Source organism: Prunus avium, chromosome 6, assembly GCF_965620075.1.
Source record: "Prunus avium chromosome 6, drPruAviu1.hap1.1, whole genome shotgun sequence".
Classification (NCBI taxonomy): Eukaryota; Viridiplantae; Streptophyta; class Magnoliopsida; order Rosales; family Rosaceae; genus Prunus; species Prunus avium.
In genome coordinates, this window is record NC_142289.1 from 27131595 (window position 1) to 27203683 (window position 72089).

At 37.6% G+C, this 72089-nt stretch overlaps 4 protein-coding genes, 2 long non-coding RNA genes and 1 pseudogene across 6 annotated transcripts; 4 read left to right on the top strand and 3 right to left on the bottom strand.

Moving 5' to 3' along the window:
* Positions 1-5580: 5580 nt before the first annotated feature.
* LOC148293951 (uncharacterized) lies at positions 5581-7058 on the top strand. The gene is made up of 4 exons (XM_088254381.1): positions 5581-6426; positions 6511-6595; positions 6667-6762; positions 6861-7058. The coding sequence occupies exons 1-4, from the start codon at positions 5645-5647 to the stop codon at positions 7041-7043; spliced, it is 1146 nt and encodes a 381-aa protein (XP_088110507.1). The 5' UTR covers positions 5581-5644; the 3' UTR covers positions 7044-7058.
* Positions 7059-7387: 329 nt separating this feature from the next.
* Positions 7388-8033, top strand: LOC110747162 (uncharacterized). Its single transcript, XR_015836430.1, has 2 exons — positions 7388-7527; positions 7784-8033. It is a non-coding gene; the product is annotated as an uncharacterized LOC110747162 (long non-coding RNA).
* Positions 8034-11277: 3244 nt separating this feature from the next.
* On the top strand, positions 11278-13878 carry LOC148293952 (uncharacterized; annotated as a pseudogene).
* A 7308-nt stretch (positions 13879-21186) lies between these two features.
* On the top strand, positions 21187-21912 carry LOC110771763 (uncharacterized). Its single transcript, XM_021976111.2, has one exon. The coding sequence runs from the start codon at positions 21187-21189 to the stop codon at positions 21910-21912; it is 726 nt and encodes a 241-aa protein (XP_021831803.2).
* Positions 21913-28533: 6621 nt separating this feature from the next.
* LOC148293953 (protein FAR1-RELATED SEQUENCE 5-like) lies at positions 28534-29446 on the bottom strand. The gene has a single exon (XM_088254663.1). The coding sequence runs from the start codon at positions 29434-29436 to the stop codon at positions 28534-28536; it is 903 nt and encodes a 300-aa protein (XP_088110789.1). The 5' UTR covers positions 29437-29446.
* Positions 29447-32869: 3423 nt separating this feature from the next.
* Positions 32870-36189, bottom strand: LOC148293954 (uncharacterized). Its single transcript, XR_015836230.1, has 3 exons — positions 35849-36189; positions 35060-35702; positions 32870-34093 (listed from the first exon to the last, which is right to left on the bottom strand). It is a non-coding gene; the product is annotated as an uncharacterized LOC148293954 (long non-coding RNA).
* A 7064-nt stretch (positions 36190-43253) lies between these two features.
* Positions 43254-44883, bottom strand: LOC148293955 (putative aspartyl protease At4g16563). Its single transcript, XM_088254229.1, has one exon. The coding sequence runs from the start codon at positions 44703-44705 to the stop codon at positions 43320-43322; it is 1386 nt and encodes a 461-aa protein (XP_088110355.1). The 5' UTR covers positions 44706-44883; the 3' UTR covers positions 43254-43319.
* Positions 44884-72089: the final 27206 nt, after the last annotated feature.

The following is a 72089-nucleotide window of genomic DNA, read 5'->3' on the forward strand; positions in this document are numbered from 1 at the left end:
ACAATGGCAATATGAAGGCAATTGGAGGCTATATAATGGGAATACTAGGGCAATAGGAGGCTATACATTGGCAATACGAAAACTCCAATAGTCCATCTTAGAGAGAGAGAGAGAGAGAGAGAGAGAGAGAGAGAGAGAGAGAGAGAGAGAGAGAGAGAGAGGAGGGGGGAATACAGGGACATAATACACAACGTATACAATGTTCTCTCTTCAATGTATAATATAAGTAAAAGTAATTTTCCATTGTTCTTTGAAAAAAAAAAAGTATGTTTCTATTGCACACACTTGCGAATATAAAAAGAACAAATTCAAGACTGAGCTTTCTCAAATAAATTGAACTCAATTTCATTGAATGAGGACTAAATTACATGATTAAAATATAGTTCCTCAATTACATGTTTTTTTTTCCATATAATTACAGCACACTTCCTGTGACAAAATGGAATGTTGTCCCACGCCAAATTGATGATGGTTCTCAATAACAACAATCTTCCATAAGTCAAAAATCTAGGTCCAACTGTCATTAAAAAAAAAAAAAAAACCTGCAGAAGAGATGGCGAAACAAGAAATTAGCAAAAAGGAGAAACAAAGACCAAAAAAACAAAATAGAAACTGAGACAAGAAAACCGCAATCAGAAACTAAAAGACCTAAGAAACTCATACTAATAGGCAAAGAGCTTCCTAACCTAGAACACCAGCAAGAGAAAATCGGAAAAATTGGAACACATAAAGCACAAAGAAAATGTTAAACTAAATAAGAGGGACAGAACCAAACATCAAAACACCTCAAGGGGTGAACTTAATCAACCAACCAATAATCAATATAACCAAACAACATCCATAACATCAATACAAAACCAGATACAACTACAACATCTATAATAGAAATACACAGAACAATGAAACTAAAAAACAGCTGCATTCCAATCCAATAAGATTGAAGAAAAGTAACTATTCCGTACAAAGTGATATTACGGAAACATGATTAGGAACAAAAAGAACCATTAAAAAATCATCATATGGTTTGGCAAAAAATGGGGCAATGTGGAATTGTCTGACTCAAGAAGCTCCACATGTACTTTATATAAGCTTCCTAAAGAAGGCAATAGTGAACAGAACAACCACAATTTTCTGAAGCTGTTCAATATTCTCCATTTTCTAAAAAACAAACAATTCCAGATAAAATAAAAACAAACCAATCCTATGTTTCTATATAGGTGCAAGAGAATCATGAATTGAAACAAATAATCTACAGGGGCAACTTTAGAACAAGGAATTCAGATCCATATGTTACATTTTATAGCAAGCCATATCAAGGGAGGTCTACTTAATGCTCTTGAAATACTTCAAATTTTGCTCAAGCATCTCATGAAGATGCCTGTTTTCAACTTTCCCATGTTCCAATACTTCAAATATTAACACCAAAAGATGTGTATTTCAAAGGCTAATTAGCATCACACTCACACAAAATCTAATAGCATAAGAAACAAGCACATTCCCATTCATTTCAATTAATAACTCCATTTCCTAATATCAGCAAGTGGGTTCATCGAATAGTAAGCTAATCTTACAATTCAGAACAACCATGTCAACCAAGAGCGTAGCTACTGATAATTTAGTAACACAAATTCCATTAATACTAGAAGAATTTAATAACCTGTCTACACAAAATTGCAAGCTGCCCAGCCACTAAAATTGTAAGGCTAAAATATGAAATATGCAAAGATCAATTAAAAATTACAATAATACTATTATCAATGATCAATTAAAAACAAGTAGTCCACTTGATAATTCATAAAGCCACAGCTCATAAATTAGGCATTGAATGAATCGCTAAATTAGAATTTCAAAATTAACCCAACTGAATCCCTAATTCCTAAATCCCTAAAATAGAATTTAGAAAGAAAAAAAATTGAAATTGAATGACATGAAGAAGAAGAGAACCAGAGAAGTAGGTGGTTCAGGTTAGTGGTAAAGAGGATTACTAAAATTTGAAGACCGAGAAGAAGAGGACTTACAGAGAAGGAGAGGGAGAGAGATAGAGGACCGTAGCCAAAAATGGAGCCCATGAATACCCCTAATGTTGCAATAATAAGAAAAGGGGATCAACGAATTTATAACCGACAGAGAGTACAAAACTAATATCAGAACTCACCGCTGTCGAGAATGACGACGGAGGTCGCGACTGTGGCTGGGCTGTGGAGTCGCGATAGTGGCTTCACGGTGGAGGTCGACAATGAAGGTCGTGAGTTGCGGTGGCTTGGCTAGGGTCAAGCTAGGGTTCCGAATTTGAGGAGAGCTGGGTTATGACGATTGATGGGTGGAGAACTGGATTGGACAGTAGGGAGATGGCTGGCGAGCTGGAGCTGAGGCAAGATTTGAGAGAGTGCGAGAGAGGAGAGGAATTAGGAGAAGTTGGGCGTTAGAAAATGAATTTTTGAGATGATAAAGTGTCAATAATAAAAAAAAGACCCAAAACCCTCCGTTGTGTCTGTGTTGGTTGCAAGATATTTGCTGAATGGATTTTGGTTCTTTGATAACCACAAACCAGAGATGGCGAGAGAGAGAGAGAGAGAGAGAGAGAGAGAGAAGAAAAACATATTGCAGAGTGGGTGGCTTGGGAGGAAGGAGGGTTAACCAGGATGAGAGAGCGTGCTTTGCACTTTCGGATTGCATCTTTTTGGTATGGGTAATTTCAACCCGGTTTTACCAAAAAGCCAATATTGAAAACTCACTGTTGGATGAAATCCAACGGCTCTTACATACCCCTCAAAAACACCCCTTATAACTTTCCCCTCACTATAGAAGCTCCCCTTAAAGAAAGGCAAGACTATAATGAGTGGAAAGTTATAAGTGGTAAGTTATAAGGGGTTCACTTTATAGCCATCAGATCAATCCAAAGGCTAAGGAGAATTGAGATAAAGTTTTGCAATCGGGTATGTGAGGAACCCAAACCCGAATTTAATATCCAGCATTGAAGTTGGTCCCAAAAAAAAAGAAAAAAGAGGCAAGTTCGAAGTTTGAACAGAAAAAACCCATCCCCATAGCTCTGAGAAACTGCTAGGCTCTGAGAAAAGGTTGAAGGCAACGGTTGAACGCAACGCAACTCCATTCTCTAAACCCTGAAAAAGTATTTATTTTGAGTGGAAGGGACAAAGGCGTGGATTCCGAAACAGTGAAGTGGCGAAGCAGTGGAAGGGGAAGGAGAGAAGCCGTATTTGTTGGAAGTGAAAGGTTCCATTTGTGGAGCAAAGCCGCACAAAGACCCCGCACAGACACCTTGCGATTGTTCAATAACCAGCATTTGGTGAGTAATTTATGGAATTTGAGTTTAGGGTTAGAGTAAAGGTTTTCCCCAATTTGTACCATCAATGTTGTTGGATTTGGCATCTCTTCCTTGTGCTTCACTTGCATGTTAATTTTTGCTTGTGTATATGTTAAAAAATGAATGAAAATCAAGTCAACAACATGTTAATAACATGTCAATAACATATCAATAATGATATGAATAAGATAATGGTGTTGAATTGGAGGAGACCCTCAAGTCAATAACATGTCAATAACATATCTCTGGCGCTAGAATATATATATTTTTTGAAATAAATATTATTTCCCTTGTTGCTAAATTTGCCTGTGAAAAATGAGAAGATATAATAATAAAGTCATGAATAAAAGTGCAAAGCATTCGAAATGAAGGTTGATCCATGATCATAGTGGCTGACTGAAGAAAAAGCTAGAAAGAAAGAAGGATGTGGCAATGGCTTAGCAAGCAGATAGCAGAGCAGATGCTTTGCTTTGCTTCCTTCCACTATCTTTCTTATTTATTTATTTATTTTGTGTTGTGTATGAGATGACAATAATTGTCATGTGTGTGAAGTGCAGAACTTGCCTAGATTGCACTCACACTCACTCATGCATCAACCATTGATTGGAGTTTGTATCCAAAAATAAAACACATGCTATTGGTTGTAATTCACAGAATCATTGCATTAACAGGTATTTGCACAAAATTTGTCATATTGCTTTGATGATGTTAAAGGCTGTGATCAGTAATCCCTATGCGCATGTACTTCATAAAATTTGTAATGTGCCTGGTTGACTAGTTATGTAAATACTAAATACCAATATGATTGTGCAAATACGTGGTGGTAGTATATGTGTTAACATTATTTCATCTTGTATTTTAGGAAATGGGATCCAACGTGCAGCTGGTATGGCTAGAGTCAGAGGCATATGCATCACGGGTGAACAACTGCTCACATGCAAATTCAACCCTAGCTTCAATTCGAGCGAAGTTGAGTGCGGAACAATTAGAACAATTCAAGACATCATGCTTTGGTCATCTTCTGAATATAGACAAGATTCAGTTTAGCGGGCAGATTGTGCATGGAGTTGTGTTGCGTCGAGTCGCGGGGCAGGGTGTGAAAGACTTGGATGGACTGAGTTTCTTAATAGGGTGCGACGTTGCTCAGTTTACTCGTCAGGATTTCTGTTTGATCTCGGGGCTTCGTTTTGGGGAAGTGCCTGAAGTTTCCAGTGGAGAAAGTGCTGAAATTAGACTTCAGAAAAGATATTTTATAGACGAAGGAATTACATGTAATGCTTTAGAAGAAGCATTTATGAGGTGCAAAGAGAGAGATGACGTCTACAAGCTAGCTCTTGTTTACTTTGCTGAGTTAGTGGTTTTGGGAAGGGACAAGCATTTGAACATCAATGTAAATTACCTGACCCTTGTAGAGGACTTGGATGCGTTCAACAGGTATCCAGGGGGTTCAGTGTCGTTTGACAAAACCCAAGACAGTCTATTTTCTGCACCAACAAAGTATACGAAAAGCTTTGAAAATGAAGAGGGAAGAGAGAAGGGGAAAAGTAAGGTAACGGGAACAAGCCGGAAAAATGAGAAGGGCAAGAAGCATAAGCATGGTGAAGTGCAAAGGGGTGGGTGGAGTTTTAAAGGTTTCACGTATGCTTTCCAGGTACATGGTAATAATGTTCATGTCAGTTATGCTTTGTGAACTTTAAAACTTAAATAATGACTTTTGTCCTGTGAATTGTGTAGATTTGGGTATATGAATTAATTCCTAGAATGGTGGACCTGAATTACTGCAAGGTTGTTGATCCAACAGCTGTCCCGCGTATTTTGCGATGGAGAACGACTACGTCTATGCCCGAGATGAGGAAGTTGAACAATTATTTTTTCCAGAGCAAAGAGGTTTGGTTTGCAGCCCTTGAAACTGTTTATAAGATTCAATGAAATTATTAAGTAGAATGATTGAATATGAATATTGTCTGTATTCTGAAACAGTCAGTTCAGTTGCGGGCGCTACGTCCGAGTGAAGAGGAAATGAGACAATCATATTGGAGTTGGCCACAGGATCGCCCTGCTGTTGTCTCGGCAGAGTCAATTCCTTCTTCATGTGCTGATCTTGATGAGTTGAACAAGCTGGCAAGCTTGTTGAGGTCCGAGTTGTTTCAAGTAAAGCGGGAAAATGACGTCCTTGAGTTAAAGGTCATACGGATGGAAAAACTTTTGGACCACTATTTAGGCCCTCAGTTTGAGCAGGAAGTAAGGATGGACCTAGCTTTACTGAAAGAGAGGACGAATCGTTGTGCCATCTCACATCTATTTACGGGATCTGACGAAATGGATGATAGTGAATGGGATGAAGGGCCAAGTAACAGATATGAGGGAGAGGAAAAGGACGATGAGGGGATTGAAGGGGGTGAAGTGCAAAGAAAACCAAGTGAGGTAGAGGAAGCGCAAAGGAAAAGAAAAGAGGGAGAGCAAGTGAAAATAAAAAGCAGCAAGGGAGAGGAAGTGCAAAGAAAGAGCAGTGAGGGAGAGGAAATGAAAAGAAAAAGCAATGAGGGAGAGGAACTGCAAAGAAAGAGCAGTGAGGGAGAGGAAGTGAAAAGAAAAAACAGTGAGGGAGAGGAACTGCAAAGAAAAAGCAGTGACGGAGGGGAACTGCAAAGAAAAAGCAGTGATGGAGAGGATCCGCAAAGAAAAAGAAGGGAGGGCAAGGAAGTGAAGAGAAAAAAAAGTGAGGAAAAGGAAGTGCAAATAAAGGAATGTGAGGAAGCGGATGATGAAGTTGTTTTGGTTTGTGATGACATTGGTGAGAGCACGGCGGGGACAACTGTTGAGTTTAATCTCGGGGATATTGATTTGGATCAACCTACAGCTGTGCTATCTGAGTTGAACGTTTGGTTGAATGATAAAGGTAAAGCTGTGGAACAAGGGGTCCAATTACGAAAGAGAAAGAGGATTATTCCTATGTGGAAGATCATTGAAGCTAGTGAATTGGTGAAAAAAACTGTGCCAGAGACAACCCGACTTTGGATGTTAGACCCAATGAAGGCGATTCCGCATGATGATATGGTGAAATTGCTGAAACTTTGTTGGGAATGGCGCCTTAACCCAAAGTAAGTCCCTTGTTTTTTGAGATAGAAGGCATTAGTGTATATATTTTTAAATTGTTGTGATCTAAAACTTTGTTATATTCACAGTTTAGTGATGCAATTTGGTCACGTGGAAGCTGAGATTGAATTCTTCGCTTCCCTCGTAAAAGCTGACGGTTGGCTGACAGGAGATGTAAGTTTAATTGATTATGCATTTGTTTTAATGTATATAGATTATGAGATTGACCAGAAAAACATGTGCAGCACATTGATTTGGGGTTGTATCTCATCCGGAAGCGACAACAAGATTTGAAGGTTGTAGAAATATCGAAGTGGACAACGACCGATGTATTTTTCATGGTATGTCATAGGGCTTGACCAAGTGCAGTTAATAATTACAAATTATCCATACTTGCTTTGTGGAGGTGTTTAACCATTGATTGTTTTCTATTTCACAGAATCACATCCATACTTGCTTTGTGGATAATAAAAGAAAAAAAGAGCAGGCTGGGTGGAAAATTAGAAACAGTTTAGTGAACGTTGTAAATGGCAAGGTTCCGGCGTGTGGGGTGGATTGGCAGAACGTGTATAAGGTGTATGCCCCTTGTATGTTGACGAAGCATAAGCATTGGTGGCTCTAATAATTGATCTGGTTAAGTGTGAAATCAAAGTGTACGATTCAATGGTTTCAGTTATTCCAGATGAGATGTTAAAGGAAGAACTCGCCCCGCTTTCAATTACGATTCCAAATCTTCTCAACTCCATCGACTTTTATGAAGAAGGTGTTTACGCAAACGACTGCAACAGAGATTGGTGGTGTCCATGGCCAATAGAACGTGTGGATGTTCCACAACAATCTAATCAGTGAGCACAACTTTTTCTTTAATTTTATTACTTGAAATTGTCAATTACGTTACAATGTCATTACTTGAATTGATCGAGTTCTTGATTTGCTTCAGAGGCGATTGTGGCATGTTTGTGTTGAAGTACATTGAGCTTTTGAGCGCTGAGATTCCGTTAGCTACTTGCACCGCGCAGAACATGCCCTTTTTCCGGTTGAAGTTGGCTGCAGAGATATTACGGGGAGATGCTTACATGCCATGATAGTGGTTGAAATGGGTTCAGGTACGTGATGATTAAATTGGTTTTGGAAATCTCCAATTTGAAAGTCATGTAAATACACAATACAGATCCACGGCTCCTTTTCGAATTCTACCTCTGCTCCTCAATTCTTCTTCGTCTTTCTCAATCTTAGTGTATTTTTGTACATAATTTTAAGTTTAAGTTATTGGACAACAATTAGAACCAAAATATTATTATAGCGGATGCATGCTTTCATTTTGATTAGTGTGATACTACGCTACGTTTATTCTCATATTAGGCTAAATGTATATAGTAGCTGGATGCAGAGCATGGACAGAAAAATGAAGAATCTGAAATGGAGATGCAGAGGCTTAGTGAGGAGAAAAGTAAATGGATCTGTAAATCTAGTGCACGTGGGCAAATGTAAATGGATAGGCATATGCGTTTTTGAAGTTAGGCACATGCCATTCCCATACATAGAATGTGCATCTGGAGTGTAAAGTTTTTTTGGATTTAATGAAACAAACATCTCTGTAATATTGCCCTAACTCCTTCACGACATTTACATAACCTTAACCAAACTGCATTGAATTGGGATTGGAAGACTGCATATGTGAACAATGACTGATGGCTTTTTAAAGTGTATTACATTATTGCAAAGTAATATGTCATGATTTATCCAAGCCACCATTCCAAATATCAGATCCCAATCTTTAAGCCGTTCACCATGCCTTAACTTCATCGCAATGGGTTGCGTGTGTATTGATTGTAATTCTGTAAGGGAAATAGGCGGCTATGCCCTCGCCTCCAATGTTTTATTCAACCATGCCCTCTTTATAGAAACACATGCGATATACATGCAGTAAACCTTCAGTAAACATTCAGTAAACCGTCAATAAACCTCAATAAAACTTCAATAAACATTTCCCATCTGCAATGCTATAAAAACTTCCTATTGGTTCCGTACCGCCCATCGGGTTTGAATCCCTCTTTCCTTTATAATCGGTTAATAAATTCGTTGATTTTCTTTATTTTATTGGTCTTGAGCAACTCAGTAGCATAAAAGTAATGTATATTGGTGCATCTATATTGCTTGTCTATTGCGTCTATATTGCTTGTCTATTGCGTGCATAGCGTACATTTATTGCGTGTGTATTGATTGTTTATTGCTTACGAAGGAAATAAACAACAATACACAGGCAACAGACAAGCAATATACACGCAATACACATGCAATCTATACGCAATAGACATGCAATATACATCAGTCCCTAATTTCACCATCCATAAGGGAGTTGTATCGATTAGGAAATTCTACTGAATAGTTGTTCTTCCTACTAATAAACAATCAATAAACCTTCAATAAACATTCAATATCGGACAATAACATGCGAAATACATGCAGTAAACAATCAATAAACCTTCAATAAACATCCAATATCCGATAAATAACATGCGATACAGATGCAGTAAACAATCAATAAACCTTCAATAAACATCCAATATCCGATAAATAACATGCGATACACATGCAGTACACAATCAATAAACCTTCAATAAACATCCAATATCCGATAAATAACATGCGATACACATGCAGTAAACAATCAATAAACCTTCAATATACATCCAATATCCGAGCAATAACATGCGATATACATACAGTAAACAATCAATAAACCTTCAATAAACATCCAATATCCGCGCTATAACATGCGATATACATGCAGTAAACAATCAATAAACCTTTAGTATACGCCAATAAACAATCTACCTATTTCAAGAACAATAATTTAAACTCAATGCCAATCCACCTATTTCAAGAACAAATATTACAAAATGGATTTGAAAACTCATTGGTGGTGCGTGCAACATGTCTTTTTGGGGAGAACTTTTACAATCCTTGAAACTGTGCACTTAATTGGTCATTAAAAGAACAAATAATATTAAAATTGATAAAAGTAATAAAACTAATACCAAGTCCTTAATGGACTTCAGCATATTCAGCACCGTAGCATCATACGTGTCATCTGGCTGTTCTGCTTGAGCAGAAGTTACATCAACCCATTCAAATCCATTGCAACTGGTGGCTCCCTAATTGTAGGCATCATATATGCAAAATAATTGTGTCAGAGTTAGACCAAGGTTTTTTTCACCCACATACGTATTCTGGAAATGAAAACTTACATAGGAGGTTAGGCACTTCCAAAATGGCTTCTGATGGGCATATTTTATATTATATATTTAACCTCATTCTTAGTATATTTTGGTTGATATTTTGGAAGAATTTTGATACTTTGAATTATATTTCCAATATAGGACTTTCGACTTCCTCTGGAGCAAAACATAATCAAATGGACGAATTTTGGAGTAATTCTAGTTGGAGGACGTTCGTGTGTCACTTAGCTTGATTGTATCAAAATTTCAGATGTTTCTACCAAGTGGTTATTTTCTGGCGATAAAATAAAGGAGCAGTGCGCTGTGCTGGAATAGTGACGTTTAGGGCCTTTATTGCGTTTTTGGAGCCTAAGATGACCTCGGATGGGTTCATGGCCTTCTGGAGAAGTGTTCAGAACGTTTTTATCTTTAAAACAAGCTATCTTGGGCCGGATTTGGAGGAGATTTGAGCCCAAAACGTGGCTGGGCAGATTATTGGCAGATTCTCCTAGTCCAATTTGGATTTGATTTCCTAGTTTTATTTTATTTTAACCTAGTTTCCTTGTGGAGATTGGGGAGCTGAGTTTTAGGAGGTATATAAGTTATGTTTCAGATATTTTTAGGATCTCTCTTTTGGCTTTTGGAACGCGACTTTTGCTAGGGTTTTTGAGGAACTTCTATTTCAAGGTGTTTTTATTCTTATTCATGGGAATGATATTTTCTTGGGTTTTAGTTATGAGTATGCGTAACTAATTCCTTTTGCTAGGGCGAGGCCATAAGCCTTAGCATGAATATGTAATTTTATTAATTTGCTTATGAATGGATGCATGTTTGCTTTGAATTATTAATCACTGTGTTTAAAACTATCTATCTATTTTAATGACTGATCACCATTAGGATATTTAGACAAGTAATTTGATGCAATTTTTGTTGGCACATCACCCTGAAATTGAGGAGGGCTTCTTGTGATTAATAATTGTAAGTTCACTTAAGGCGAACATCACGCTCTTAAGGGTTGCATGGTTTTTCAAAGGGTTTTCACAAAGCTTAGTGAGTCTTGCATGTTTATATTTGATCTGAACATCACAGACGGATTGCATGTTAGATATACGTTTTCGCTTGAACATCACAAGGAAAATATGCATTAGGAAAACCTAACCTTCAAAGCATATATGTGGAACTTTATAAGTAATTGATAAAATTGCATAGGATTGTAACGGCGACGGCTAAACCCTAGTTTCTCTCTATATTGTTAATTTTAAAAACATTTTTATTCTCTGCTATTATTACCTCCCAACTTTCAGATTTCTTTTATTGTCAAGTTAATCTTTTCAAATTCATAAATTTCACATCTTTGATAAAATCTATTTTAGTTATTAATTAAGAGTTAGTTTAATTACAAATTAGTCAAACAATCTTTGGGGACAACGACCTTGCATGAGCATCTATACTACAATATCCTTGTATTCTTGCAAGTATTTTAAGTTATTTTAACCCTGTTTGCGCAGGTACTAAAAATCCTATCAAGAAATTGGCGCCGCTGCCGAGGATAGTTTCAATTAATTTGTTTTTATCTTATTCTTAGTTAATTTTTGTTTCAACTTTTTCTGATTTTCAATTTTCGTCACATTTTTGCAGGATTTGTTTGCTAATTTTGTGGACAACAAGGTTAAAATGGCATTGGCAATACCTGCAGCAGGCAGACCACTCAGAGAGTCGTTGGCTGCCCGTGCAAATGATGTTCCTAATTGCATAGTCTATCCTGAACAAGAAGAGGGTGATTCGTTCGAAATCAGGCACCACATGCTTGAGATTTTACCAACATTCCGTGGGCTACCTAATGAAGATGCGAACATACATATTGCAAAATTCATTGTGGGTTGCAAAAACATTTTGATTAAGGGTTTTTCTGCTGAAGCTATTAAGTTACGTCTTTTCCCATTCACTTTGAAGGATAAGGCAGAAACTTGGTTATTCACTCTACCAGCAAATAGCATCACTACTTGGCAACAATTACATACAAAATTTCTGAACAAGTATTATCCAGCATCCAAGACCTTGAATTACAAGCGGGAAATCATGACATTCACTCAGAAGCCTAATGAAGAATTTCATGAAGCGTGGGAAAGATATACAGAGATGTACGTTAAGTGTCCACATGCTAATATTGATGCTGATACACAGATGAATATTTTCTTTGATGGGCTTAATCCTACATAAAAAAGTCATGTGAATGCATCGGCTGGGGGTTCACTGTCAAATAAATCAGCAAGAGAGGCTTTTGAATTATTTGAGATGATGGCTACAGAATCTCAGCAATGGGCAGTAGAACATTCACAGAAGAGGGGAATTTTTGAGTTATCAGCAGGATCTCCCAACATGTCTGCACAAATGGAAAAAATGGAGAAGAAAATTGATGCAAAGTTTGACATTATTTTGCAAAAAATAGCAAGTTCCACACAGCAGCAGCCACCTGCAACAACAGTTTGCACTATCTGCAGCATGGTTACACATGATATATTGGGCTGCCCGCATAGAGAATCCTACCCAGAACTTGTTGAGCAACATGTTAATATGATGAACAGCTATCAAAGGCCTAGGAATGATGCATATGCCACTCAGTACAATCCGGGTTGGAGAGATCATCCTAATTTCAAATGGGCTGACAATCAGAATAATGCAAATACATTCCAGCACGCACAAGGCCATTTGTTCCATCCAAACCATCTTTGGATGATCAACTTGCTAAATTGGCAGCAACAACTCAATCATTCATAGAAGGCAACAATCAAAGATTTCAAAATGTTGAAGCATCAATTAAAAGTTTGGAGCAACAATTTGGACAGCTAGCTGCACAGATTTCAGATAGAGAAAAGGGCAAATTTCCTAGTCAAGGTGCCTAATCCAAGAGGACGTGAAGAGTGTAATGTTGTTCGGACTTTACGATGTGGGAAAAGCTATGACAATCGTGAAACTAGCATTGAAAAGGATAAGCCAGCAGTGAAAACTTGTGCAGAAAATACTGAAACAGCAGCAGAATCTGCAGATTCTGCAGAAAAACAGAATCTGCCCGGGACAGAAACTGTCTCAAAACAAGTTTCTGTGCGTGTTTATGAGGCCCCAATTCCATATCCAGAACGTTTGAAGCCAAAAGCAAAAGACGAGCAATTGAGGGACTTCATGCAAACGTTATCTAAAGTTCAGATTAACTTACCACTACTTGATGCAATCAAAAACATTCCTTCATATGCCAAATTTTTGAAAGATGTGTGCACACACAAAAAGAAGCTGGTTGATTTTGAAAAAGTCGTTCTTACTGAACAATGCAGCGCAGTTCTACAGCACAAATTGCCACCCAAAAAGGAAGATCCAGGGAGTTTTACAATTTCTTGCACTATTGGAAATTCTAATTTTAAACGTGCATTAATTGATTTAGGTGCTAGTATTAATTTAATGCCTTATTCTGTTTTTCAGAGATTGGGCCAAGGAGATCTAAAGCATACATCAGTTATTCTCCAGCTAGCGGACTGTTCTGTTACTTATCCTAGGGGGATCATTGAAGATTTAATTATCAAGGTTGACAATTTGTATTTACCAACAGATTTCGTAGTTTTGGACATGGACGAAGACCTTCAAACACCTATTATTTTGGGGAGACCGTTTATGGCAACAGCTAGGACTTTAATTGATGTAGAAGTCGGGACATTGACCTTACGAGTCCAAGACCAATCTGTGGTGTTTAATTTGTTTGAGGCTGAAAAACAACCTACTGAACAGCAAGAATGTATGCGCATTGATGTGGTAGACAATATGGTTCAAGACAGCTTTCATGCAAGTTCAAATACAGATAAGTTGCTCAGCAGGGGAAAAGCGAAAAAGCGAAAATTGCAGTTGAATGAGCTAGAGGAAATTCGTCAAGGTGCTTATGACAGTTCAGGCATCTACAAGGAAAGAACTAAGGCATTTCATGACAGTCAAATTTTACGAAAGGAATTTAAGCCTGGGCAAAAGGTTCTGTTATTCAGTTCAAGGCTCAAGTTATTTCCAGGGAAATTAAAGTCACGCTGGACTGGACCCTACTTGGTGACTCAAGTTTTTTCTCATGGGGCAGTTGAAATAACTAATGAAGCTAAAGGAAACACATTCAAGGTGAATGGCCACAGGCTGAAATACTACGTGGAGACACCTTTTGACACTGCAAACGAGTCTTTGACTCTGAAGGAACCAGAGATTTGACCACCGGGCTTCTGCAATGTCTAGCTACATACTTAAAATAAAGCGCTTATTGGGAGGCAACCCAATTTTTCTAACCTCTCTACTTCCTTTACTTTCTTTTCTTTTCTTTTTCTTTTCCTAAACTCTTTACTATTTGGTTCAATGTAGGACAAAAATCAGCAGCACAGAAACAAATATACACAGATAATCCTACACTGGAATCTTGCACCCAGCAGCAACTGGAATCATGCACCCAGTAGCAAGTCTACATGAACATCAAAAGCAGCTATTCCTATACTGGAATCATGCACCCAGCAGCATATTCACATATCCATACACCAAATTTACAACAACACAACTTGCAGGCCATGAAGTTTACAACAATCAATCTTGCAGGCCAGAAACATCATTTTGATCAGCTATGACTCATTTACAACACATACTATTGTGCAAGTCAGAAATTCTACAAGGGATCGTGTTTATACCTCTGTGGGATGGCTGGATTCGAATTTTTTTTTTTTCAGCGACCAGCGTGTGGTGTAGATCTGCTCCGATTTGCAAGTTTGGGGGTAGTCCTCACACAGATACACATATATGCACAAGTTAGACTTTGCTCAAACCATAAATTCTGAAACGAAAATTACAATATTTGAGGAAGGTTCTACCTTTAGCCTCTCAAATTTCTGCGACTTCCACCTTGGAACAGAGTGTATGTGATGTTGGGGTTGCTCTCGGTCTGGGTCCGCTCATCTGGGTCGTTGGGTTCGAAGTCGGAATGAATCTCGGCAAGGATCCGATTGGTCTCCTCGACGCAGCCGCAGAGGGTGGTGATTTTGTTGTTGTTGAAGATCTTCTGGATCTAGCGCCTCACACAGATGATCCCACATGGTTAGTGTGCTGAAAGAGAGAGAAGGCTCTTGGGTTTGCACTAGAGAAATGAGCAGAGCAAAGGAGATGGGATTCATAATTCAAAGCCAAGGAGATGGGATCTGACACACAGAGAAGCTTTGGTTTCTACAAACAATATCATTTTGCTTCTGCAAACGGAGATGGGCACGGACAGAAGGGCATCGTATGGCTCTGGGCTCGCGGCTAGTGGAAGGGGATCCAGTGTGATAGCTAGGATTTTCAATTGACAAATTCCGCTGCTCCATCGGGTTATATTGTAGCTGTTGCTAGGATTTGACAAATGTGTCGACTTGTACGAGTTGGCCAGCGTGTCTTTGCGCATTCCCAGCTCCCAGGTCAAGCCTTCGAATCCCAGAAGGCCATGTTTGGTGGGCCGGATTGGACAAGACTGGATTGGGCTTGGAGTGTTGGACTGGGCTGGTTAGGACTGGACCAGACTTTGAGTCTATTGTTTGGTGCTTTACTTAACTTTGGACTGGACTGGACTTAAGTCCAGTGCACTGTTTAGTACAAGACAAGACTGGAATGGACTGGACCTCCAACAAAAATTAATTTTTTTAGTGCATATTAAATTATCTAATATAAAAAAATTAATTTCGTCCAAAAAAAAAAAAATTTAAAAAAATGTACATAATTAAAATTCAGAAAGCCCCATCACATGCTAATTCTAAAATAGCTAAAAACATATCCAAATTTAACAAAGAAATTAAAATACCTATTTGGCTTTTGCCCATCAAAATACAAAAAGTTCAAAATATAACAAAGTAAAAACTCAAAACTACATTTCAACAACGAGATCTATAATCTCTAAGAAGTGTCGTCACATACTCGTACCTATCATCACCCTCATCTAATGTCTTGAACACACGCACTTTTGCCGAATCAGTAAATAAAGTCAGCAAAGAGATTCTATCTGAAATAGAAAATTCCATCTTTTTTAACTCATCTCCAACAAATTTAAGATCATCATCTGCATTCTGCTCCTTTAAGCTCTCAACCAACCTTTGCACTTTGGCATCAGAGTTCTCCATCATACTCTCAAATGCATTGGCAATTCTTCCCAAACCATCAACCATTTTATTTCCTTGTCTTACCCTTTTGTTTCTTGATGATGATGATTTGGATTGAGCTTGAGTTTGATCAGTATGATGGCTCCCATCCAACTGTACATCAGGAATGTTACTCTCAGATGCTTCATCATCATCATCTAGAACCATCTCAGCTGGAGCTAAAGCAGAATTTCCGGTTGCACGGTCCTTGCCAAATACTTTTCGAAGCCTATCAAACTTTGCAAAAGATTTATCTCTCCACCCAACTGTTGTGAATTAGAATGACTAACTCACTGCCCTTTTAAGATCTTGTTGTTGATGGACTTTTAGACAAAGAACTCAATGATGGATGAGTCTTACACACACACAGAGAAATTAACCAAGCACAAATGACACAAGTGTTTATAGAGGTTCAGCAAATTGCCTACATCCTCTTTGGTGATCACCTTGAGAAATTTCACTAATGAAGATAGGTTACAACTTTGGTTTACAAAGGAAACCCCCTTAGAACACTACCCTCACAATCTGTTTCTCTCTCACCCTTGCTCAACACCTTGATACACTTAGAGAACTCTCTTGCTCTCACACTTGGCTTTTCTGAAACTCTCACTGAAAAAACTCATTCATGTTTCCAGCTTTTGCCACTACATATGTTCAACATGCTTTCTCCCTTGTGTTATCTTACTTCATCCCATTACCTACACAGGCCAATGGACAAGAGATAGGATATCTGATTGTCCTCCACGTTCTTTCCTTTTAGTCACCACTTAGACTAAGGGTCAGATAAGGTAGGTAATACAATCCCACTTAGCCACCTCCATTAAACCAGAAAATGGAGAGGAGATTAATCAAAATAGGATAACCAATTAGCCATGAGTGCTCTCCCAACTATCCAGCAGGTAGTCAACCCTCTTTTACCTCAGAAGTGATCCATTAAGCACCTGCAAACTTGTGGAAAGCGATAGCCATTGAAAAGACAGTTGAAAATACGTAAGCAAAACATCACAGCACGACTGGAGCGACCGGTCGTCAGGAATGGGCGACCGGTCGCCAGAAGTTTTCCCTCCAGACTTTGAATCTGCTTCTAAGCGACCGGTCGCAAATGTCAGGCGACCGGTCGCTCGTGCTTCATGCGACCGGTCGCAAAGAACTGGCGACCGGTCGCTCCTTGGTTTAGCTCCAGACCTCGAATCTGCTTCAAAATGACCGGTCGCAAATGCCCAGCGACCGGTCGCTTTTAGGCAGTTTCAAATTCTTCCTTTGAGCGCCAAAACCTTTGTATCCTTTAGGTGAGCCATTTTTTCCAACACCAACAGCATCATTATGGTGCTGCAATAAAATAAAACTAAGATTTGTTAATCCAACCAAAACATGAACTAAATTAGAAAAAACAAAAAAATAGAATGATGAATTACCAACCTCTGCATAAGCATTCCACACCTCATCGCTATCAACCTCTACACATTTCTTCTCATTATTCCAAGCAAAACCACTTTGGTTTAACATGTCAACAACAATACTATAATCTTTCTTCAATCTCTTCAATTTAGAATCCAAATGGGGTTTAACTCTAATAGGTGTATGTGGGATCAATAATCTAAGTTTAGTTTCTACCAATTTCATCGTTCCCGCTTTGAATGTGCCGGCATCACAACGTTGACCACTCGCAACTAATTCATCAAGGATATTTAACAATGCTTCCTCTTCATTGGCTTGCCATACATATCTATTAGCCTTACCCTTAGACATCTACATAAAGTAACAACCATGCATGTTAACAATATTGGCAATAGCAATAACAAAATCATAATCTGTCACTTTCTTTTTTTATACTCAAACATAAACTAACAGACTCAAAAATAAACGTTGTTTCTCTAATTCTAACAGATGCAATTCTAATAGTGCTCAACACCCTGCAATTCAACCACCAGATTTGAACCATTCATCATCTGCAAAAAGGCAGTAATCATCTATTTCCACCTCTACCAGGTGACCAATAACAGATAAGAAGAACCCATTTACTTTACTACTCTATCCAATGAAACCAAATATATTACTGTGTTTCCAATCCTTCAAAATTCAGCAGTTGGTTATCTCAATAATTTACCAAACAAAATGAAAGGTGGGTTTTCGATTTCTGAAAGGCAAATAAAAAGTGATATTCAATGGATTCAATTTGATTCTCATTTCCACTTGTTTCTTCAGCAACCAAACAGATATGAGACTATCTGAACAAACCCAAATCAAAGACCCTAGAAAGCCCCAAATCAATGACCCTAGAAAATCCCAAATCAAAACCTAAAAAGATAATGCAGAATATTAGCATAATGAACAAAAAAAATACTCACTTGGGTTTGAATTTTGAAGGCGAAACTTCTGCACAATTTCGGTTTTCTGAAGATTGAATGACAAAAACTCGTTTTTGTCAGCCACCAACCATCAGACGAATAGAACAGATGCAAAGAAGAATGACGTAGAGAGATGAAATCACTAGGAGGAGGCGGAGGTGACGAAGAGAAACGACGTATAGAGAGACGAAGAGATGAGACGTGAAGAGGAGGCAGAGGCGACGAAGAGCAAAGACGCAGAGCAGAGGCGATGAGATGTGAAGGAGGAGGCGGAGGCTTCGAAACCCATGGTTCAGCTTGGGTTTACAAAACCCTCATACGATGGATTCTTATCCGGAGCAAAAAAATAAGTCACAACCAGTCCAATGTGCTATTTAGATTCACCAAACAACGGTTAGGACTATAATCCATTTTAATTGGAAAAATCCAGTCCAGTCCAGCCCACCAAACAGGGCCGAAATGTCCAGCCTCCGCATCCCTGGTGTGTTAGTTTCTTTTTATTTATTTTCTTTTTCTTTTATTTTTTGTTTGCTGTTTTATGTTCTTTTCGTTTATTTTTTATTTTTATTTTTTTCTTTTCCCTTTTTATTTTTCTCTCCTAGTTTAATTTTTTTTTGGCTGTTTCCTTTCTCCTTGATTTTCGTTCCCCGTCTTCTAACATCATTTAGTCGTTTTTGTTTCTCTTCTTGTTTCTTCTGTTTCTTTTCCACACCTTGAGGACAATGTGTGATTTAAGTTTGGGGGTGGGAAATTTTAGATTTTTAAATTTTTGAGTCTTGTCTAGAATTTTCGTTTTTAAGTTAATATCCATAGATTATTTTAAACGTTAGAACAAATGGACATGGTGAAGATTAATCCCACATTAGAGTCTTTTCTATTTATTGTTGCTTAGACACTAATTCATGAATTATACTTTGAAATTTGCACATCACACCAACATGGTTTGTGGAGAGTGAGATTGAAATACTTACTTTTTGTCTAAGTGTGTTTTAATTTTTGTTCTATATAAAATAAAGTTAGTATGTGTTATCAAGTAATAATTGTCTCACCCAAGGCTTTGCCTAGTGACCGGGCCAGTCCTGCCTAATCAACAGTGATTCTCAAGTCCAACGGTAGAGTTTTGGCATGGGGCAGAGTGGTTAGTTGGTTTCGTAGCCTTTTCAACTCGAGTTAATAAGTCCTTAGGGGTGTTCTACACCTAGTGCCCTAAAGCCTTGGTGGTTTGGGAGTCATTGACCTAAAGCTCGCTACATGGGTTGGATCGAAAGCTTAAGGGAATCGACATTGCACGACCACTACTGTTACTATTAAAAAAATAAAAAAATAATAATAATAAAAAAGAAAAAAAAAGAAAAGAGAGAATGATTCCATAAGTATGTGAAGTATGAATAAAAGGGATGAGAGGTAAGGGTTTTAGTCGAGTCTCCTTAACTATGATGGTTCACTTTACACCAAAGGAAGTTTGTGAATTATTTTCTAATTGATTCTAAATAGCTTAGACTCTATGGTGGGATTAGTTGGATCTATTGAAGAGATGTTCTAGTTTTTAAAATTTGCTATGGATTGCAACTTGAAAGTGGAAGTTTTGACTTGGTTGTTAGTCACAGGTGTCTAGTCTGTTAAGTTTTTATTTTTTTGTTTTGAGTCTCGTTTTGCTTGAGGACAAGCAAAAAACTAAGTTTGTGGGTATTTTGATGGGCATATTTTATATTATATATTTAACCTCATTCTTAGTATATTTTGGTTGATATTTTGGAAGAATTTTGATACTTTGAATTATATTTCCAATATAGGACTTTCGACTTCCTCTGGAGCAAAACATAATCAAATGGACGAATTTTGGAGTAATTATAGTTGGAGGACGTTCGTGTGTCACTTAGCTTGATCGTATCAAAATTTCAGATGTTTCTACCAAGCGTTTATTTTCTGGCGATAAAATAAAGGGGCAGTGCGCTGTGCTGGAATAGTGACGTTTTGGGCCTTTATTGCGTTTTTGGAGCCCAAGATGACCTCGGATGGGTTCATGGCCTTCTGGAGAAGTGTTCAGAACGTTTTTATCTTTAAAACAAGCTATCTTGGGCCGGATTTGGAGGAGATTTGAGCCCAAAACGTGGCTGGGCAGATTATTGGCAGATTCTCCTAGTCCAATTTGGATTTGATTTCCTAGTTTTATTTTATTTTAACCTAGTTTCCTTGTGGAGATTGGCCGGGAGATGAAGACGAAGACATGTTGAATCTTCTCACTTGTACCTTTTCTCACTCAGATCTTCTCACTGAAACCTCTTCGGACTCATACCTTCTCACTCAGATCTTCTCACTCAAACCTCTTCGGACTCAGAGCTCTCTCATCTCTGCCCAAATGCGATTATATCCTCTTTTCTGTCTGTGGGTGGGTTGGGCATGCTTTCGACACATGTATCGTCAGATATGGGGCACCGTTTACCCCACAAACCAATATAATATTTAACTACCAAAACCCAATATGAAAATTGAGGGAAAACTGCCCTAAACCCTATATTATTTTCATTATATTTCATTAAACCAACTAGTTGGATAAACATCCATCACATTTTAATAACATTACTACTATATTTCGGTGTGGGAAAATGAAAAGTTATGTGATGGGACGTTCTGTGACTAGTCAGTAATCCGTCACATTTGTTTCATTGACATAAAAAGGGCGGGAAAATCCTAAAAATGGCTATGCATATAGGTTCTTAATTTACTTTTTGACTGTCTGACTTTGCATTTCGACGACATTTTCCTTCTCTTCTGTTTTTCTCTAGTTTTAGGGTGTTGGTTCAGTTTCTTTAAAAAGGGTCAAGTGAGAAAAACCTCAAGTGGAAACACATTTTCCAAACGGTAAAACAAACACACCCTATAACAGAACCAAAACCCCATCTATTCTCATTTCTCCCCTCTTCCACTCCTCAAATCGTTCCATTCCAAAAAAATAGAAACACATGAATTCCAAATATTTCACTACAGTCAGAGGAAAGAGAAGGAAGCATATCCATTTGGAGATGCCCCAAGCCTTCATCCCAGAGTTGGCTTGGTTTAAAGTGATGTTATACGTGGCAACCCAATCTTCGGAAGATCTCTTCCGTATGGCATCTGTGTGCCCATTATTCCGGACGTTGGCAAACACTCCACAAGTGTGGAACACCATTTCAATGGCTAAGTACCCAGACCATCCTAGCTGGTACCATGCTAATCCTGCGGTCCAGCTTTTCTTGCAACAATGCAGAGCTTGCGAGAACCCTGAGTCAATATTTAGAGAGGCGTTCGAAGTGTTTTTCATGCATGGTAACGTGGAAGCGTTGTATGAGATGCGCATCGCAGCCACGACAGGCCATATGGAAGCGGCATATATAGTTGGACTTCTTGGCATGTCTGGAATTGGTCAGTCAAAAGAGGATGCATTAAAAATTTTGTGTTCTTTGAATCAACGTAACAACATTGATATGAAAGGAACCAGGGATGCTTTGAGACGAAGATTAAGCCGAGTTTGGAATGTTGCAAGACATATCGTAGATATGTTTTACTATGGGAAGATTAAGTTCAATCATTGCAGCGCTTGTAACAACAACGAATGGTGTTTTGTTATTGAAGGCTGGCCTACTGAAGCAAAGATAAATCCTTCGTTCTGGACTTGTTGCAATCGATGCAAATGGCACCGTGAGAGTGTTTTTTGGTTCAAGGTAATGCGTGTGTATGTTGTGCCAGGGAATCCATACCCTTATAATTAGTTGTAGTATGTTTTTAAGGTTTTTATGCTTTCTGGACTTGCTTCTCTTCAGTTCTACGTTGGCTGGCTACGTTGGCCAAATGTTGGGTTTTAATGTATTTTGTTTGGTGTTTGTGCAGTCATAAACCGTTTTATATATAAATCTACGTATATATATTTGTATACTTGAATGCTTACTGACATCAGAGATGGGTAATATGACATTTTACTGACATAGATATTTTGCCCAACTACAATCTTAATATTTGGTAAACGAAAAGGCGTGCATGGAGTGAGCTGTCTGTTCACCAGTGCTTGGAAAAGACATTTTCCCACTTATCATATCCTAAACTAATTTTTTTCTGATGCCATACAATGGTTGACATGTATTTTTTTCATTTACTTTTTCAAAACATCCCTTAACCCTAATAAAAATTAGAAGTTCAGAAATTGAAGAAGAGAGAAACTAATTGGCACCTGAAATGGTCTTTTCGCATAACAAAATTACAAAAAAAAAAAATTTGGGTCAATAAAATTAATAAATATAGAAGGTAAAAAGTCATATAATAATAATTTAGGGTAAAGAACAATATAATAATAATTTAGTGTCACCACGAAACGGGGAATTCAGTAAGAAAGATGAAGCCTCAATGAATTCGTAGCAATTTTCGGAAGTTTTTTTTATCATTTTTGTGTTTTTAGTTATGAATTTTGTAAGGCAAAACAATAAAATAAGAATTTAGGGTAAAAAGCAAGAATGTTTGGTTGCAACTGACGTACACTTGTGCAAGTGGTGAAAGGTATGCACTGAGATCGCGTCATGTGTCAACTTGCGATTATTTGGGGTTTTTTAGTGCAAACAACTTGAACAAGTTGTAATAAATAGTCAGAAAATCGTAAAAATGCCCCGAAAATTACTCCGGCCTCCTTGTGACGTTATAAAACTAGAGGAACCTATAAAGCATCCATTTCGCAATGAAAAAATCCAAATTGTTTCAGAGAACTGACTTTCCTCTTAACCCTAAGTATATATGTTTGTTCACTTTAACAAGTATATTTCCTTAATATTCGTTATATAATTTGTAATAAGACAAGAAATAGTTTCCTTTCAAATATAAGGATGTAACATAATCTGTTTTTGTTTTGTTATAATAATGTACATATATAATAATTGCACACTGCTTTGAAGCCATCATTGCAACTGCGCCTAGAGCTTTGAACACGTCAGAGGTATTCAATAAGTAGTCCATATGCCACTGCGTCTAGAGTTATGAACCGTCACAGGTATTCAATAAGTAGTCCATCGGGAATCAGTACAAAATATCCATCATGTCCAATCACATAAAATAATGCCATACTTTTTTGAAAAACCTCACACCACTCAAGCAATTTTAAAATATTAGTGAATATTTGTCCTAGTCTATATAAGTTATTATGTATTCACGCTGCATTTTTTTCACAGTATATGTTAACTTTGAGGGATTCCACAAACATATAATATAAAGGAAGAAAAAAATAGTAGGAGATGAACCAGTACAAAAAAACAATAACATAACCTTGTCACAAACGCACTCACAAATGCTTTTCCATAAACCTTGCCCTAACATATAATAAATAAAGGCAACATTGCATTTGATGCAACCATGTCCAAATCTGATACGTGATCACACAAAAATGGACATGGCAGCAACATATGACTGAAGTAGATGGCCACATTGCATCACATGTTCTCATCATTAAAGACATCAAAATATGAAGGTTGAAATCTTCCATAATAGTAAGCATCAAAATAGGTTTGAAGCAGAGTTGAACGAAAATTCCAATTCCACTGATTTGCCTCTGCTCAAGCACGATAACCAAAATGGTTACTTCCCTTGGTGAGTATATTTGTTAACGTCGGAAAAGGTAATAGATGACCAATCAAACCCGGGTACGACGAGTTTTGCATAGGACCGGAAGTAGTCGAATCCAGCTTGCATCACACGCTTCTTTGACTCCACTGCATTAGATGAGTTCTTGTATTTTTGAACAGCTACACTCCGAAGTCGTTTGTGTCTACGCTTCATGCGCTGCAACTTCGCCCTATCCAGATTGGCCTGCCTTTTGTCATCTTCAATTTGGCCTTCAACAAATTCCAAACGTGCCCTTGCCCTTTGGATTTCATCACAAAGTTGAAGATGCCTCTCCTTCCAGAATCCAAGAACCCTTTCAGACTCAAAACTTCCAACAAAATGGTCATTTTGTCTAGGAATGTGACACTGCTTGTCTGGTGACTCACTTGCGTGTCGAAGGCGGTCTTTGTTTGGAGGGGTGTTTATTATGCTGACATCAAACTTGGTTAGTAAATCCATTCTATGGAGGGAGAGAGTTTCAGTCGATGGAGAGAGATTCGGTGGAGGAGTCAGTTTTTCGTGGAGGGAGAGTTTCTATGAAGGATGTGATAGTAATACCAATAAAAAGGTTCCCGCCAAAAAATATTTGGTTGACAATGTATAAATTAATTTTTTGTCTGATACAATCTAAGTTTAATCCTAACCACTGTGGTAGGGTTCACTAACTAGATGTCACTTCCATTCAGTTTCTTTCAACCACTGACAGTGGTGTAATGAGGTTGACATGCTTGAAAAGCAAAACCTGACACCTCTTTTTAAAAATTGAAATAAAGTACATATGTTGACTACACGCAAGCTTTAGTATGTTGGTCTATAAAGCTATGTCCCCTTCCTCAAACGAAATTGCATATGCAATCCTCATCCTCTAAAAACAAATAGGATTATTCAAGCATGTCATCCTCTTCAGGCGCCAACAACACAGTCGAATATGAAAAAATGGAGTTGCAGGCTCCATTTCCATGTTGTACTCGCCGACCCCTTCCATTTTCAACATCATTTGGGAGTGAGGGGGACTCCGATGATCCATTAGAGGCAATACATGCAGTCAGTAGCAAGCTAGATTATAATTCTAGACTGATCAATTCGTGGCACGAGAAATGTGTTGAAGACGAGGCCATTCTGGCTGATCTTAACATTAGAGTTAACAAAGCGTTCTCCCAAAAGAACAAGTACTTGAAGTTGAGTCATACAAGGAAGTTGAAAGCAGAGGAGTTGGATACAGTAATGAATGATGAAATTAAAGGTTGTTTGATGAACCATATGCGATGCGAAGAGCACCATAGTGAACTGGAGATGGCATTCAACGAAGGATTCGAAAATTTCCGAGCATTTGCGGCAACTACTCATACAAGTTATAATTGGGACTATGTATCCCCTGATGTTGTGAGAGAGATACTAGACGATGGTGGTGACATGAGTGAGCATAAGCACGTCAAAGCTGCTCGGAAGAAGCCGACCAATACGACTGACTAATTGCGGCTACAGCTGTTCAGTTGGTTGGGGTGATCGTGGTATGGCTAACAGGGACCAAATAATATGCTTTGCAATGTAAAACTATCTTATGGGACCATTATGTCAGTCGTCAGGAATTCGTCAATTTTGTATGAATGAATGAAATGTTTGGATGCAGTAAATTAAGCTATACAAATAATGGGTTATTCATGGACTTTTTTCTGATGTTATACAATACTTGGAATGTAATTTGTTCTTTTTATTTTTCAAAACATCCCTTCACCCTAATAAAGGAAAAAAAAATTAACAAATTGAAGAAGAGAGAAACTGATTAACACCAAAAATGGTCTATTCTCACTCAAAATAACAATAAAAATAATAATTTCGAGTAAATATAATTAACAAATGTAGAGGCTAAAAAGTAATATAATAATAATGTAGGGTAAATAATAATAAAATACTAATATAGCGTAACCATGAAACAAGGAATTCAGTAAGGAAGATGAAGTGTCAATGAGTTCGTATCAATTTTCGAAACATTTTTATCATTTTTGTGTATTTAGTTATGAATTTCATAAGAAAAAACAATAAAATAAGAATTTAGGGTAAAAACCAAGGATGTGGCCATGTGTATTGACGTACACTTGTGCAAGTGGTGAAAGGTGATGCGCTCAGATCGCGCCAGGTGTCAGCTTCTGATTATTTTGGCTTTTTTTAGTGCAAAAATCTTGAAAAAAGTTAAATAAATTGTAGGAAAATTGGAAAAATGCCCCGAAAATTACTCCGGCCTCCTTGTGACGTTATACAACTGGGGAAACCTAGAAATCATCAATTTCATAAAGAAAAAATTTGAATGCCTTTAGATAACTCACTTTCCTCTTAACCCTAGCTATATATGTTGTTAACTTTAACCTAGATAACCTACATCAACAAGCATCTCCCGTGAATGCTCGAAATTGTCTTTTAAAATGAATAACCATGAAACGGGGAATTCAGTAAGGAAGATGAAGTGTCAATGAGTTCGTATCAATTTTCGGAACATTTTTATCATTTTTGTGTATTTAGTTATGAATTTCATAAGAAAAAACAATAAAATAAGAATTTAGGGTAAAAACCAAGGATGTGGCCATGTGTATTGACGTACACTTGTGCAAGTGGTGAAAGGTGATGCGCTCAGATCGCGCCAGGTGTCATCTTGCGATTATTTTGGCTTTTTTTAGTGCAAAAATCTTGAAAAAAGTTAAATAAATAGTAGGAAAATTGGAAAAATGCCCCGAAAATTACTCCGGCCTCCTTGTGACGTTATACAACTAGGGGAAGCTAGAAATCATCAATTTCATAAAGAAAAAATTTGAATGCCTTTAGATAACTCACTTTCCTCTTAACCCTAGCTATATATTTTGCAACAACCAACATCACAAGTATATTTCCCTAATATTAATTATCTAAGTTTTAATAATACAATAATTAGTTTCCTTTCATATAAAAGGCTGTAAACGTATCTGTTTTGTTATAATAATCCACATATATAATAATTGGACAATGCTCTGAAGCCATCATGGGTGCGTGCATCTAGATCTTTGAACACGTCAACGCTATTCAATAAGTTGTCAATATGGCTCCGTCTTGGGTTCGTAGTAAATATCTCTATCATGTCAAATCACATCGTTCGATGGCCTGACACCAGCCAAGCAATTTTGAAATAGTACTAAATATTTGTCCTAGTCTATATGAGTGATTAGAACTTCACACAATATTTTATTTTTCACAGTATATGTTGCTTTGAGGGATTCCCTAAACATATAATATAAAGAAAGATAGAAAAAGTGTGACATGAAACAGTACAAACAACAACATATAACTGGGACAAATTAGAAGTATATTTCCTTAATGTTCATTATCTAATTTATAATAACACAAGTATTACTTTCACTTGCTTCATATATAATTATTGGGACTATGTATTGCAATTCCTTGTGTCTAAAATTGTATTTTGCAAAAACTGAAATATTATTCAATAAGTTGTCAATATCACCACGCGTTGGGAATCAGTAAAGTCGCATTATCATGTCCCTTCACATTAAACAGATGGCGTACTTTTTTCAAAAAATTGACACGTCAGTCATAAGTAACACTCTCCTTATTCACTTTACATGCCAATGTGCTATACATTCTTTGGTGAATGATTTATGGGTTATTTATATAACAAAATATTACAAATATTGCTGAATATTTATTTCGTCTATATGAGTGGGGACACGAGTGACCATAAGCACGTGCAAGCTGCTCGGAAAAAGCTGACCCATATGACCGAGTGAATATGGCTACCATTGTTCAGTTGGTTGGGGTGATCGTGATATTGCTAAGAGGGAGCACATAAAATGCTTTGCAATGTAATTTTCTTGTGTGTGCGAAATTACGAGTAGTTGAAATGTTGGTGTACACTTTAATATTCTCCAAGCATTCGAAATGTGATTAGCTGCAATGTACTTATCATGCATAGAAGATGTTGTATTGTAGTTTGTATTTTACACGCTGATTTCTAATCATTGTGTTCCAACATAGTGCAAATTTGAAGTATCCTTCAGGTACGAATGTTTACAAAATCGTGCACCAATATTGCTTCATAGTCAAGGTCAGATCTTAATAACCAGTCAAGCACTAGAACATAACATTAGGAAAAATTGGTTGCTGCTGTAAATGATTAGTGTTGCTAGAAATGATTCGTGCTGGAAATCATTACTGCTGATGGAAACAACAGCTCCCTGCTGGAAATGCTACATTACCCTGTGATATAATCAATGAATCTGTGTCACTCGTTCATAATTCAGCATAAACTACCCATTGTACATGGTAAAAGTCATTGCTTCTTCACAAAACTCAAAATTTGATACTTTATCAAATGTCTATGAAAATTTCCAAATAGGGAGAAGACATGTAAAATTAACATGTGTCCAAATTTCATGCAAGAAGTAAACCAACCAAATTTCCATTTCAATTAGCAGTGGACAAAGTAAAAGCTTATCAGTGGACATGAACAAACAAATAAAATAAAACTGCATATAGAAAACTTAACCTGATCATTAGCCTTCATAACAACCGGCCTTTGTATAATACAAACATAAATCATTCGGTACGTCCGTGCATCCTGTAAAATTCGTCGAATAATGGGTCACTGAGATATATTGGAGTTGATTCCTCATTGTTTGACGGTGATGTCCTGCATAAACACCAAACACAAGCACATAAAAAATTTAACTATTCAAATTTTAGGTGTTATTATAAATAGTTTTAACATCTTACGGTGTGTTCAAATTTCTTGAGCATTGTCTTCTATCATGACCAATGTCTCCACACTCCCGACAGTGTCGAATCCCTCGCTTCATTGGCTTTTCCTTTGCTCCCGTTACTTGTTTCCACCTTCCTTTGCACCTTACTCTCTTAGGGTCTTTCATATATTGTGTTTGAGAGCTAGACCCTCCAACTTCGTTATTACTTGGTCCATCCTTCAACAACTTCAACTTCACCCGCAAACTTTTTAGAGTCTCTGACACTAGCTCACATCCTTCTTCACACATTAATGCATCCTCAACCACATCTGAAGCAAGTCGGGACATTGTACTCCGCTTTATTAAAAGACCAGGATCTGCAGAGTCTTTAATTTCGTTGCCATTTGCATCTGACACCAATCCAGCTTTCGCAGTTTTCTTCCACCTTTTCAAAATATATTTATCGGGCATATATTCAATCTGGTCCCTTCTGAACAATGCTAGGATGTGCTTGCAAATAATCCCAACAAATTCAAATTTTTTGCAGCTACACGATGCGTGGTCAGAATCTTTGACATATACGACTTCTGCCACTCTTGTTTGCCAATTTTTCCTTTCGCTCACATTAAAGACAACTTTTGAAGCATCCTCTGTTTTGAGCTCTAGGAAACATGCTGTACTTTGTATTAGTTCTTTCTCAAACTTTTGAAACATTGCCCTTGTGTACAAGGTAGCCATTTGTTTGTTCATTGGCATTGGTAGAATACATTGAGCCACTTCAAATGCATCTATGTGATCAGCAGCTAACTCTTTTTGACGTTGATGGGAAAGTGCCCTCTCAAATCGTATTATGAAATCCATCAACGAATTTCTCCTTGATATGTATTGCTTGAAGAAAGCATGAGAACCTTCCGCTCTTTGGCTGCTTGACATTCCAGCGGCAAAAAAGTCTCGTGTGTAGGCTGGAACCCAAGATTCCCTTAAATCAAACATTGAACTTAGCCATTGATGGTCAGTCAAACCAGCCTTTGTAACCACAATATTCCACTTTGCATCAAACTCATCCTTATTGTCAGTCAAACCAGCCTTTGTAACCACAATATTCCACTTTGCATCGAACCGCCACCTCCTCCTCTCTCTTCCCCGGCCAGCACAGCCCTCGGAGCCGATGAATCCCGCCGGAAAACGCAGAAAATCGCAGTGTTTCTGACAGATTTTCCAAGGCTTCGTTCTCCCTCATTTCTCCACCAAATTGGACGAGTGAGGTATGGTTTTTGGACTACTTTTCGTGCTCTAGCTGCCCATGGGATAAGATTCCAGAAATTTTGAGAGTTTGTAGTCCGTTTTCTGAATTTAAATTCTGCCGGTTTTCAGTTAGAATTTCCGGCCACTTCCGGCCACTTTTTGGCCTTAGCCCAAGAACAAAAGTGACTCCAAATTAGGTGTATTACCTAGAGTAGGAGTTCGGAGTCAAGATGTTAAGTTTTTCCGGCGAGTGGTTATCGCTTTGGACACCCACGTGCTGTCGGCGCGTGTGGTGTTGCACTGTAGCAGAGAGACATTTTTTTATCCTAAAATGACCTCCTGGTTGTCACGAGCGCGTAGGAATTTACGGAACTCAATTCGGATAACGTTTGAACCCCGAACGGATTTTACATATTGTGTGAATTCCGGGTTCGATATGTTAGAACCGTTGGATCACTTCCAAATTAATATATGTTGATTTAGACATTCCTAGGATCGTGTAGGAATTCGCGGATCGGGAATCGGAGCCCCGGATGTTCCGATTTAAATAGTTAAAGTTTGTGTTTTACATTAACCGTCCGGTCGTGCGATCGCGAGTGATCTAACCGTCCAATCCGGACCAAACTTGCAGGACGTGTATCCTAGTCCTTGAGGAACCCTTAGGGACGTTCGGATCATAAAACGGAGCGTGGGCCCCGCGGGCCCGGTTGACTAAATTTAGAAAGTTTGACTCTCGGTTGACCGTGAGTCTTCCAAGGTAGTTTCATACTTTGAAAAGTATTAGGATGACCTTGTAAACGAGTGTTAATTGTTATTTGAGTTATTTGGGTTATATTGGGAGTATGAGCTTGTTTATAATATCCTATGGGATTCTTGGATAATATTTGATAATTGAAATTATGAAATGAATAATTATGGGATACTCGATTCGTAGAGTTGTGAAAGTGAGTCTTGGGACTCGGTTATGATTATTAGGAAAAGAATGGGTATTGCTTTCAAATAAATGGCATGGTTTTAAGATGGAAATGTTATGCATATGAATTAAATGGTTTATTGTAATGCACTTTATATTTAATAGTCGAGATTATTATTTTGTAAAGTATTTGTGATATATTTGTGGATTTGATATGTTCGAGGGTCTTGGAGTTTATATATATAATGTTTGAGAAAACACTATCTTAGGTACTTCCCCGGTTATGGGTTTTATGTTTGAGAGTTATTTGTCTACTATGAATATGTATTTTGTTTTGGGAAAATTGAATTAAGGAAGGATATATTACTTTATAATATTTATATAAGGATTACGAACTCCACCATCATACGTACCTCCCCCTTGGATTATGATTTTTTGGAAACAGTGGATATGGACACTGGGATACATGGAAATGGATATATGGATATGGTTTGGTTACTATTCACACACGTGCCGTGTTTCGGGCGTGTGGGCTTTCTTGGTCACGGATCCTGGAATTGTGGGATGCCGGAAAAATTGTGGATATGGTATGAATATGTTGGCACTCGAACGCCCTTGATCAGGGGTTCGAGGACCCTTAATTGGGTAGTCTGCGCGCGTAGTACTGTTTACAGGCGTACGGGTCTTGATTCTTCGTCCGTACGTGCTGGCTGAGAGTTAGTCCCCCAGTTGGACGGCTCGTCCCTAGCCACATAGTCTGTTTGAGGGCTGATAATTGTGAGCTAGTCAACAATCCCCTGTTGGATTGTTCTCCCCAGTACATGATGTGCAACATCACATGTACCTCCCCTTGGATACTGATACATGGAAATTGTGAATGTGGTCTGGATATGATGGAACCCTTAATTGGGTAGTCTGCGCGCGTAGGACTGTTTACAGGCGTACGGGTCTTGATTCTTCGTCCGTACGTGCTGGCTAAGAGTTAGTCCCCCAGTTGGACAGCTCGTCCCTAGCCACATGTCCGTTTGAGGGCTGATAATTGTGAGCTAGTCAACAATCCCCTGTTGGATTGTTTTCCCCTGGTACATGATGATGGTGAGAGGTGGGTGTGTTTATGTATATATATAATTATTCTTTTCTTGTTATACATATTACATATATGTATATGTGGTTTTGATTCTGGTTTGAGATTTGTGAGCCTGCACATGTATGAGCGTATAAGCCCTGGATTTGGGCAGTGTTGTTTGGAGCCATACGCCTTGGATAGGGTATGGTTGCGGGATCGAACTGTTAAAAGGGGAATAATTGGATAATGTGTTTAATGTACATACGCCTTGAATAGGGTATGGTTACGAATTTGAACTGATACAAAGGAAGAGTTTGAGAATGTGTTCATTGTGTTTTTGTCGAATTTGAAATTGTGATGGATCCGAAATGTGTAGTTGGTTATGTTGTGAATGATTGTTTATTTTCGGAGTTGTGACCGTTGAGATGAGAACTACGTGTGGCTTGATCCCTTGTCCAAGGGTACGTAGGCAGCCTGGGGTCTCATCAGGCGCAGCCGCGAAATATGATTGTGTTTAAAAGGTTTGATCGATTCTGCGTATGTGATTTTCGATGTGATTGTTGGATTTGAATCTAGTTTAATGGTTTCCGTGGTATTCATAAAGTTATTTGAGACCATTAGTTGTTTGGTCTATGTATTGTTCGACTTAAGAATATTGTTGGTTTGTTTCGAGTTATCTGAAGGCCGAGGGCCGATTTAATGAATCGCATGAGATTAAATTGTGCGTGCTGCCTGTTGGGATATTAAAATGTGAATTTTATGCAGGTTGAAAATTTGGGAAATGTTCGATTTACAGGGGAGACTCTGCCGAAATTTCGGTAGGAACTCTCGTGCCCTTAATCCTTTATGGGAAAAGAGGATATAGTTTCAATGAGTAGGCCTGACATCGGGTGATGTCGGGAATTCTACAGGAATCATCTCGGATTTCGAGAAATTCGGGGCGGGTCCTGTCATTTAGTATGTTATCGTCATTTTCAATATGAACGGTCTTCAAAAATAGAATGCCCACGTACAAGCTCATCTGGCAGATGAAGTAATTAATTGAGAAGACCGAAGTAGATCATCAAGAATTAGGTGAAGATATGACCAGGCATGTTACGTACACTACCCAAACACATAAGAGACAGCTTGAAAATGAGGGGTAATTCTCAATAATGCATATGATCATTTATTCCAGAAGCTTCAAGTTTACAGTCAACAATGATAGTACTTCTTGTTATAATCCAAGAAGTGATCCCACTTTGAACTTATTTCATCTACAACATTGAAACTTATTTATTGGTTTAAGGTTTAGTCGCCACAGTCAACAAAGTTGTAGTTGACAATAAGGTGGCCTTGGGCATTGCCTTTTCCATCAGTGTCTATCTGGTTAAACACATTCACGTCCAAATCTAACCCTCCATTGCTGCACTGATCCACAATCCTAAATGTCACTTGAGCTCCTGTGACAGGACCCGCCCCGAAATTCCTCGAAACCCGAGATGAATCCTGTGGAAATTCCGACATCTTACCGATGTCGGGCCCACCTACTAAAAACCGAGACTTTCTGCCGAAAATTTGGCAGAGTCTCCCCTGTAAATTGAACATTCCCCAAAAATTTTAACCTGCATAAAACACATTTTAAAACACCAACTGGCAGCATGCACAAGTTAACATCATGCAATCACATAATAGGCCTCCGGCCTTCAGGTAATTTGAAGCAGAACCAACAATGTTCTTAGGTCAATTAATACATAAACCATACCATTTATGATCTCAAACAATTATACTATCACCCCCAAAATCATTAAACCGGATTCAAATCCCTTAACCACATCAAAAATCCAATCACACATTCAGAATCGATCAAACCTTTTTAAACGCAGTAATATTCCGCGGCTGCACCTGGTGAGACCCCAGGCTGCCTACGTACCCTTGGACAAGGGATCAAGCCACACGTAGTTCTCATCTCAACGGTCACAACTCCGATAATAGATAATTATTTACAACATAACCAACCATACATTTCAGATCCATCACAATTCTAAATCCGATAAAAACACATTGATACATTATCACTTTCCTCCCAAGGCATCGTATTAAGAACAAATCCGAAGGGCCTGGACAAACTCCGACGGGCCTGGGCAAAATAATCAAATCTCCGAAGGGCCTGGACAAACTCCGACGGGCCTGGGCAAAATAATCAATCTCCGAAGGGCCTGGACAATCTCCGACGGGCCTGGGCAAAATAATCAATCTCCGAAGGGCCTGGGCAAACTCCGACGGGCCTGGGCAAAATAAATCAATCTCCGAAGGGCCTGGGCAATCTCCGACGGGCCTGGGCAAAATAATCAATCTCCGAAGGGCCTGGGCAAACTCCGACGGGCCTGGGCAAAATAAATCAATCTCAAACATAAAACCCATAACCGGGGAGGTACCTAAGGTAATGCTAAAGCATTCAAATTAACATTCTAAGTACCCCACACAAAATCAACAACGACAGCACTTTCTCAATTATTGTAAATCTACACTCAAGATATTCAAAAGTATCCAAACCCAAATATACAACACAAATACTTCATAATATATGAAATCCATTAATCAAATATATAATATATTTCAAATGAAATCATTAAAACAATATACACAAACTTTCCACATTTGGTCAACTGGACCCGCGGGGACCACGACCTCCGTTTTACGATCCAAACGTTCCTATGGATTCTTCAAGGTTTAGGAAACATGTCCTACAAGTTTGGTTCAGATTGGACGGTCGGATCGCTCACGATCGGACGGTTATCATAAAACACAAACTTTAAGTTATTGAATCGGAACATCCGGGGCTCCGATTCACGATCCGTCGAATCCTACACGATCCTAGGAATACTTAGATCAACATATATTAATTTGGAAGTGATCCAACGGTTCTAACATATCGAACCCGGAAATCACACAATATGTAAAATCCGTTCGGGGTTCAAACGTTATCCGAATTGAGATCCGTAAAATCCTACACGCTCGTGACAACCAGAGGATCGCATTGGGACAAAATGCCCCTCTGATACAGTGCCTACGCGCCGCCCCACGCGCTGGCAGCGCGTGGGTGTCCCAAGCGATATCGCATCGCCGGAAAATCTCAAAATCACGGCTCCAAACTTCTACCCTAGGTAAAACCCCTAATTTGGAGCCACTTTTGTTCTTGAACATACCCCAAATTCTCGACGGAAGTGGCCGGAATTTCAAATTGAAAACCGGCTGAAACCTAATTCCAAAATCGAGCTACAAACTCTCAAAATTTCTGGAATCCTATCCAACCAGCAGCTAGAACGTGAAAATCAGTCGAAAAACCATACCTCATTCGTCCGATTTGGTGGAGAATTGAGGGAGAACGAGCGATGGGAAAATCTGTCAAAAACCAGCCGCGATTTTCTGCATTTTCCGGTGGCTTCCGGTGGTGGTGGCGGCTGGGCTTGGCTGGGATTGGAAGAGGAAGACCAGCCGGTCAGTTTGGGACCGGTCTCAGCTCCAGTGGTGGACCATGGCGGCGACGGCGGCTCAAAGAAGCCGCCGGTGAACAGTAACAGCGAAGGGGTTTTTTTGGCTGCGCACGGGAGAGAGAGAGAGAGAGAAAAATGAGGGATTTTCTGATTTTTATTCCAATTAAACTTCGAAATTATTACGAGGTTTTTACCTCGTATCTCTCTCGTTAAAAGTCCGATTCAAGCCTACCGCATGTCTACGAACTCGTTTCGACGTACTCTACGCAACAGTACCACCGAAAGTCCCAAATTCCTTCCCGAACTTAAAATGACATTTTTGCCACCTTTTAAAATTAAGTAAATAATTATTGTTCTCAAAACCCTTAATTAATCCAAATCATTTTATTTTTATTGTTTATTGCAAATTATTTTCTCATTTCAATTTATTTCCTCTTAATTTAATTATTTTATTTCTTTTTCGGACCGGGATGTTACATCCTGTGCCCGTGTTTGTCACCTGCATATAATATCAATTTTACATATATAAATATACCTCGATTAACTAAATATAAATTGCAGAAATTAATGTATGCACTAATTATGTTTACTGAAAGATAATTAGAAGATGATCAACAAAACTAATTAGTACTAATGATAAATTACCAGTAAGCACTTCCCACAAGAATCTTGTCCGGTAGGGCCAACGGGTCCACAAAAGGCAGTCCATCCATATTTGCTGCACCATGACAATGGCTGATCAGCATCCCATGTTGCGCAGTAGACGCTTGCAGTACGCAAGTCCCAGTTGATATTCTGAGGATTGTACAGGTTGTACGTTGCTCTCACATTAGAAGCACTTTGCGCAGAAGCGCTGCCCACCACACAGACAATCATCATCGTCAGAAGCACTTTGCCCACAAGCACTTTCTCCATTTTGTGATGATTTGTAATATATTTCTGTCTATGATCTGCAGGCAAATAGTTAACAATTAATGTCGTCTATGGAGGTGGTGGAGAAGTGGTGGTGCTTGAATGTATATATATAGGGCGGAGGTTGGTGTTAGAATTACTAGTACACCCTTTGGAAAGTCAATTAGAATTGTATGCCACTACCAAACAGCCAAACTTCAAGACTTAATTATAAGTTTGACTGAAAATTTTCTACAGAGAACACCGTGCTCAATTCAAGAATGATTTCTGCATCTGATTTGGATTTGGATATATATATATATATATATATATATATATATATATATATATATATAAAATCCCTTAAATAAATTATAAAAATAATTTGAATTTGATATTCTTTGATCTTTCAATTAAATTATTGAAATTTAAGTACTTTCTTAAAGCACCGTGTTCATTGATTTTGTTGGTCTCAATTAGATGCCTTAATGATTTTTTGCAAGGATGATTTATGAACGAGGACTTGAAAAATAGACAATTTGGATCGTTGAAAAAAAAAATCGTAAGATATCCTAAAGGTAAAGGGTGCTCCTCAAATAATTTTTTTTGAGAATCCCTCAATGAGAGAGGCTTAGACTCAGCTATGGGACGTGGCAAAGCGGCATAGCGCTCATGCATAGGGAGACTTGGAGTTGTATACAGACACAAAGAGAAGTAGAGTAGTATGAAAATATATGCGGACAATCTTAATTTTATGCTGGGTATATATTGTATTAAAAATGTTATAATTTGGATTAGTTTTCAACTAATTAATTAAAGTGTTGCTTTGCTATTGGTCGTAAATGGTGGCTTGGCTTCGTATATATTATATTTAGGAGATATATATAATTGAACATTAATCACGGCTCAAAATGAGACTTTGAAGATAAGAGGTAAGGTAGAAGCATAGGACTTTAATTAAAAGTAATGGCTATCTGGTCTTTTACCTTATTATCTATCTCTAAGACTAGAAAGCGTCCTTATAATCTAGAAGCAGGAAGGAAGATAGATTTTCCATTTGGAGTGAGAAATTTTTCAAGCCACCTCCCACCCCGATCTCCACGCCTTGACAATTTTGGCTTGACCTAATTAATTGATTACTTAATTAATAAGATCTTTTATTAAAGCTAAAAGTAAACATCCACGCCTATTCATAGCAGATTCTGGATATATGCTTTGTATTTGTACCTGTACGTAACCTAATTAATTAATTGGCAGGCTTATTTAGCCCAATTTGGGATTCATCTCATCTCATCTTAAAGTAATCAAATAAATCAACAAGAAGAAAAATGTAGACCCAATTACAACCAAGTGGAAATATAAGATGTTAATTAGCTTAGAAAAGATCATTAATTATGTGTGTTAATTGTTTAATTATTTGCTTAGAAGTTGATATATGCTATGATCGATGTTCGATGTACATTGTTTTGTAGGCTAAATTTGTAGGATGTTGCTATTTCCATCCATTGTCCTATTTCCCCACCCACTATGTAAATTTGAAAAAAAACACAATCTTATCTTTCCACCCACCATATTATTCCTAAAATACCCTTTAAAATACCCACGTTTTCCTTCAAACCCCTCCCAAATCTAAAGAGTTAATCCAATGGTTGAAACCACCAAGTCTACCTCAACTACCACCCACGACGCCTTGCTCCTCCTCCTGATATACTTTCTATCTCTTTATATATGTGTGTGTACGTCTCTATCTCTCTCTCCATCGGCCCAAATCTCTCCGACGTCTTCCTTCACCACAAGCGTACACATCTCCTCCCTTCGCCAAGATCCAGCCCCCCACATCACCTAGATCTCTTTGTCTATGCTTAATTACCAATTTCAGTCCTGCCTTGGGAAGGCAAAAGACTTCTCAGCTATGGAAGAATTTGAGGGTAGGGAAGGGGGTGTTGTGCTTGGGTTGCTGGGTTGTGCTGAAAAGCGATGAAGCTGCAAGCTTGGCGACTTGGGTTAATGGGGTGGCAACTTTGTGGGTGTCAAGCAAGATTGGGGTTAGGTGTCTCTTGAGAACTAGCTGGGCGGGTGGGTGATGTGGGGGAAAAACTTAGTCGCAACGGAGATAACACTATTTTGCTATCCCCGGCTAATAATGCTATGCCATGTGAAAGTGTTATCACGCATGTCATAATGTTATTGGCCTGGAATAGAGAAATAATGCTATCCTCATTTCATGAAAGTCTTTCTCGTGATGTTGGGGTTGTGGTAAATGGTGGTTGCTACGTGGCTGGTGTTGTTTACGTGGTGGCTTGTTGGATGGCGCCTAGGAAAGAGGCAACTGATGATTTTCCAAGTTTTTAATGTTTTTTAATACTCTAATCTAATTTTTTAAAGTTGTTCCATGCTACATTAACTCTTTAGAGTACTTTCACCTATTTTCCATGGCAAAGGGCAAGGGTCGGTACTGTTCATGTGAATAGTATCTACCTTAGCATTTTTTTTTTTTGCGTTTCCATCCATTGCCAGGGCAACCTAAGGGCAATTTCTATTCACACAGGATAAATTTTATTTATACCTATGAGATTAATAAATAAAAAATTGCTAGGTGTTTATAAATATTTAAAACAATTCTGAATTTTTTGATATTTTTTTAAAATAATTTTTTTCCCTTTTTTTTCTTCGTTGATGTCAAGATGGCATCAATGCCCCGAGGCAATAACTCGGGTTGTTCTTGCTTTGCACTTATCCAGTCTTGGTGGAGCCCACCTCCTGTCACGATTGCAATTGATTGGTGAAATGAGTTTTTCCTGCCCAAGGGGCCTTTTGTCATGGCAAAACCCGTTGTTGGAACTGCTCTTAAATAAGTCCAGTTTCTATAAAAAAAATTATATTAGGCGTGGGTTATGTATGTCCTTAGAAGTCATTTTACAAAGGAATAAACTTATCTTTAAAATTTTAAAGATAAAGTAAGTGGGAAAATAAGACACAGGTGGAAATATTAGCACTCAATTTGTATTATCTTTTTTAACTTAAACTTAATTACGAGACAATATTCGCCAATAACAAGGAGAGATTGCCTGCATCTGCATGTGGTTGCCTTGGTCAGTTTAATTTCCATTGGCAGTATTCTCTGCAGTCTATGATGATCAAGCCACATAAGTACAGAGATTGCTTTTCTTCTATGGCTCCCACTTTGAACTTTTTGCACGTCTCATTATGATGAGAATTCAAATTAAGCACAAATACTTTGATGTGGTGATGGTAAAGTTTTGAAGTTTTCTTTAGATATTACGGACCATTCATTTGCTTTCACTATCAAATAATTTGTTTTTCGTACTCGTTGTGATTTCATCCCTTTCTCGTAATCGTAAAAAGAATATCTAGTATCACAAAGGCGTGATTGTCACGTGTTGAAAACGTAGAGAACTATATTGGGATATGAAGAATGAGAATCGATTGATTTGTTAAAATTGAATGAAAAACATATCGAAGTAGAGAACTATATTGGGAGCGCGATAATGTAAATCTAGCTCTAAATTCACATTTTGGACAACAACAGATTTAATTAATTTGATACTTGCAATGCATTTAATCTAGCTCCATTTCATCTTATTTCGTCTTTCATATACAAACAAGTAGTACTTCTACCAGGACTGCTCTGTAACCAATAACATATAAGTTATAGAAGAAGCAGCATTTTCGTTAGTATTTATTGGATCAACTATCGTAAATTCCCCAAATTATGGGGGTCATTACAAACTTATACTCAATCTTTAAAAACCCGTTTGACTGGTACCCAAATTTATAAAAACCTTATAAATGAGACTCTCCGTTACTCAAATCGTTAATAAGTCTGTTAATTCTTATGTGGCAAATGTGAGTCTCATTTTTTTTGCTCTTGCAAGAAATTAAGAGCCATGTTCATTGGCTGTGTATGTATAAAATTAAATTTGAAAATGAATTTAATTCATTTAAAGGTTCTACTCCGGTAGTTATTAATAGTCATATACAAATAAATTATTTTATTCTTGTTGTCCTCATCAAATGTAATTAGGGCTATATTGGTGCCAAAATGTGCAAATGTTTGGAGCTGAATTTGTGAAAGGTCAAATTCTGGTTTATGTGAAGTTTATTGAATGGCTTTTATCACAAAAAGTCTATGAGGTTCACGAAACTATTAGGTTGAGTTATCACAAAACAAAGTTTATTTAATTTTTCAATTATACCCATATGAAATCAAATAATAAAAGAATGCATTTAATGATATATTGTAATTCTAAATTATTAGAGCATTCACAATAGGCTCCTTAAACCGCCTCTTTAGACAAATTTTAGGGAGGAATTGGAAAATACAACTCCAACCATGCTCCCTATCCATCTCCTAAAATAGGGAGACTTCTAGGAGCTCCTAAATCTGAGGAGAGAGAAATGACTTCTAGTGGCTCCCTATAATTTAATGTTGTTTTATTTAATGAGTATTTCAAACCTTTAATTAATGCTAACTATTTTTATATATTATTTTTTAATAGAAATTGCCCAATTAAAAAAAAAAAGTTATATCATTTATGACTCCCTAAACTAGAGAGCATGATTGGAGTTTAAATTTTATAGAGAGCTCATAAAATAACTTTTATATGTTTTTAGCTAAAATTTAACTGAAAAATAGTAAGCATAATTGAAGAGCATCCTTAATTGACTCCATAAACCACCTTCTTAAACAAATTTTAGGGAAGAATTGGAAAAATACAATTCTAACTATGTTTCTGATCCACCTCCTAAAATAAGGAGACCTCTAAGAGCTCCTAAATCTCATATAGAGAGAGAGAGAGAGAGAGAGAGAGAGAGAGAGAGAGGGAGAGCTCCTAGTGGCTCCTTATAATTTAATATTGTTTTGTTTTATGCATAGTTTAAACTTTTAATTAATGCTAACTATTTTTTATAACTCCCTCAACTAGGGAGTATGATTGGAGTTCAAATTTTATAGAGAGCACCTAAAATAACTTTTGTGTGTTTTTAGCTAAATTTTAACTAAAAGAGAGCATGATTGTAGATACTCTTAACAGGGACAAAATGGTAATGAAAAATGTGCATTTAATGCTAGCCCATTTTCCCAAACTTTTTCATGGGAAGGGAAAATGAAACCCAAGGGTTTTCCCATGTGCTAGGCAACCATTTCTCATGCATGGACTTACCAAACATGGGAAAGCAATTGATTTCTCATCCCCAGGTCGTCTTTTCCATAAACTAAACGTAGCCTTAAGGTTAATATGTGTGCCCACAAATAGTCCTTGTTGTGAGTTTCCATCAAAAGTTCTATTAGTTTGTTGATGTGGCGCTTATGTGAAACCCACATATCCAAGGCCATACTATTGTAGTATTCTATAATTTCTCATACTATAGTGTTAGTGCCATATGAATTTAAATAAAGTATATATTTTTTAAAGTTCATTAAAAAAATTTGATTTTTTATCGCAAATGATCTCGGAAATTCATGAAATTATCACATTTCGTCCTTCAATGTTTTTGTGACATTAATGGTCCATAAGTTTTTCATGCCAAAAGTTGCTCAAATGTTTTACTTATTAAAGCTTGCACTGTGCCATTATTTAAATGGAAATTTGTTGGATCAGATTTGATTTTGTGAGAATGAAATAGATGATAACTTTTATAAGAAAAAGAGGACTTGGGAGAGAAAAATGGTGTTAATGTTTATAGGAATATGTGAAAACATAAATGTACAGAAGGAAAATAGAGTGGTAAAATTAATTAAAAATTAATCTTAAAAAAAAAAAAACATTTGCCAGAACGATAATAAAAATTAAATTTACTATATATAATTTGTTTTCACAAAGAGAAAGAATTAGTTTGTTTAATCTCAATCATTCATGGTAGCCTAATCTAATGGTTGAAAATAATTTATGGTGCCACAGATTCCCATATATCCACCCTCATACATATGTATATGCATGTATTCAAATTTTATGTTATCTGCAAAGGAAAATCGATTAACGTTGACACTGGTTTTACCTCCTTTATCTGATCATTGTTTTTTTTTTTTTTTTTTTTTTTTGTCTTTTCATTTTGAGGATTGTTCTCATGATTCTTTCTAATTGGTTTATTCAAATTCATAATATATAACATTGAATTATAATTTAGCATTTTATATACATCGAATCGCATTTAGAAACATATATGGTTTTCTTTCGAAAACCCCAAGTATTTTTAATAATCAAAATTCAAATTCAACCTTCTGATTCTCATATATAAATTCAACCTTCTGATTCAAAAACCACTATCAAGTGCTTGTCTAACTAGTTTGAGACTGCTTTTCTTGAAAGCATTTCTGCTCATAAGGACTTTTATTATAAAGATGTTGAACTTTTCATAAAAAAATCTAAGTGCTTCCTTGAAAAAACACTTGAGAGTGCTTCATGAAGAAGCACATATAGCAAGTGCTTCTTCAGAAATCCCTTCTATACTTTTCTGTCAAACGTTGTCAAAAGTTCTTTTGGTTGTTAGAAATCACTTTTAATCCTTCTAGGAGCACTCCCAAACAGGCATGCTAATATATAAGCAAGTTAAAAGCTTAGAACGAGAGAGACTAAGAGAATTGTAACTATTGAGCTAACTTTCCTGAGAAATCAAAGAGAGGTAGCGAGGGAGATGGGAGTGCCATCCTTTTTTCGTTGGTTGGCTAACGAAAAAAGTGCATTATTTAAATTCTTGATTAGAGAGAGATGAGCATACAACAACAGTTGTATTCTCTCTTCACAAGTGCATTATTTCTTGATTAGATTGATAATGGTGAATTAGTTAGTATACTATCTTTCTTCTTATCGACATGTTTTAGTTTTACCATGTTCTTCTAGCTCTAAAATATCACAAATGCCAATCTGTAAAAATAAATAAAATAGAATTACTATTGACACAATAAAAATTAAATTTTTATTAATTATGAATAGACATGTCAACATGTGATTGGTTGAATAAGGAGTCATTGGTGGAATGCTACATGATAAATAAGTCTTATAGGTTTTGTCCTATCGAAAGTTTGTTACGATTAACGGATTGAGCTCTCTTACGAACCGATTCACTAAAAGTGGAGGATGATTGTGGAGTGCAAATTATGTTTATTTTTATTTTTCATGTACTTTATGAACCAGGTGGGTTTGATTCTCTCATTCTGCACAGATTTATTATTTGATAGAAAAAAACAAAAGAAAAAGAAAAGACATCAGTTGCATTGCTGTTGCTTGAACCCAAACCTCTCATTCTGCAAATCATACTCCACATGGTAATTCTGCATTTGGAAACTCCCCAGAATTATAGAAGGCCCAGACGAGATCACAGGCAAATTATCACCCCGAATCGTCAAGCACAGCACCTTCCAACCGGCCGGCGCCATGTAATTCTCCTCCGGCAGCGCCATCTCAGCCCCTCCCTTGAAGTGAAACGTCACGCTTGGAAACATCGGCGTTTCGATCCCGGAAACATTATAGCACGGCCTCAACCTAGTCAAAGCCTCCACTTCCTCCGCCCTCTTGTAGCCCTTCATCAGCTTCTCGAACTCTCCCGCCACGAGCTCGAACACCTCAGGCGCCATATGCGTGAAGGTGGTCCCGGAATCGACTATGGTCCCGCCGGAGCCGTTCTTGTCAGGCCTTAGGTACCTGTACGGAATCTTCACGCGCCGCCCTCCCACAGTGATGCGGCTGAGGCCGACGTAGTAATAGGTGAGGAAAGCCCCCTTTCCGGGGACTTCTGGGTTTTTCACAAACGGCGTGTAGCTGATGCCTTTAGTTTTCTTGACGGAGTCTTTTCCGCCGACGAGGAACAGTGAGCTGCTTTTGTTAGTGTCGTCGAATAGGCGAGAGAGAAGGCAGTAGGAGAATTTTTTGACGGCCAATTGGGTGGGGAGAGAAGCTGGACCGCGGCCCAACCCGGCAATGCCAGCGGCTGGTTGGTCGGAAGCGCGAATGGAGCAGCCCACAAGGAAATCGGGTACGCGTCGATTAGGGAGGTGCAGCGTTTCAGAGAGTAGACTTCCACTTGTGTCGCCAGAGCCGTAGGGGTATGTGTACCAAGGGCATCTCCGGGTACAGTTTTTCGAACCGAGTTTGCAATCTGGGCAGTGAATTTTCGGGTAAACCATAGCGCATTTGGGGTTCAAGCAGGCGAGGGGTTCGGAAGATGAGGACAAGTTGGGAATAAAAGATTTGACTTCGGCGGTGTTGTTGAGGTAAGTGGAGCAATTGATGCACTGGTAGTTTTTGCCGCAAGGGAACCAAGTTAAATCACTACCAGTGTCCATCATGAAGGGGAGGGTTTGGGGAGGGGTGCCAAAGCTCAGGGGTATGGAGTAGCCTCCATAGCTGTTGGAGAAGAGTGGGGTTTTGATGTTGGTATGAGGAGGGGTAGTTTGGGGATTTTTGAGGTGGTGGGCTCTTTTTAAAGAGGAATTTGCTAAGTAGCTGAGGTGCTGATAAGGATCTGGATGTGGGTTTTTGGGTAAATGTGAGATGGGTATGGTGATAATATTGGAAGAAGTAATATACGGTAGAAGAAGTAGAGAGAGAAAGAGCAGCAAAGAATATGAAGAAGATGATGAGGAAGAAGCCATGATTTTGATAGATTGGATAGAGGAAGCTTAATTTTTATTGTGGTTCCAGTTAGGTTCGATGATGAATTTTGCCAGCTTCAATCTTTGATACCAAACAGGTGTCTTTGTGCATGTGTTTAAGCAACAGAAAGAAAGACTTACATGTCCAAACCAAAAGAATAGATGAGTTTGGTTTCTACTTGACCTTAGCAAAACAACAATTTTGTTTGGCAGCTTGTAAATCCTCTTTTGGGTTGAGGTGTTCAAATTCCAATTCCAATCCGTGCTTACATGTCTCTCTCTCTCTTTCTCTTTTTTCACTTGGTTTTCCCAATCTCTCTCTCTCCTCTTTCTTTTTTTTCTTTTCTTGCTCTCCGCCAATTTTCTTCTACCCCTCAAGTGCAAAAAAAATTACTTGTAATGGGGATAATGTTGTTTTGTTATCTCAGGCTTAATTCAATGACACTTGAAAAAGTTAACCCACATGCCGTTGCATTATTGGTCGGAGATAGCAATAAGTGTAATCCTCGTTGCATGAGAGTGTTTCTCCCTCAAGTGAGCATGATCACTTTGCATGAGAGTGTTTCTCCCTCAAGTGAGCATGATCACTTTTTTTATTTTATAAAGTTCGTTTACATATACCAAAAGCAGTGCATATATAGACTTATTAGAGACGAGTCCTCTTCATATGTACATCATTTAATAAAAGAAGTTGATATTAAAGGTGTGCGATACAGTTGAGATAGGATGTGTGGGAGCACATATTTCTGCAACCAATAAACGGGCAACACATGAAAAAGCAATATTCCTTAGGTCAACTAATTACCTTAATGAATGGGAATATCTCCCCAAATCAAGGATGAGAGTTCCACCAAATCTCATTGGTAATTCCAATCTCCTATTTTTGGATAAAAATAATCCTAATTAAATAAAGAATTTATTCTTCAAACCCTAACCTACAAGAAGTCTATAAATACATGGCTACACAACACACAAAAGGTAATTCCAGATCCCTAACAAAATTGATGTCACACCTCTCTCTCTCTCTCTCTCGCCGCCCCTCTCACTCTCTCTCTCACACGGCACCGACCATCCGGCTCTCCTTGTGAGAGAAGACCTCCATCCTTTTCATTACTTTGTCGTATGTTTCTCAAGATCCAATTAACTAACTTAGGCATCAGAGGGTTTTTAACCAACACCCCGTGGGTGTGGTCAATTTACTCCGGTCTGTTTCGTAGGGATCAAGGAGGAAGAAGAAGGAAGTTCGAGGGACAAAGAAATCATCAGCGTATTCCCCGTATGAATATTCGCACAAACATGATGTTTTTTCTATTTATTAATTTTTGGGAAGATGTGTGAAGATCAAATTTTGGGGTACCTCAAGATTTTTTTGATATAATTAATTTAAATTGGCTTTTTATCACAAATGGTCCTTGACGTTTACGAAATTATCACGAATGGTCCTTGAGGTTTTTTTGTGACACTAATAGTCCTTAACGTTTGGACTTTTTATCACAAATGGTCCTTGCCGTCAAAAATTCTATTATGTGTATGATGTGGAAGATAAGTGGAGCCCACATGTACAATCACATCGTGACATGTGGATTAAATAAATAAATAAATATTTTTTTATTATGAAAATCCATTAAAAAAACCATTTAGAGAGTAGAGAGAGAGAGAGAGAGAGAGAGAGAGAGAGAGAGAGAGAGAGGCTAAATGGTTTTTTAATGGATTTTCATAAAAAAAAAATATATATATTTATTTATTTATTTAATCCACATGTCACGATGTGATTGTACATGTGGGCTCCACTTATCTTCCACATCATACACTTAACAGAATTATTGACAGCAAAGACCATTTGTGATAAAAAGTCCAAACGTTAAGGACTATTAGTGTCACAAAAAAACATCAAGGACCATTCGTGATAATTTCATAAACGTCAAGGACCATTTGTGATAAAAAGCCATTTAAATTAAATGGAAGTAAAAGATGGTATACAGCCACACCAATTGTGAAGTTTGGGTGTTAAATTGTCAAAATTTATTCTTTGATTGGCTAATGCGCACACTTGTATCAATCCCAGGAATATTTATAAAAATTTGCTAAATAAATTTTGTTAAAGCGTAAAATCAACTTGAGATGAAATGGGCTAAATATATATATATACCAAAGTATCTTTTCACCCACAGTCTGCGCGGCTACATAAGTGAAAACTTGCTAACTGGATATCGTAGTGGAGCAAATAATGCTTAAATTGAACACTTCATTGATGTTAGCCCTTTGAAATTAGGAAAAGAAACAAAAAAAAAAAAAAAGACAGCCTCATACGAGAACTAATACTTGAGACCAAAAAAGTAAAACCCATAATAGTTCTTTACGCATTTTGTGAATATGAGTCTAACAAATTATTGTGCATAATTAATTTGAACACATGAAATGTTATTCAAGTCTAATTACAATATAAAATGGTAAAGCTCGAATTTCACATAACAACTTCCATAATAAGAGTGTCCACCTCTCATTCCATGTATGTTATTAAAAAGTTTGCTCATCGCAACCTTAAGACACTTCTTTCAAGAGAGACTAGAATTGTCGCCAGTGCATTGAGTTGCACCATAAATTGTATCATTGTTCAAAATCCCAAACTTTAGCTTCCCATGAACAAAGAAGAGTGGACTAAGAGGAGCTTGAATACATAATTTGGTACTCATGAACCTTTTTATCGAATAAGGGAGAATCAATGAATTCTTTATTGTTCACATACACCCCATTTATCGTGTCTCTTAAACCAAAGAAAAATGCATTTGAGTATTTTAAGAGGCAATTTTCATACCAAATTATAGCTCTCCTTGCTTGTAAGGGTATTGTCTGAGGATCTCTTCGCTTACTTCTCCTATACAACTTTCGCAAAGTATGTATGAGATCAATGACGGACCCAGGAATTTTTATAAGGGTAGGCTAAATAATTTTTTTAGAGGATATATATTATAGGCCTTTTTTCTCTTGAAACAAAAATGTAAATAAGTGTGCTCCCGTCTCTCATTCCATGACCCTTTTTTATGAGTTCACTCTTTGCATCATCAAGACACTCTTCACAATTAAAGTGGGAAAGGTCACGAGTTCAGGGTTTAGGTCCCAAAAAGCTCTATACGACTCTCTCGAACCCTAGGCCCCCTCCTTGGGAAACACTTTTAGTGCTGCACTGGGGGATAGGAGGACTTTGTTCCTCCTCCCCTTTGTGAGAGTCTTCTCTGTCCTCCGTGGGAGTTCATTCTCTCCTCTGTGAGAGTTTATGTTACTTTTCTTGTTGTTTTGTATTTCTTTCTTGTCTCTCTGAATCTCCTCTCTCATTCCTCCTCATCCCCCTGATCTCCCTCATCTCTGACTCCTTTTGTCTCCAAACGCCCCATCTATCCATAACATCTCCCTCAAGTTCTCCTCTTCCCCTTTCCCTATGATTGACTTATTAGTGTCTTGGCTTGTTATTGCTGCTACTCTCCCCCTACAACCCATGCTCAAATCCGAGTCTTAGATTTTGTGTTTATGGGCTCTGTAGTTCTGTGGTCTCTGTTGACCAATTTATGGATCACTTGAGTATGATGCATATTGGTGGCTTACTTCCTCAATTTCATTCTCAGCAGATCCCTCTTCATGGCTCCTCTGTCCTTTGGTTTCTTGATGGCGGCAGTGATGACGACGACGACGGCGATTTGGGTTAGATATTGTACTTGGGGTTTCTGTAATTTGGGGTTATTTTGTTGTATTGTGCAAGTACTAGAGTGGACATCTCTTTAAAAGGCCACGAGTGCAGTGAGCTACACTATAAACTGAATCTTTATTCCCAATAGGTTGGGTTCCGTGAGCATGTAGTTGTTGGTTACAAGCAGCCTCATTACATATCTGAGTTAATGATTGATTAACTTTGTCGTCAAATAACACCGGAGCATTATACATGTTATTATTTGTCAAATAACCGCTTTAGTCATATCTGGTACACGAAAGAAGTTTGAACTTGAGTATTTAAAGAGACAATCGTCGTATCATATTATACCCCCTTCTGCGTCTCAAGGCATAGCTTGCGCAGCTCATCTGATGCTCCTCTAAAACATTTTTCACAACCTGCGTGCCTGCGAGTGGTTTTACTCTCGAATATTGCACTAGCCGATAGACATAAGGCCATCTCCAACCCTAGAGGACTCAAACCCAAAATTTCACCTTCCAAAATACAACTATTCACATATTTTTAGGACTCAAACTGTTTTTTCTTCTAACCTTATGGACTCATAATTTGAGTCCGTAACTTTATTAAACTGTTGAAGAATAATATAATCATATTTTATTTTTGTGGTTAATTTTTTTTAGTTAATTTTTGCATATTACTCTGTGATTTATTTTTTTGAACATTTTGACATAATTTTTTTGAAATTTCACAAACATAATTTTATTAACAAATTGATGGGTATTTATAGAGTTTAGGATATGTTTTGAGGTTGCATCCAACTTAGAATAATATATTTACTTATTTTTACCTTTGGATTTTTTTTCCCCTTTGATCCAGCCAAAATTTAATATCAGCCGTTGATTTCTAGCCTTTAGGTTTGAAAAAAAGAATATTGAAAGAAGCCCATTTGAAATGCCAGCCATATAAGTCCAATTTTTAAGTTGCCTAGGCTTTGACAAGTGGCCAACAACTTGGGGTAGTGGGTAACAGCCCATCATTTGCTTCAAATGAGTCCTCCCCACAAAAATTCTGTCTGGATTGGAATCTGAGGCCAAATTCCGCCCCATTTTTCAGTCAACTCAAATTTCCCCCCCTCCAAATGCATGGGTCAGAGAAGGTTTTGGGCTAAAAATCCCAAATTTTGGGCTTTGCCTCCCATGGTTGGAGATGACCTAAGTCTGACCTTTTTTTTTTTTTTTGGTCAAATGTACTTTCCATCATGGTGAATTAGCTCATGTTTTTGCTCTTGGAGCAAATCCCATACCCTTCAGAATTAGCTGCTCCACGTAATTCCTGTTGAATCCATGTTATATTTATTAACTGCACTGCCTTGAGCTATTGGAGAAGGAAAACATTTATGCCCAATAATTTCAAATTAGATTAAAGAGACAGTTATGCTTTTCGTGCGGGTGCACAAGTAGCGCACTCGTGGCTGCATTTTGCTTTTTTATTTTTATCTTCTTTAAAAAAAAAGATAAAATTAGGTGAATTTGATTGGATTGGAAAATAGGATTATGATTTAGCCAATATAATTTAATCAATTCACATTGGATTATGATTTAGCCAATATAATTTAATCAATTCACATTGGGTTATGATTTAGCCAATACAATTCAATCGAATTAAAAGTTTAAATTCAATCCAATCCAATTCATCTATATATATAAAGCAAAAGGCAGAGAATGGCGAAACATTCAAAATACTAAAAAATGTCCTTGGTTAATGCAAACATTAAGAATTGAAATTATTAATTAAATGAGGATAATATGGTAAATTCACACATTTTCATATAAAAAAATAAAAAATAAAAAAATAAAATAAATAATGGATCCTATTTTTATGGAACACAACTACCCATTATTTTTTTAAATTCTAAAATAAATTTTAAATTTTAAAAAGAAAAGCCTCTCGCAAGCGCGGAAGCACGTGCGGACAAGCTAGTTAATATTAAATTAAATTAAATTGGATGATCCATTTTTATAATTAAAAAAAATAATGATAATGAAATATGAAACATTATCGTCAAATTTAATCTAATATATTAAACATAGTCCCATTTTCCTGGACCCTATGATCCAACAACTAACCCATTTGAATGGTGGCGACGAAGGACCCGACCCATGAGAGCATGAGCATGTGATCATTGATGGCAATCTGGTCGAGAGGATGAGGGGCGAGATTCCGAAGACTAGAAGCAATTCTCTGTTGGGTGGGTGAGGAGATGTAGTGTATTTTCATATAAAAAAATGAGGATAATATGGTAAATTCACACTTTTTCATATATAAAAAATTAAAATTAAAAAAAATCAAATAATGGATCCTATTTTTATGGAACACAACTACCCATTATTTTTTTAAAATTCTAAAATAAATTTTAAATTTTAAAAAGAAAAGCCTCTCGCAGGAGCGAAAGTGCGTGCGGAGAGACTAGTTAATCTATATATATAAAGCAAAAGGCAGAGAATGGTGAAACATTCAAAATACCAGAAAATGCCCTTGGTTAATGCAAACATTAAGAATTGAAATTATTAATTAAATGAGGATAATATGGTAAATTCACACTTTTTCATATTAAAAAAAAATTAAAATTAAAAGAAAAATCAGATAATGGATCCTATTTTTATTGAACACAACTACCCATTATCTTTTTTAATTCTAAAATAAATTTTAAATTTTTTTTTAAAAGCCTCTTGCAGGCGCGGAAGCGCGTGCAGAGAGGCTAGTATTAAATTAAATTAAAAGTTTAAATTCATTTCAATCCAATTCAATTAATATTAAATTAAATTAAATTGGATGATCCATTTTTATAATTAAAAAAAATAATGATAATGAAATATGAAACATTATCGTCAAATTTAATCTAATATATTAAACATAGTCCCATTTTCCTGGACCTTATAATCCAACAACTGACCCATTTGAATGGTGGCGACGAAGGACCCGACCCATGAGAGCATGAGCATGTGATCATTGATGGCAATCTGGTCGAGAGGATGAGGGGCGAGATTCCGAAGACTAGAAGCAATTCTTTGTTGGGTGGGTGAGGAGATGTACTGTATTTTTCTTCTCGCCACACCCATCCCATATGAGAGAGAGTCATAGAGACAAACATACAGAGAGGGGCGGGTAGGCGTCTGGGACAGGGCTTTGTACTTCTCTTGGCTGTTTGCCTTCTTTTATGAAATTCCATCTTCAGACCAAAAAAAAGGCGTCTGGGACAGGGGAGTGCAGTGGAGATCTGGTGTGGGGCTGATTTTTTTTTTAGAGATATTTTTTTAAAAGATTTTATTTAGAATTTTTTAAAGGTGTGCGGGTGGAGGTTGATCTTCTCCATAATATGAAGGAGATGGTGGAAGTTGATCACCTGGTGGTGGATAATTCTGCCTTTTTTTAATCGGGTGATGGCGTAAAAAAATGGTGTTTGTTGTTTGGTGTTTTTAAAATTTATTTTTAATAACCAAATTGGTGTTTTGATACAGAGTAAAAAAATTATGATATTATAATTTTTAAATCAGTTTTTGTTTTTTTCCAAGAATGTTTAGATTAAATCTAAGGGTGGTTGACTACAATTTTTTTGAACCATAAGGTCCAGAAGAACAAGACTTATTAAACATAATTCTATCAAATAACTTAAAATGTTCATATCTTTCTTAATTACAATTACATGTATAAGCAAAATAAAATGAAACTAACTAGGTTGGATTGGATTCTCACAAGCAAATCCATCATTTGATCCAATCATGTAATTTTTTAAAATTAGGTATCCAATCCAATCCTTCAAATCATCGAAACCGATTAAAATCGAATTATTTTTTTTAATTTTTAGAAAAGTCGATCAATTGCATTGAAGATTAAGTTGGAATACAATCTTGATTGAGGAGATACTGGACAAGCTCAGGGACCTCAGCAAACTAAAAACAATCTCGAAGCAAATGGAAAGCAAACATGGCAAGCCTGTTAGCAACTCGATTACAATTCTTAGGCACATGGGCCAAAGAAGTTGACTGAAATTGCGAAAGGAGCATACAACAATCATCAACCAAAACCCCCTTAACAGAACCAAGGGAGATCCCCAGCGAAACAGCCGCATCAATCTTGACAGAGCCGCACTCGAATTGAAAACATCAATGAGTGTAAATAACTGTGTCACGTAGTAATAGATCTTACTCAAAACAAGTGGTCTTCCTCAACACCTAGTGATAGCAGTAGCAACGAGGAACAGAGGATAAATGCATAGATAGTAAGAGAATATATTACATCTGTCGTGTCTTCAAGTTGAAGGCTAGTAAATCACCATTCTGCAAAACAGAGGTGCAAATAAACCATCAATTTTTCTGATCTCATTATTTTCTCAGGGTGCGGTTCCATAAACAGAAACTCACTATTAGTGGATGAATACATAAATGAGTGCAAATAAATGGGTCACAGAGTAATAGCTCCAATCAAGTCGTGCACGTTTCTTTGAATCTGACCATCCATCATAAGAAAAGAAGTCAAGCCTCTTGATTGCCACTTCCCTTCCGTCATTTAGTATACCCTGAGAAATTACCACCAGATTCTCTTTCAAGTCACATAAAATACTAAGCAAGCACATGTGCAAGCTTTTCATAATTTGTTACGAAACAAAGTCAAGTCAATCCCTTGTAAACAGGACCAAAACCACCTTCTCCAAGCTTAAGATATGTAGCATTCTTATTTGGAGAGCGAGGCACAGAAGCCTCCCAATCGGATGCTCCGGTGGTATAGAAGGCATATAACTCAAACCTCAGAAAGCAACTACGGCTCATAAGTCTTGCACCAACGGAGAAATAATACAATCTTAAAACGTCTTCTTTGGCTCTCTCAAGGCATTTATCACAGTCATCTCTAGGTAAGTCGGTAGTGTCAGTTTATCTTCAAAGGCTACTTCTTCAGTAGCATGCATCTCAGCAGAGAGATATGAATGTAGAGAAATCACAACTAGAATAGAAGCATCATAGAAGATTGTTTTCTATATTCAAAAGATCTCATGCGCACGAGTTTATTTCAGTCCATTTCGCTTATATGATGTAGAGTACGCAAGTTAATAGTCTTTGGGTTTCTATAAGTCAAATTCAAGTGCTATCAAATTAAGGGTAATGTATAATTACATAGTAGCATATAATAGACTAATAGCTACTAGCCTCTACCAGGAAGCTAAGTCATTGCGAAGATAGTGCATAGCAGCTTCTTGAAATATGAGCAGATACTCTTCATCTCCATATAACAAATACGCCGCCTATCACAAATGGTAAACAAGATCAGAAAAGATAAGAGAAAACCAAACCCAATCCTTTCAATATTCAATATGCCTAGGCTAAATTAGAGGACTGGACTCTTGGATGGTGGAGAAAGGAACTATTCCTAGTCTCTGCAGAGTCCTGCAGATTGCACATTGAAAAAGGGAATGTTTCTTTAAATGCTTAACTATATTGCTCTCTGAGCTGCTGGGCCTGTGCTTGCAATTTCTTTGGCTTGCCCCGTTGCTCTAACATTTTAATTCCAAACATAATTACTAAAACATATCCAGCGAGCGCTTTCAATTTATGAGAAAACCAAAACCACTAAAACAATCGGCTTCAGCAATTAGGACTGTAGAATTGATTTTCCTTGATTGAATAATAACATGATACAAGGTATATATATACAAGTGTGTTGGCTGTAACCGTAGGCCATTATCATCAGCATCAATACAAAGTTATGAGCAATAACAACATAACTGATAACATGCCATTTACTGTCATTACGAGACTTAACTACTGTAACGGAAATGTGTTGGACTGTTGTAACTCCCTAACACTCCCCCGCAAACTTGACACGGGGGAGGAGACAAGATTGGAGATGAGGCGATCAAAACGAGCGGTCGGCAATCCTTTGGTGAAGACATCGGCAAGTTGCTGAGTAGAAGGAATGAAACGAACCCGATGGCTGCCGGAGGCAACCAGTTCCTGAACAAAGTGATAATCAAGAGCGATGTGTTTTGTCCTGGCATGAAGAACTGGATTGGCAGCAAGGTATAATGATGACAGGATGTTCAATAGGATAGCGAAGTTCATGTAAGAGACCGTGAATCCAAATAGTATCCGCACATGCAGAGGCCAAGGCACGTTACTCAACTTCGACACTAGAACGAGAGACAGTGCGTTGCTTCTTTGCACTCCGGGAAATTAAGTTGGACCCTAAAAACACACAGTGTTAGAAATATGTCCTTAAAGCCAACTAATTATGTAATAGTTAGAGTTAAGGACATCTTGGATAAAAGACATATTATGTTATCAATGGGCAAGAAAGGTTGTTTTATACATTAAATCATCCTATATTATCTTTCAATATGTAGAACAATCATAGTCCAAGGAATACACAAGTGGATATGAGAGCTATGTAATGAGATTGCATACATGGAGACTTCTCATCATCCCTAAATCCTGAATATGTTCCTGGTCATAGGAATATTGATTGGGCATCAATATTCCGCAAAGACCAGTACACACAGTACCGTCTCTATATGTAGGGAATAGAAAGGTCTCAAGTCATTAAGTGTGGAGACACATCGATATGTGGCTGGAACTCATAAATGGCAGTGGTGCAAACTAATCCTTAGACCTGAGGCATCATAGATGTTTTGTGGCTATGTTGTTAATCTTTGAGGGCATTATACGGTCATGCTGAATTAGGCATAGCTTAAAGGTGTGCATAAGGATTCTCAATAGAGTCATGGAAGCAAATGAATGTACAACAAGGAATCTCTACTCTCAGTAAAGGAGAGAGAATACTCAAAGATATGATTGGTCAAATCTCTGTGCAGAGTAGTGGATAAGACTTGAAAGAAGAAGTCTTCAAGTCTTACTAGGATAATCATATAAAAGAAATTATTCGCATTAGGATATTGACAATCGGATTTCATGATCTAATAATGTGAATAAGGAGTATTGACATAAGAGAAGGATTCAATTGCACGGTCATTCCAATTTGAATAGATTCTTTTACAACGTCTCATTTATCTCGGATAACCATGACTTGCTGCTAGGAGACAACCGTGGTTTGTGGATGTCCTAAAAAGTTTCAATTAACCTTTATTAATAGGAAGAATTCATTTGTGAAATTTAATTCATATATCATCTATGAGGAGTTGAGTCAACCTACTACCTTGGTAAAGGGAATCTACGGATCTGCACACTTAAAGAATGTGATTAAAGATACAAATGAGGAGACAGAAGTCAATGGTTAATAATCAAATGTCAAAGTCAACGATCAAAAGTCAACATGTTGACTGGAGCAATTGACCAAAGTCAAATAGTTCGATCGGGTCAATTGCGTAAGACTATAATTATAATTTAATAGTTAAATTATAATTAAAAGATTAATTATGGAATTAATATTAACATATAGAAATATTGGATTGGACTTTTAAATATGATTTAAAAGGAAAAAGACAAAATAGCCCAAAAGGCTATTGGGCCCAAGGGATAAAGTGGCATAAGATGACATGACCCATGTACCAAATGGAGCCCCAAAACTCACCCAACTAAGGGGAGCTCTCCCCTTGCTTGTTTTGTGTTGTCCTATATAAGCTAAGTGTTGGAGAAAACCTAGCTAAGATTTTTGGTTTTCCTACTTTGGTTGATGAGTGATCATCTTTGTATCTCATCTTCCATAAACCAAAAATTGGTCCAATCAAGAAGTAGACTAGCATCCATAGTTTTTTATTGCCTTCTCTTCATCTCTAGGAGCATTTGGTGTGGGGAGGTAGAGGACTCCAATCTTGGAGCCTTAAAGTGAAGGAGTCAAAATCAAAAGAAACAAAAGGCCTTTCCAACAAAGGTGTTCATTCTTGAGAAATCAAGAAAAGGTCATCAAGGGTAAAGATCTATTCCCTTTTTCCTTTTTCTATTTGTGTTCAAAGAGACTAGGCTAAGATACTTGGTTTAAAATGAAAAAGGGTTTAGCTCAACTAGTATAAACAAAATGAATCCGCCATTTAGAATGCTTTTGTAGTATAGGCTGTGGTTAAAGTTCATTTCCCAAGCATTAGATACATGTTTCCTTCACACAGTACCCAGTGGTAGAGCGTCGAGTATCTGGGCAACCAGCCTAGTCAGCATATGAGAAGGCAACAAGGAAGGAGGAGTTTGTAGAGCAACGAATAGGAATACAATGACCAGGCGTGCCTTTGAGATAATGCAGAATGCGTTTTGCTGCTTCAAGGTGAGCATCAGTGGGAGAACCAATGAACTGAGAAACATGTTGGACGACGTAGGAAATGTCTGGACGAGTCATGGTTAGATATTGGAGAGCCCCCACAAGTTGGCGATAGAAAGTCGAGTAGGTCAAAGGTGTGCCATGTGTGCGAGAAAATCGACCCTTAGAAGCCATTGGTGTAGAGACAGGTTTACAATCCAGCATGTTGTGTCTTTTGAGAATGTTGAGGGCATATTTGGTATAAGTGAGATGAATAGAGTCTGAGTGATACGTAACAGCGATGCCAAGAAAGTAATTTAACCTACCAAGATCTCTGATGTCAAACTCAGCTCCCAACTGATTAATAAAAGAATGTAAATGTGCCTGACTGCTCCCAGTGAGTATTATGTCATCAACATAAACAAGCAAAATCATCATATGAGATTGATCCTAGTAGACAAACATAGAATCATCAAATTGTCTTTGAGTAAAACCCAGACGAAGTAAAAAGGAACTAAATGTAACATCCCGACCCAATTTTAATTATTCGTTTAATTTAATTAATTTATTTAATTATGAAATTACAATTTTGCTCCTTGGATAGGGTCATTTTGATCACATTTTAATCCGGAAGGAATTTGGGGAAATGAATAGCACCATGACGTAAATCGCGTCGAGATGAGTCCGTAGACATGTAGTGGGCTAAAATCGGAGTTGTAACAAAAAAGTTATAATCAACGGAAGCATAATGGCACAACCGTAAATATTTCAAAAATGGTTTTTTTTGTAAAAAAAAAATCTGAATCTCTCTCTCTCTCTCTCTCTCCCCTACCCCCCCCCCCCCCCCGCCCCCGCGATCGGAATTCTTGTTGCAGCCACCACCTGCGCAAGGACCGGTACCAAAATGACCGGTCAGCCTCCCCCTTCATACCCCACCCCTCCTTCACTTCCACCATGAGCTCTGGTAGCCGGAAAATCGAAAAATCCACCCGGATTTTACGTAAAACTTTCCACCTCTCGTTCCAAAGATTTCGGCCACCAATTTCTTCGATCTAGGTATGCTTTTTCATCCTCTCAATGTATTCTAGCTGATGGTTGGGTTGATTAAGATCGATTTTTGCATATTGGAACTCGATTTATAGCTTAAAGTTTGGCCGGTTTTTGGCTTGTGATTCCGACAAGTTCTGGTCACTTTTTGGCCATGGCCCAAGAAGAAAAGTTGCTCCACTTGTTGTCCTGAACATGTAGGTATATGTATTGTTGGGTGTTTCAAGAATTTTTCAATCGTCAGAATTTCTCAAGCCACACACGCGCTGCTGGCGTGTGGGCACTATTTAGGTGTCCTATTGGTCCTAAAATGATCCCCATGTCGTCTCGAGCACGATGGTATGCTCGGATTTGAATTTGGTTACCATTTGACTGTCGATTGGATTTCGCATATTAGGTGTTATACTAGTTTGATATGTTCGGACCGTTGGATCAACTCCATTTTCAAATATGTTGATCTAGGTATCTCTAGGATTGTGTAGAAATTCACTGATTGTGAATCAAAGTCCCAGAGGCCTCGAATCAATGCCTTCAAGTTTAGGTTAAACGGTAACCGTCCAATCGTGCGATTGCGAGCGATCCGACCTCTCGATTTGGACCAAACTTACAGGACATGTATTATAAACATTATTGAACCCATAGGAACTTTCGGATCGAAAATTGGAGGTCGTGGGCCCCTCGGGCCCGGTTGATCAAAATTGGGAAGTTTGACCACTCGGTTGACTAAGCGTCTTTCGAGGCTATTCTACCATTTGAAACACGTAGCTAGACCTTAGGAATGTCTTGTCCGTCATACACACACTTGAATCCCAGGAAACTAGGAATTTATTTTAAAGTTCTCGTTCAATGTATTTTATGTTAATCTTGCCCTCGTATTTTCAAATAGGTACTCCAGCTCAGCGTGCCTAGCAAGTGGGACCCTCTCAGGGTTAGGCAACGTTTGACTACTTATGAGTGGACTTTGTTTTTAAACTATAATTATTATTTTATGACGGAAAAACTATGCATAATGATTTATTAGTTATTGAAGTTATTATATAATTAATAGTTGAAACTTGATATTTTTGTAAAGTATTTGCAATATATTTGGGTTTTGGCATATTGCGAGTATCATGAGTTGATATATATTATTTTCAAGAATTTCTATCTATGCTTGGTTATGTTTGGGGTACGTGGGGTGTTGGTAATGAGATTATGGTAAGAGAGTGGATTATAGTTTATGTCACTTTGAAGTGCTATAAGCACTACAATATGTACCTCCCCAGATTTGGAAATTATGGACTGGAAATTAGGAACTATGGATATTTGGATTTGTCGGAACCCGGGCACCCTTGATGGGGTGTTTCGTAGACCCTTAGCGGGGTTAGTCTGCACGTGTAGAACTTGTCACTTGCTTACGAGTATTGAGGATTCTATTGTACGTGCTGGTCAGCTCAGTCCCCTGTTGGATGGCTCGTTCCCTAGCCACATGGTCAATTGAGGATTCTTCCATGTGGACTAGTCAAACAATCCCCCAATTGGATTGTTTCCCCAGTACAAGTTTGGTAGTGGTCATACTTATATACCTATCATTTCAGTCTTATTTGTCGGTGAGGATACTTCCTCGCTCGCCGTGCCAATGGACAAGCATTTCAAGAGAATAGTTGGGAAAGGTTTTGGAAAGGGATTGGTGATATTATACTGTTGTGAATTACGGATTTCACATTGGTTTGACTTAAATATATGTACATATATATATATATATATATATATATATATATATATAAATAGATACGTCGATTTTGAATTCATGTCGTTTTCTGCATCGTTTTTGAAACGGTGGGGGTTATATTATGTTGTTTTCAATCTGAAATGAACTTTGTTTTTGTCCACTTACACTTTTCTATTTTGCACCCCCATGCAGTAGATAGAATCGCACCGAGCGGCCGAGCCAAGATCTTTATTTTCGAGCCCCAGAGCCTGTGTAGGACTAATTTTCATTTGCTTTTATTCTGTTGAACTTTATTTCTGTATGTAAACTGAAACTCTTAGATTGCTCTGATGTCACCCATGTTAGGATTTAATGTAAGGCCGAATTGTGGTGGGTTTGACAACTGGGCTAAACGTATCAAAGTAGTCAAGCCCAAACTGTTGGTGAAAACCTTTTGCGACATGCCGAGCCTTGTAGCGCTTAACCGTTCCATCAGATCGCTATTTAACTCTGAAGACCCATTTGTATCCAACAGTGTTTTGAGTGGAGATGGGAGGAACTAAAGACCAAGTGCCCTATTTGAGAAGGGCATTGAATTCATCTTGCATTGCTTGCATCCATTCTGAGGAGCTAGCAGCTTGGGTAAAACAGGTGGGTTCGACATCGGTGTCGAGTAAAGTGGTAAGAGCATGAGGGATTGGGTATCTAGAAGAGAAGTTGGCATATTTAGGATTGGGTTTAGAAAAGCCCGAACGGGAGCGGGTGTGGATCGGACTTGAGCTACTAGAGAGGGGCGGGATGAGTTCGGTGTCTAACGGTGGAGATAGGACTAACGGCTAGAGAGAAAAAGTGGAGGAATGTGAGCCCGTGTTTGGGGCAGATTTGGTGGTGGAGGTGGGGAAGGATGATGGAGACAGATCATGTGGGCTGGCGATGGGAGAAGAATTCAAGGGAAGAGATTGGTTGGGGGGCGAGGAAGAAGAAGATTCCGGTTTTGAGGGAGAGAGTGATGAGGAGGAGGACGTGTTTGGTTGAGTGAGTTGTGTAGGCAAGTGTGTTCGGGCTGATGGGTTGGGCTGTGGGCTTATAATGGGTAATGGATTTGAGGAAAACCTAATAGGAAGAACTAGTGTAGGGGTGTCTTGAGTGGAAGTAGGATTAATAGAATAGTAAAATTTGTCTTCATGAAAGGTGACATGATGAGAGGTGTAGAGTCGTCCTGTAGGAGGATGAAGACATCGGTAACCATGATGGTGATCGTTGTAACCTACAAAAACACACTCAAGAGAGTGATGTTGTAATTTATTAGACACATAATCACCAAGAAACGAATAACATACACTACCGAACACCCGAAGAAGAGAGCAGTCAGGATCATGAGAGAACAATTTTTTATATGGAGACGCCCATTTGAGAACTGGAGTAGGCAGACGATTGATCAAGTGAACAGCATTACAAAGTGCTCCAACCCACAAATGATGAGGGAGGTGGGCAGTAAGTAAAAGGGTGCGACCCATGTCAGCAATATGACAATGCTTGCGTTCAGCTAATCCGTTCTGCTGGAGTGTGTGTGGGCAAGAAAAACAATGCAAAATTCCATCAATTGTAGAAAATTGTTTAAATTGGAAATTATCATATTCTTTACCACCATCGCTTCGAGAAAATTGAGTTTGGACATACATGACAAAGTTGGAAAAATGACGAAAGACTTCAGATTTGAGATGTAGGGGAAAAATCCAAGAAAATGTGTAAAGTCGTCAGTGAATAAAACATAGTAATGAAAACCAGACGTAGAGACAACCGGAGACATCCAAACATCCGAACGGATGAGATCCAAATGAGCAATAGAACAATGTTCATGAGAGGAAAAAGAAAGTCTAATAGATTTTGCCAAAGCACAATGATTACATGTTTGATTGATAAAACTTTTGGAATCTAACAGAGACTAAGACACAAGAGTGTCAAGCACTTTATTAGAGGAATGACCAAGATGACGATGTCAAAGAGACGATGACACGACTACAGAAGCAAGTGCAACCTTGGAAGGTGAGAAAAGCTTAGGACGAACAGGATAAAGCCCATTTTTACATTGGCACTGAAAAAGAAGCAAGCCAATAGATAAGTCATGAATGTGATAGCCCCACGAAAAAAATGTAATACTAACATTAGAGTCTTTAGTTAGCTGAGCAACGGATAATAAATTTTTATACAAAGAAGGAACACGACGAACATCCGAAGGACGAAAGACATATGAACCAAAAGAGAATGAGAGATTACAAGAATGAGTAATAGGGAGAGAAATACAATTACCAACAACAACTTGGCTAGAAGAAGAAGTGGGAGTGAAAAAGAGAACCGAGCTGTCACCATGAGTCATATGATTGGTGGCACCTGAATCAAAGTACCAATTGGGTTCAGAGGACGGGGTAATGTGCACTCCGGCAAAGATAACGGAATTGGCACAGCCGGCAGTAATCTGACCAAACTTATGGCAAGTCCAGCACTACGGTGCTGGGTAAGGAGTGGGTGGAGTACCTAAAAGCCCGGAGTAGCAGAGGAACCACGCGGCCGAGAGAAAGAGGAAGAAGACCCATGGGTGAAATAGGTAGATGAACCAGCATGAGAGGAACGAGCTAAGGTGTCCCTAGGAGACCCATTACGTGAGTTGTGTGGACTACAATGTTGAGCAGCAAGAAAAGTAGTGAGCACCGGAGAAGCATCTATGGCTACGACCACGTAGAATTGATTTTCCTTGATTAAATAATAACATGATAAAAGGTATATATATACAAGTGTGTTGGCTGTAACCGTGGGCCATTATCATCAGTATTAATACAAAGTTGTGAGCAATAACAACATAACTGATAACATGTCATTTACTGTCATTAAGAGACTTAATTATTGTAGCGGAAATGTGCTGGACTGTTGTAACTCCCTAACAAGGACTATAAGTAAGTTTGTTGAAATTGAGAGTAAAACAAAAAAATAAACAAAAAATCACAACGTACTTACATTTCCTAATCCTCCGTGTCCCCAAGTTTTCCCAATCCTTTATTTCATTCTTTCTCCCTCAACCAAAATCAACAAACATTTAAGAACACTGAAACCTCAATTCCCCTCCCCAAACCAGAAATAGCGATCACACAAAGAACACTTAAACACCAATTCGCAAGCTGTTGCGTAGATACAGCTGCACCAAAATGGATTCAGTTGCATCCTCAACTTGTGATACTCGCAAGTGCACGAACCGTTGGTAGTTTAGCGTATGTAAGTGCGAGGTCGATTCCACAGGGATTGGTGATTGAATGATCCAATTTAGTTTCCCTACACAAAATAGAAACAAAAACAAAGAACATAAAACAAGGAAGAAAGAAATAAGTAATTCAAGCAAATAAGTTCCCAAGTTCAATTAGATTAATGGATTGATTCTAGCTAAAGTATGATTAAGCCATGGTGTGTGGTCATAACCTTGTGTTCCTAATTCCCTAATTTGATCATTTGTTGTCTAACCTAAAATTAAGCATTAGGAACCCATTAAGCATAGAAGAACATTTTAAACAACCAAGCATGTATCTAATCCCTGTTGTCGAATGTCCATACATACTCTTCCTATTCATAGTTCAATTCGAATTAAAGCATGGTGTATACTCTTAATTCAAACCAAGATAGCTAACATGCAAGCCTAAATGGTGATCAATCATTCAAACTAGCATATTAACTTATAAGCATAATGAATAAGAACAAAAACCATAATTGAAACTTGGAAACTAATTAAACTTGAATACTTAAGAAAGAATGTACATTACAAGAAAAATAAATTACAACTAAGAAAACATTAAGGAAACTAAGAGAACTTTGAGGAAGAAAGGAAGTGTTTGAGAACTTTGAGGAGGGAGAAGAAAGTGTTTGGGAACTTTAGAGAATTTTGGAAGAACATGTGTTTAAGAGCTTTGAGGATTTTGGAAGGGAATGTGTTTAAGACATGGGGAATTTGGAAGAGAGTGTTTGAGAACTTGGAGGATTTGGAGAAGAAAGTAGAGAGGTGTTTTGAGAGCTTTGTGGATTTTGGAAGAGAGTGTTTAGGAACTTTGAGAATTTGGAAGAGAGTGGTTGAGAACTTGGAGGATGTTTGTGAACTTGGAGAATTTGAGAACTTAGGGAAGGAAGAGAAATGTGTTTGTGAAGTGTTTGAGACATGGAGACTTTTGGAAGAGAAGGGAAGTAGAGAGATGTTTGAGAACTTTGAGGATTTTGGAAGAACATGTGTTTGAAAACTTTAGAGAATTTGATGAAGGAAATGGGAGAAGTGTTTGGGAAGTGTTTGGAGAAGAGAGTATTTGAAGAATTTAGAAGAAGAGAAAGGAAAAGTGTTTGATATTTAGTACAAAGAAAATTTAATAGAATGATCTTATTACAACAATTGAGAACTACAAAGGGAAACTAAGAGAATTTGAGGGAGAGAAGGGAAGGGAGCTCTAGAGAAGTGCTTGAGAGCTCCCCCCCTTGGGGTGTTATTACAAGCTTAGAGAACTTCCCTATTTATAGGCCTAGGGGAAGTGAAAATCAGAATTCAATAAGACTAATGCATACAACACTTGAATTATAAAATCTGAAATGGTTGATGCACTTGTATTAGAAAATCTGAAATGGGTGATGCACTTGTATTAGAAAATCTTGAATTGGTTGATGCACTTCACCACTAAATCCCACCAGCAGCCCTAGCTCATCTTCATGTCACCATGACCAAGCTTCCAACCAGAAATGATAGCTCATACCTAGCTCACCATGACCAAGCATCCAACCAGCACATGCTGAGGTCAGCATGACCAGCAACTTCAAGGGCTTACAACTTGGGCTTCTCTTAATCAAATTAGGACTTTAAGCACTCAAAATTGAAGTTCAGAATGTCTTCTTTCCAGCCATATGTTATTTGGGCCAATCCAAGGTCGGAGGAAGAAGTTAAGGCCGAAACAAATTGCTAACTCAATTTCTGCGCTGATAAGATCCATCCTGAGCATGGTTCTGTGTTTGCTAGGTAACGGACTCCAAATTTATCCAATGGGGCTGAATTTTGGATATGGTATAGTACACACCAATTGGAACAACTTTCATGAAGAATGTGGCCTCATTCGAGCTATGTAGGTTGTTGAAACAATGCTTGCAATATGACCTACGGAACTGGACTGGCAGGGGGCTGTAGCCAAAATGAGTTTGTCTTTAAGCTCTTCATCCATTCATCCAAATTAGGCCTTAACATGCTTGAATTGCATGAATTATGCTCTCTAAAGCCATCATTATTACCTAAAGCTAAATGAACTGAAAGATAAACACAAAAAGGATTAAAAGCACAAGTTTAACTCAAAAACATAACCAAATCATAAGTTAAAAGGGTACAAAATGATATGTAATTTATGCACCGATCAAATACCCCCAAACCTAGATTTTGCTAGTCCTCGAGCAAAACAAAAGGAAAACAAAGATAAAAACAAACAAGAAGTTAATTAAACCACTTTCGTAGGTAACTCGATTGCATTTAGCGTATGCAACAAGCCTTTAAACCTCTAGGCATCCCTAGTAGGAGGAGTTGTGTCTCCTGAGGGTTTAACAGATACGATACCCACAAACGTTTTTCTAACTCTACAAAACAAAATGGTTAGAAAACTTATTAGATTTGTTAGTCCTTAAGCAAAATAAAAATAAAAATAATTATACAAACAAAAATAAAACCAAAAACCAAAAAAAATAAATAAATAAAAACAAAACAAAAGTAAGACTCAAAACAATCTTCCCGAACATTTTCTGAAGAGAAATGACTCATGCACATGACTCAAAAGTTTTTAACAATAAAAACTCAATTTTAGACATTATTCACAAAGCGGCAAAGTTCAAAACATAATATGCTCAAAGTGTAGTAGTGTGATAGCCAAATGCAACAAATTCCCCAATCTTAGTTTTCACACAATTTCAAAAATCATACAAAGCACAAGTTCAACTTCAAATCTCACCAAAGTTGTCCTCTCACAAATGAATCACTCAGAAGAGGGCTATAATGCAACACTCAGTTATAAACATGAGATTAGAGTTAAACCATAAGGGACTTAACTCGCAATAGAAATATGAAGAACTTGCATTAATATGATCTCAAGAAGGATGCCAAACACTTAAAAGCAGAAAATGAATGCAATTCAACCACATGACATTTAAGATCAATTTAGGTCTTTAGTAAAGGTTGTAATTGGGCCAAGGGAGTAAGGTGAGTAAAAAATGAAAGGTATGGATAATACAAAGTCCAAGGAACTCGCAATGTAAGAGCATAAAATAATTGTTTACAAGACTTCGAATCATCACGATTAGATTTTTTCTTTTACATGATCAAAACTCCTTATACCTTCATTTACATTGATTCAAACTCCTTTCCAAACACCAAATTATTTTGAAGGCCCAAAAATGAATTTTCAAACAACCGCCACTTTCTCTTTTCTTTCACCAATTGTGTGATTTTTTTTTTCTCTTTGTTTTTTTTCGAAATGTAACACCTCTTCCCAAACTTAGCATGAAAAACACATCCAAAATAAAGCTCATGAGTTTCTTAGAAAGGTGAATATTTGTTTTTCAGGCTAAGGCGAGGACATATAATTGGTAAATGAAAGAAAAAGGTTTACATGTAGGCTCAAAATGGTTAACAATGGAAAATCATGCTTAAGCATGCATAAGGTTAGCTTGAAAGGTACAAACGATCCAAAGAGGGCCTTAATATCATTTCTTAAATGTCATGAAATCAAATTGCAAAAGAATGAATGACTTTTAAGTATTCAACCAAATCAATGAATAATGAGATCAAACAACAACTTTGATGACAAGAAAATAAGAGTATGTGTATAACACTCATGAAATGAAGCACAAGGCTCAAAAGCTCACATTATATGGTTATATAAGTCTAATTTATGCTTGATACAATTCTTTGGGTCATGCAAATCCTTTAATTGGAAAATTATGAAACAAATGGCAAGTGTAAAGAAGGTTTCAAACATATCATGCTAGAACAATGCCAAATTTTTTTTTATTTTTTAATAAAGAAAAAAAAACACTAAAATAAAATGAAATCCAATTTTTATTTAAGTCATGCAAACATTTATCACTATCTCATCATAAGTGTTCGGAAAGTGACTCAAAACAAAAACAAAACAAAACAATACTTAAAATAAAAACAAGCAAAAAAAAAAAAAAAAAAATTTTTTTTTTTCAATTATTATTTTTTTTAATTTTAAGAAAAACCAAATTTACTTGCTAAACTCCAATACCCCCAAACCTAGAAATGAACATTGTCCTCAATGTGTAAAAATTAGGAACAAGCAATGTCATAGCAAGAAATGAAAGGTACTAAAGTAAATATAAATCACAAAACACACAAGAATTAAAATACACAAATAAAATAATTACAAAAATAAAAATTACAAAACAAACAAACAAACAAACAAAAAAATGAAACAGTAAACCCTAATCACACAATTCTGAAACCCAAAAAAAATTTGAAGCCCAAAGCCCACAATGAAATTAACCCACCTTGAAACCCGAACAAGGTGAAAAACCGACCCAAAATGAATTCTGAAGCCCACACATTTTATTATTATTATTATTTTTTTTTTAAAAGAAGATAAAACGTGAATTATGAGCGCAAAGTGGGATTTCTAAAAAGAGGGAATGTGGTCCCTGATGTCGTTTCATGGATAGTCACGGGCAGAAAGCAGGAGCCACGTGTCGACGCATAGAGGCGCCGCAGATCCACAAGCGAAAATTACGGGCTCATGGAAAGGCGCGACAACTTTGCTGAACGCATCCGTTCAGACAAAGCAAGTCGTGACAAATGTGTTGGAAACGGTTGGAAAGTGAGAAGGTTGTGGGACTCGAGGAACGCTGGATATTCAGAAAACGCTTAGACGCTGCAACGGCTAGGGTTTGTTTGTCAAAGACTACATCTATAAGAAGGAAAAAGAAGGGAAAAAAACAAAAAACAAAAAACACACAAACTCAGAAACACAAAAGAGAAAAGAAGCAAGAAAAAGAAAAAAAAAGTGAGAAATCAAATGGCTTCTTCCTACCCCTTTTCGTTAGATCTCAACCTAGCTCCACCGACTCAGACACGAGGCCAAGCAGTAGCACCAGTATGGATGCCCTACTTTGCCTCCGCACGGGGGCCTGTGACTGTCAATGACTCAATACTCCTGGACAACGATGTTGCCATTGGAGTTTGCAGAAATTTAGTGACTCCCAAAGATATACGTGTGTTCGGGACAAGGGATGACAACCGAGTCACGAGTGATGCCCTGGCACTGAGCGTGCAGAGTACAGCATGTGTCGCAAGTTTGGGTCATCGCCTACTTGCGAAGTCCCATGAGGTAGAGGTGCTTAAAGCTCAGTTGGCGGCGGAGCGAAGTTTGGTTGAAGACTGTCAGAGTGCTATAAAAAGCTTGAAAAGGGAGAGGTCAAGGATTGTGGAGGTGAATCGACACCAGCTAGAAGTATTGCGAGACGAGAATAAAAATCTATCAAAGATGGTAGAGTTGTACTCTCGCGACATGAGAAAGCAACTGGAGGACCTAGACCGACCGGGTAAACGCAAGCAAGCGGATCGCGAGAGTAGTTACGCTCAAGCTAAGATTGCGATCTTTGGGAGCTCAAGTGATGAGCCCCAAGAGGCTGTGCGTGAAGCCCCGGAAGAGGACAGCCAGAAGGCCAAACTCAAAGCTCCTATGGTCGAGACACCGAAGGCCAAGAAGAAATGATTTCAGTTTTTATTTAATTTTAAAGTGTATGTGTGTTTTTTTTTTTTTTCTTTAATTGGGAAATAAAAACGTTAGCTATCTCAAAGAAACGATTGACCCTAAATTTAAAGAACGACAATCAAACAAAAACACGAAGACCCAAACAAGATTTTTTTTTATTTTTATTTTTTATTTTTAGTTAAGTAAATACACAAATAACTGCTTCTTCTTTTAAGAGAAAAACTTAAGGATGACCAGTTAAGGGCCTCAGAAAACACAGCCAGGGGTTCCGGGAAGGTTGGAGGGGTCACAATGGTCCCGCTTAAAACCCTAACTTCTTAGACACCGAAGGTGTCGCCTTAAAGAACTCCTAGACACTGTATAGACTGCGGTTGCTCACTGGAGTTACCAAAAATTTAGCTCCTTCAAAGAATATCCTATGAGTTTTAAATTATACTACCTAATTAAATAAAAAACAAAATAAATAAATAAATAAATAAACTGAAATAAACACGCAATTCAAACAATAATTTAAAAGAAGAGTTGGGATTCTTGCACCAGGTGTCCAAGACGCATCTTTAATTTTGTCTCTTCTTCCAACTACATTATTAAGAAACCTGTCAAACAAGAAGAAAATAATTGAAAATAAAATAAAATAAAATAAAATAAAATAAAAACTGAAAAAGCAAAAACACAAACATCAGAAAACAGGGAGGCAAAAGTAAGTGAAAGTGTAGACATGCTCCCTTTTAAAAAAAAAACGTGCTCGCAATTTGCGCCAGAAATGAAGGGATCCGAGAGAAAAGAGCACAGGATAGCACCCTCGAGATCCGAAGTGCTTTCGGCTCCCTCATCTGCATAAGTCTATTTAAACTCATCTCGGTGAAGTAGAAGAGCACCCCGCATTTCTTCCTGCAAATTTAGAGAAAACATCAAAAAATCCAAAAACAAAACAATGGCATCCTCATGCACTCACCTTGATGATCTTAGCCTTGAACTGTCCCTTGCACCACCGAATGCGCAGATAAGGGCTCCTCAAAACCATGTCTTCCCAAACTCCACATATCATCACGGTACGGCCTCAAACTTTGCTGAGGTAATACCGAACTTTTCTGAGGCAATGTCGAACAGAGCAGCGCTGCTTGGAGGCATGATTGGCAGCAAGCTCACACCGACAGATCATCTGCATGTGGCAAAGAGGTCTGACAAGGCAGTAGTGGAGGAGTCCCACAATTTAACTGTGCTCCACGCAGTCTCGGCTACCAATTTGGGTATGCGATTGCTGGCGAGAACACGGGAGTGTGCCGCGATGAGCGAGGAAATAACTTCCTTGAAGGCTATGGTGGCGGACTTGCAGAAGCGGCTCTACTGTGCCAATCAGCACGTGGAAGCACTGCAGAGAAAAAATGAGGACCATGTGGAGCTGCTGCAGATTCTGCAAGTAAGAGACAATAGAGGCATGCCATGAAGATGAAGATGAAGATGAAGAAGTTGTTTTTATTTTTAATTTACTTGAATGTTTTTTTTGTTTTTTGTTTTTTTTGTTTTTTTTTTGTTTTACTTTTTTTTTTCTTTGTTTGTAATGTTTGAAATGAAATAAAAATGTGTTTTTAACACTCAGAAATAAACTAACTAACCACACCACGTAAATAAATAAACTAACCTAACAAAACAAAAAAAAGAACATAAAAGAAAACAAAGAACTTCCAAATTGATTTTTTTTTTTTAAATTTATTATTATTTACAACTAACTGACCACACAAAGAAAAAAAAAAAAAAAAAAAAAAAAAGAAGTTCCAAATTGCAATTTACAAGGAAAATTAAATAAAAACTCAAATTTCAATTTTTTTAAATTTTTTGTTTTTTTGTTTTTTTTGTTTTTTTTATAAAACACACAAATATACAAGCAACTCATGGATGACCAGTTAAGGGCCTCAGAAAACACAGCCAGGGGATCCGGGAAGGTTGGAGGGGTCACAAAGGTCCCACTTAAAACCCAAACTTCTTAGACACCGAAGGTGTCGCCTAAAGAACTCCTAGACACTGTATTGACGGAGACGCTCACTGGAGTTACCACGAGTCAGCTAATATAAAAAATCTTTTTTAATTTTTTTTTAATAAAAGAAATAGAAAATTAAAATTACTGAAGTAATAACAAAACAACTAAAGAGAAAGGATTGGAATACTCCCCCTTGAAGCGATTAGGTCGAGCATGGATGCATTTGGAGGTCGCGACTTCTCCCACTGCTCCACACTCCCCATTCTTATGATTGAGGTTGCCATCTCTCTCCATTTTTATTAAGCTATCATAAATTGCTAAAACGAACACAAAAAACTTGAAACAGAATTAAAGGATTACGAAATATAAAAAAAAAACTAAAAATGAAAAGGAAAAATCAACACATGTTCAATTCCATGCTTCAAAGCAACAAGCACCAATGGGTTGTGTAAGCTGGGACTTAAACCCAGTTCTCTTGCTTGTTGGGCAATTGTCCTTTTCTGTTGGACTACAAACACAACTTGTCCATTAACGTCATTAACTTTAAAACTTGAAATTGTCTAGTTAAGAAAAAAAAAATAAAGTAGGAAAGCCAAATAGAATCAAACAATGTTACCGATCCCCGGCAACGGCGCCAAAAACTTGTTGCGTAGATACAGCTGCACCAAAATGGATTCAGTTGCATCCTCAACTTGTGATACTCGCAAGTGCACGAACCGTTGGTAGTTTAGCGTATGTAAGTGCGAGGTCGATTCCACAGGGATTGGTGATTGAATGATCCAATTTAGTTTCCCTACACAAAATAGAAACAAAAACAAAGAACATAAAACAAGGAAGAAAGAAATAAGTAATTCAAGCAAATAAGTTCCCAAGTTCAATTAGATTAATGGATTGATTCTAGCTAAAGTATGATTAAGCCATGGTGTGTGGTCATAACCTTGTGTTCCTAATTCCCTAATTTGATCATTTGTTGTCTAACCTAAAATTAAGCATTAGGAACCCATTAAGCATAGAAGAACATTTTAAACAACCAAGCATGTATCTAATCCCTGTTGTCGAATGTCCATACATACTCTTCCTATTCATAGTTCAATTCGAATTAAAGCATGGTGTATACTCTTAATTCAAACCAAGATAGCTAACATGCAAGCCTAAATGGTGATCAATCATTCAAACTAGCATATTAACTTATAAGCATAATGAATAAGAACAAAAACCATAATTGAAACTTGGAAACTAATTAAACTTGAATACTTAAGAAAGAATGTACATTACAAGAAAAATAAATTACAACTAAGAAAACATTAAGGAAACTAAGAGAACTTTGAGGAAGAAAGGAAGTGTTTGAGAACTTTGAGGAGGGAGAAGAAAGTGTTTGGGAACTTTAGAGAATTTTGGAAGAACATGTGTTTGAGAGCTTTGAGGATTTTGGAAGGGAATGTGTTTAAGACATGGGGAATTTGGAAGAGAGTGTTTGAGAACTTGGAGGATTTGGAGAAGAAAGTAGAGAGGTGTTTTGAGAGCTTTGTGGATTTTGGAAGAGAGTGTTTAGGAACTTTGAGAATTTGGAAGAGAGTGGTTGAGAACTTGGAGGATGTTTGTGAACTTGGAGAATTTGAGAACTTAGGGAAGGAAGAGAAATGTGTTTGTGAAGTGTTTGAGACATGGAGACTTTTGGAAGAGAAGGGAAGTAGAGAGATGTTTGAGAACTTTGAGGATTTTGGAAGAACATGTGTTTGAAAACTTTAGAGAATTTGATGAAGGAAATGGGAGAAGTGTTTGGGAAGTGTTTGGAGAAGAGAGTATTTGAAGAATTTAGAAGAAGAGAAAGGAAAAGTGTTTGATATTTAGTACAAAGAAAATTTAATAGAATGATCTTATTACAACAATTGAGAACTACAAAGGGAAACTAAGAGAATTTGAGGGAGAGAAGGGAAGGGAGCTCTAGAGAAGTGCTTGAGAGCTCCCCCCCTTGGGGTGTTATTAC

What these genes read in the sequence shown, in the direction of transcription:
- LOC148293955 (XM_088254229.1), bottom strand. Translation starts at nt 44,705, where the DNA reads ATGGCTTCTTCCTCATCATCTTCTTCATATTCTTTGCTGCTCTTTCTC.
- LOC148293951 (XM_088254381.1), top strand. Translation starts at nt 5,645, where the DNA reads ATGGATGATAGTGAATGGGATGAAGGGCCAAGTAACAGATATGAGGGA. An exon ending in ACGGTTGGCTGACAGGAGAT is followed by an intron (nt 6,596 to 6,666) that starts GTAAGTTTAATT and finishes AAACATGTGCAG; the next exon opens with CACATTGATTTGGGGTTGTA. An exon ending in CGACCGATGTATTTTTCATG is followed by an intron (nt 6,763 to 6,860) that starts GTATGTCATAGG and finishes TCTATTTCACAG; the next exon opens with AATCACATCCATACTTGCTT.
- LOC148293953 (XM_088254663.1), bottom strand. Translation starts at nt 29,436, where the DNA reads ATGTCAAGCAGCCAAAGAGCGGAAGGTTCTCATGCTTTCTTCAAGCAA.
- LOC110771763 (XM_021976111.2), top strand. Translation starts at nt 21,187, where the DNA reads ATGCCCCAAGCCTTCATCCCAGAGTTGGCTTGGTTTAAAGTGATGTTA.